The following is a 72,089-nucleotide window of genomic DNA, read 5'->3' on the forward strand; positions in this document are numbered from 1 at the left end:
GTGTACATATTATGTAAACATAAAATCTGATATTACGCATGTGACCTAAACAAGTGACGTATTGTTTCTGTACAATTTCTGATGGATTGAATAAGACTACACAAATCAATGAACCAAATAGTACAAAAAGTGCATGAGTTTCATATATTGAAGTACTACTTCCGATGCATGCTCATGCTTCACATTGAGGTCAAAGAACTATCTTAACAGGTAAAATATATTTTTCGATGAATCTTATATGCTGATTGCTGAGCTAAGAAATCAATCACGAGACTATCAAAGGACTAATAAACCTGTAAATAAAGCGGTTTTTGATTAACCATGGTTTCCGATGTTTCTTTACTTTCTGAAATTTTTCAAGTTTCAGAATGTTACCCACCTGATTCTCAATAATATAGTTCATAATCAGATATCAAATTTTATGTTTCATTAGTTAGTAATTTATGCGAACTTTGTTTAACTATGAATTAACACTTCCATTCAAAATGAATAAATTTTCCTTTAATATTTCTTCAGTCAAAAATTTTACTTCACTTAAACTTTAAATATAATTGCATTTTAATTTTGAATCAAAAGTTTTTAGAGTTCATTAACAGAATAACTGTTCATTGAATTTCCTATGCTTTTTAAAATTAATTTTCTCTAAACTCATTTATGCTATGCTTTGGGGATTGAATAAGTCATGCTACTATCTTAACACTATACAACTTAACTCTGATTAATTATTCTAGGTCTACAAAATAAAAATAAAAACATTTATTTCTCCACTTATGTCAAAATATCAGTAGCTTAAGAGAAATGCACTTAAATTTATTCAAGTCAAGTGCTAAAATTTAATGTTTGCTCTCTCTGAAAATATTAAAGTAAGACATCTAGCAATCACTTATGTACGCAAAAGACAATAAGTCAGAACACTATATTTAAAGAAGGATAAATTTCTTAGTGACAAAAACTAAAAACAACATTACGCTTTAGTAATAAATTTTATTAAATTCTAAATTCATAAAATATACATTAATTTTTGGGTTTAAGCCAAATATACAATTACATTTAATGCTGCAATTTCAAAATACAACAATATGCAACATCTTTTTGGTCTTACAATAAAGAACTGGATGCAAAATTTGCCAACTGCAATTTTCGTAAAGAAACTAGTATAAAACTTTTCCACAACTTCAATATTAAACCTTTCTCCCATTTTTATTAAATGATTTTGATTAAACTTTTCGTCAAGGTTTGTTTGAATCCTTATTTTTAACTTAATAGCAGTTAACAGATTTTGTTACATTATGGCATACCAACAGTTTTGTTCTAGTACAGATGTGTAAAATATAAAAACAATTACAACAAATTTGCTTTAAAAAGAAAACTAAACTATATGAGTTATAGTACTGAATTAAGAACTTTTTTTTAAAAATAAAAGCCTTTAAAATATACCAAAGTTGCAAAATACAGGTTTTAATTTGGAAAAAAGTTATCTAAACTGCATCCAGCACAATGTAATTTTGTACAAAAAATTTTTCCAGTTTTAAATAAACTTATATTTTATATAAATTTTATATTGTTTGCTGCCACAATTTTGTTATTCTAAATTACTGCTCAGTGTGCATTAATTAATAAGCTTAAATTTATATTCTACTATCGAAAAGGCTGCAATCACTGAGATTTAACGTTAAACTTTTGACACAGTACGACAACATTGTTCCACAGCAGAAACTTGCAGGCACAAATCGAAAAGTTCCGAAACGGCTGAATGAGTGTGAAACACGAAGAGAAGGCAGAACGGCCGTCTACCACCTCCACTTCATGCCCAACACTCCCCCAGACGTTACGAAACTTCCGATCCACACCTGCACACTTTCCTGTTGCAGATCGATGTCCCCGTAATGCACAAAAAGCATCCGTCGAATGCCAGTTCAAAGCAGCATTTTAATGAATTAAATTTCAAAATTTTTAAAACGTTCATTATTCATATTACACACTCGTAAATTGTTACAGGAAATTTTCGAATCTAATATTTTGTTTCACAAAATTTACTTTATTACATTGAATATGCGCTTAAAAATTTTGCTTCTTTTAATGCCGTCTGTTCATGAACTTTGGCATTTTAATATCTATGTTATGAATACGTGAAATTTCGGCTGCGTTTTCAATACATTGTACAAAATGAAAATACAATTTGAGAACAAATTAAAGCATGAAGTCCGTTTATTTTAAATTCGATAAAAATCCGCAAAATTGTGATTTATACAATTTTAATCGTTAGTCTTACTATTTAATGCAATATTAGATGTCAAAGAAACATTATAAAGGGACTTTAAAAATGACGGTAAGTCTAAACTAGTTTCAGTTAGACTTTAATTTAAATAATGGAATATTTAAGGTTTTTTATGTAATAAAAAACGGTGAGGAATGGATATATTGCCAATAGAAATTAATATACGCAGTTAATTTTTTATTTATAAAATTTTTAATTTACCTCTGTCTGGAACGGTAGTGCTGTTCTTATCGGTAAGCATTCCGCACATACCTTAAATTAAAATACTTTTAATTACCCACAACTTAGGGCTTGCAATTATTTCCCCGTCACATTTCCAGAGTATTATTCAAACTGTTATATTTGCCAGTATTCTATTAGGAACCTAATCGTATAGTAAAAGTTAGGATATATTTAAAATTGTGTAAATACTTAATGTCATATAGAGTGACTTTAAAAATTTTATTGCAAAAACTGAGTTTGCTTATGAACGGGAAATTAGAAATCTGAAAACCTTCATTTCATTTTTATTATTATATTTGAACGTATCCTCATTGTTTCAGAATTCTCAGAATTCCGAGAGCAAATGGGTTATTACCGAATTGTCACCTTTGCTACATAGGGGGAAAATGTATTTCTTAAATTTAAGTTGGTAACTTCCTTGCAAAGTATACTTATAACTTAAGTATTTTGGACATGGGCTTAAGATTTGAAAGTAGTTATATAAAAAATTGGGATAAAATGTACTGCAGATATCTAACGGATTTCTGTATTTCTTAATTTAAATTAGAAAACTCACTTCTGAAGTTCGTCTCGGTAAGGAAGCACGATATTTCAAAAAACATTCCATTAAATTTTTTTTTAAATAATTTAACACAGATTTTGACTGAAAACAAACAAATAAGCATAAAAATTTAAATAGGACAAAAATTAGGAATTACAACTTTATTGTATTTGATAATTTAAGATTTCCCTCAAATTTAAATTACGAGATACAAAGTAGAAATTTTGAGCAAAAATCGCTCTTTATACTTTTATTGTGCCGTACATTTAAGTACCATTTAATTAATCCATACATCTAGACAAAAGATACTTGATGTGATAACTGAAGTTTGTAAGGAGAGTTCATTTTGAAACCTGTTACGAATTTACAATAGACAAAAATCCAATCTTAACAAATTTATATCTGGGTAAAATTTAAAGCATATTTTAAATAAGGGTGAAATGTGTAAAGTAATGTAATCGAAATTTTTGTCACTAACTGTTACTACTTTATGATATTATAATCATCTTTTTACCGAATTAAAATGGAACTATTTTGATTGTCTTAAATATTTTAGATTTCAAAATAACTAAAATTAGCTTCAAAAAATTCTTTTGCAGACTAAGGTTCAAGTTGGACAAGGTTTGCGTTTGGTTAAAAGTTATAAATGTAATATTTTCAACGAACTCTATGTTGCAGATCTTAGATTGAAAATCCCCTATAACACAATACGTATTAAAAATTCCTCCTTATCGGACATCGGAATTTAAAATTTGGTTCAACTTGTTTAGATACATTTACTATATTTAATTTTAAAATTTTAAATCTCGATTATTGTGTAGATGAATTAAATGAACTAGCAGATTTCAAGTACGTAATTTTGCTTCGTTGGGCACTAGTTTGTTATGAGCTAGGTTAAAGCTATAAAACCGTGAAAAATAAATTGGAATAATTCTAAAGTAAAATCAGTAAGGGGTAAATTCTTTAATTTGTTAAAAAATCATTAAAATTAACATCTAGAAACGGAACTAGACTGAATATTCAAAAATTAAATAATTTAGTTACTTTTAACCAAAATTAACGAAATTTAATCATTATATAATCAAAGTAAAAATTAAATTTATGGAGAAAATTTTATTTTCTGGAATTAAACACAAGATGAAATTCCCGGGCTATTTCATACCATGTTTTATTCCATTTATAAAAAATTACCCCGATAAATATTTCTTATAATCTGAAAACAATATTCACCCCTTCAGTCATATTACATTAGATTTCATCAAGTTTTATATTAAAACATTTCGTTACTTTAACAAACTACATCATTAGAATAAGTATTTCTTTTGCATTGCTTGATTGGCATCTAAAACAGTACTTACTGTAACATAACATTTGCACTACTTACATGGTCTGCATAGATCATTTTATATTTGATACATAGTAACAATATTTCATAACATATGCTCTTCGCAAGTTAAGTTTACTAGTTTCATATCCTGGGATCTACAAAAATACAAAATTTCTAGGAATCAGTATCGATTTTTAAGAGCCAAGAATGCTTTCAAATATAAAATAGCATAAATGCGTTTTGCTTTGGTGTAACATTCTGGGCCAGCTGTAGTTTTTTAAGAAACAATAGAGACCAGACGCCCGATATTTCTGATAGTTGTAGATCCCTGATATGTAACTTTACTGACACTTCTAAATACTTCTCGATGTTTAGATTATTAGGAATAATGTTAGTGTTTAGTAAAAGTCAAAGCATTTAGTAGTGTAACAGTGCTGCTGATACCAGTTTAAAATACCTGCATCAAAACCACATACTTACTGTAACAATTGGTTTTCCAAAATACTTACATTCATTTTATTACTCGCCGTTTTGGTAGTTTCTTATCAAGTATAAAATTAAGTACTAAAATATTGTATCGATGTTTCACAAGCAATGCGAAAGAAATAAAATATTCCAAAGTAAATAAAAATAATTTCGATTTCATGAATACCATATTGAAAAAAAAATACTGAGTCTTATACCTTTTCTTCTTAATCTTAAGAATTATTAACTAGTTTCTCAAATTACAATTCCCGATAAAATAGCAATACTTATTCCACTTTTTAAAATTAAATCCTCTTAAACTATTTTCAGATTTCGATATTAGTAAATAAAAATACAAGTACACTACTTTTGAAATAAATATAAAATCTTTAAAATTAAGTTTTGCGTATTAAGATCAGATAATATAAAATATTTCATTTAAAAATTTAGGGAAATTTGGGGGAAATTATATTTTTTCCCCAAATATTCAATCTTAAAAATGAGCCTGAATTTTCCTTCACAAAATTTAATTTTAAAAATGAAACGCTTATTTGACTTTTTTTAAATTGATCACATTAAATTGGATTTTGATTAAAATCAAAAATATATTATCAATATTACTTTTAAAAAATTCCTGTCAATATATTTTATAATATTTTGTTTTGAAAATATAATTAACAGAAAAATTTATTTCTCTCAGAACTCTGAAAATTTTTTCCTCCAGAAATTAAGAAATCAAATTACGCGGTGTTGAGTATCATATGTAATGCTTAATTATGGACTGATTATAATGAAAATTATATTGGTTGTTTTATTTATATTTGTGTGCATGCATCCTCATCCTCAGAAAGCAAGCAATAAGTGAAGTACACTTTAAACGAAACATTAAGACCGAAAATTATTAATATATACCATTTAATAAATAAGTTTCATAAAAAGTAAGATAAAAATTCATTGAAAAGGAATACGGATGTAGAGCTTTAAAAATTTCTATGCTAAGAGTAACACGACACCCAGTTCGAATTATTAATTTATTCTATTTTAAATGAAAATACTATTCAGGTTAATGTAAAGTAAACTTAATTAACTGGATTTATGAATATTAACTTTTTTAGCAACGAAGAATATTTAATGAACAAGATCATAGAATGTTTGCTTCAAAAAATAGTTCGTCAAAAATACAATCCAGTTTACCACTCAAAAAAACTATGTCCTGATATTATAAAGTATATTTTTACACAGCGTAGAATGAATAGAATTTGGAGCTTTCATCAACTTCAGTTAACACAAACGGTATCTTGTCCCTTTTTTAAAAATAAATATTACAATGCCTAGATACGTTTTATTTTTGTCCAATATAATTCACATGCATGAGATTTTCAAAAATTCTTCGAAAAATGAATCGTAGCAAATTTTGTGTAATGATGCCTTAAAAGGTAAAATACTTTAATATTAATTAGCATGTGAAAGCCGTCACAAATAGATTTGTAGATATGAATCTAACATGTTTATCAGTATGGGATATTTTTCTTTTAAAAGACTAAACATTGCACCTTCTCTCATAGTATTAAAAACTAATCAAGTATTTCTTAAAAACTCCCTGAAATATTTAGTTTGATAGAAATTTCAACGGGATCCCAAGATCATATGTTAACACACGATATTTTTTGAAGCTGGACAATATTGATATCTATTTAGGCAAAAAGTTTTTAAATAATTATACTTTGAAAAAATTTTGCGTATACTACTAAAAGTATTTGTTAGTGCATGGCTGTTAATTAAATTTATTTATTAGCTTTTATTTTAAATTATTTCAGGAATAGAACAAAGTTTTAATTTCTAATATGATATTTAAACCTATACAACACCAGGTGACTATTCAGTAACAAACCATATGACATCCGAAACAGTAAAATTAAACAGTAAAATTAACGACAGTAAAATTAAAGATTTGGTATATTTACAATTACTGATTATCCCTAGAACGTGGAATTGGTATATAGTTTACTGCATTGCTTTGAAAAGTCATTTTTCATAAAATCTATCGCAGTTTTGAAACATACAGTAAATTTGTTATTTATCAGTTCAATTTGAAGATGTTGGAATTTTCTTTAAATAGAATTTTGAGGGACTAAGAACTTTAAAATAGAACTTTAAAATACTCGAAGATTTGTTGAAAACATTAAAAGTTCACAAGTATAACATTCTATCGTTGTTGCGTAGAGTTTCCTATTAGCGATAAACAAAATACGAGTAACGTGTAATACCAGAATTAAAAATATCAGCCTCTATATTTCTAATAGTATAAAAATTTCAATAGAAACTAGGGGATCAAAGCATTGGTTTTCTAATTACTCTTACTAAAGTTATTTATGTTAATAATTTTATCATGCAATAATCTGTCCTCAAATTAAAAATTAAAAATAAATTTAATTAAAAATATTTTGAAAAATTTGTCGTAACAAAAACTGCATTCAAGATAAACCTTAAAAAGAGCGGCTAACGTCAAAGCTTGTAAATTAAAGAATTTCGACCTAATTTACATTTTAAATGATTTACATTAATTTACATTACATTTTAAAGAATTTCGACCTAAGTTTTAACACAAAACAGCAAGGGAGACTTTGAATATAACATGATAAAAAATTGTGTTGCATAAATCACTCATTTCTAACAATGATTATCAATGATTTTTAAGTTTTAAAGTATTTCAAAACATTTAATTTCGAGAGAACAAGAAATAACCCATTACAGATATAGAAAAAGGGGACTGTCTTGGGAGGATTGTAAACTATTGTCATAGCTACTGCTATAATTGTTGGAGACATTCTAATAAAGTAGTGATGGAGGCACCCACTGATATCTAAAAGGAAGAAAGAACATTTATGAACACAAATGAGTGCGTTCAATTTATTTATGCCAAGCCACAAATTTGAGTTGTCAAATAAATTTCTGCTATTTTTTCTTTTTCTAATTTCTAACATTCAAAAAATCATTTAGTTTTTTTTTATTATGTTTTGTTGCACCTGTTGGAATAAGTGTAATTGTTCAGATTAAAAGGAAACTGCTAAATTAGAAAAATTTTCATTCTAGACAAATTTTTTGCTTTTAACCAAAGCTGAAAAAGATGCTCCAGATATTTATGCTATGTATGAAATGGGTATCATAGCATAAAGAATCGGTTGTGATTGATTTGCTAAACTTAAAAATGAAAATTCTACCCTCAAAAACGAATCTTACTCCGGGTCGTCCAGTTGAGTGAGAGCAAAGTAAAATAGTTGACAAATATTCGAGTCCAGCAAACAGAAGTCGCAGAAAAAGAAGAGTTTCCTAATTTTTTTAAAAAAACTTTTGACGGAAGCTCAGTTACCAACCAATATCAATATTGATTGCAAAATAAACTATAAAATTATGATCCAGGTTATGGATATTCTACGTTGGAAGTTGTAATTCCAAAAAGTATACTTCTGTAAATAATACTAAGAAACAGTAGTCTAAAAATGTTTAAAAAGTCCGGGATAAGAAAATTTCAAATTTTTTTAAAAAAAAGTACGAAGTCTATTTTAGAACGGGGTAGAGACTACATAATGAAAAGCAACGATTGATTAAAACTAAAAATATTGTTGACATCTCTTATAACTTATTTCTAGAAATAAAATCTTACTACCCCTTCAAGATGCTTACTTAGATATACCAATTTTACCCAGTTTCATAATTGAATCAAGTTTCTATTTCAAAAATGCATGAATAGTAAAGAAAAAAGCTCAATCAAAAATTTAAAAAATGCGGATTCGGCAAATTATTTCAGTTATTCTAAAAAGTATATAGAGGGTTCAGTCAACTTGGCATAAGTGAAAGAAGATTCCATCAATGAATGAAAATTTGATAAATAACTTAATACTGATAATAAATAACTCTTACTGATTGCAACTGCTCTCAAGCCAGTCCTGTGATTGCGTGACTCCCAGTCGTTAAGCCAGTCCTGTGATTGCGTGACTCCCAGTCGTTAAGCCAGTCCTGTGATTGCGTGACTCCCAGTCGTTAAGCCAGTCCAGTGATTGCGTGACTCCCAGTCGTTAAGCCAGTCCAGTGATTGCGTGACTCCCAGTCGTTAAGCCAGTCCAGTAATTGCGTGACTCCCAGTCGTTAAGCCAGTCCAGTGATTGCGTGACTCCCAGTCGTTAAGCCAGTCCAGTGATTGCGTGACTCCCAGTCGTTAAGCCAGTCCTGTGATTGCGTGACTCCCAGTCGTTAAGCCAGTCCAGTGATTGCGTGACTCCCAGTCGTTAAGCCAGTCCAGTAATTGCGTGACTCCCAGTCGTTAAGCCAGTCCAGTAATTGCGTGACTCCCAGTCGTTAAGCCAGTCCAGTAATTGCGTGACTCCCAGTCGTTAAGCCAGTCCAGTAATTGCGTGACTCCCAGTCGTTAAGCCAGTCCAGTAATTGCGTGACTCCCAGTCGTTAAGCCAGTCCAGTAATTGCGTGACTCCCAGTCGTTAAGCCAGTCCAGTAATTGCGTGACTCCCAGTCGTTAAGCCAGTCCAGTAATTGCGTGACTCCCAGTCGTTAAGCCAGTCCAGTAATTGCGTGACTCCCAGTCGTTAAGCCAGTCCAGTAATTGCGTGACTCCCAGTCGTTAAGCCAGTCCAGTAATTGCGTGACTCCCAGTCGTTAAGCCAGTCCAGTAATTGCGTGACTCCCAGTCGTTAAGCCAGTAGAGTAATTGCGTGACTCCCAGTCGTTAAGCCAGTCCAGTAATTGCGTGACTCCCAGTCGTTAAGCCAGTCCAGTAATTGCGTGACTCCCAGTCGTTAAGCCAGTCCAGTAATTGCGTGACTCCCAGTCGTTAAGCCAGTCCAGTAATTGCGTGACTCCCAGTCGTTAAGCCAGTCCAGTAATTGCGTGACTCCCAGTCGTTAAGCCAGTCCAGTAATTGCGTGACTCCCAGTCGTTAAGCCAGTCCAGTAATTGCGTGACTCCCAGTCGTTAAGCCAGTCCAGTAATTGCGTGACTCCCAGTCGTTAAGCCAGTCCAGTAATTGCGTGACTCCCAGTCGTTAAGCCAGTCCAGTAATTGCGTGACTCCCAGTCGTTAAGCCAGTCCAGTAATTGCGTGACTCCCAGTCGTTAAGCCAGTCCAGTAATTGCGTGACTCCCAGTCGTTAAGCCAGTCCAGTAATTGCGTGACTCCCAGTCGGTAAGCCAGTCCAGTAATTGCGTGACTCCCAGTCGGTAAGCCAGTCCAGTAATTGCGTGACTCCCAGTCGGTAAGCCAGTCCAGTAATTGCGTGACTCCCAGTCGGTAAGCCAGTCCAGTAATTGCGTGACTCCCAGTCGGTAAGCCAGTCCAGTAATTGCGTGACTCCCAGTCGGTAAGCCAGTCCAGTAATTGCGTGACTCCCAGTCGGTAAGCCAGTCCAGTAATTGCGTGACTCCCAGTCGGTAAGCCAGTCCAGTAATTGCGTGACTCCCAGTCGGTAAGCCAGTCCAGTAATTGCGTGACTCCCAGTCGGTAAGCCAGTCCAGTAATTGCGTGACTCCCAGTCGGTAAGCCAGTCCAGTAATTGCGTGACTCCCAGTCGGTAAGCCAGTCCAGTAATTGCGTGACTCCCAGTCGGTAAGCCAGTCCAGTAATTGCGTGACTCCCAGTCGGTAAGCCAGTCCAGTAATTGCGTGACTCCCAGTCGGTAAGCCAGTCCAGTAATTGCGTGACTCCCAGTCGGTAAGCCAGTCCAGTAATTGCGTGACTCCCAGTCGGTAAGCCAGTCCAGTAATTGCGTGACTCCCAGTCGGTAAGCCAGTCCAGTAATTGCGTGACTCCCAGTCGGTAAGCCAGTCCAGTAATTGCGTGACTCCCAGTCGGTAAGCCAGTCCAGTAATTGCGTGACTCCCAGTCGGTAAGCCAGTCCAGTAATTGCGTGACTCCCAGTCGGTAAGCCAGTCCAGTAATTGCGTGACTCCCAGTCGGTAAGCCAGTCCATTAATTGCGTGACTCCCAGTCGGTAAGCCAGTCCATTAATTGCGTGACTCCCAGTCGGTAAGCCAGTCCATTAATTGCGTGACTCCCAGTCGGTAAGCCAGTCCATTAATTGCGTGACTCCCAGTCGGTAAGCCAGTCCATTAATTGCGTGACTCCCAGTCGGTAAGCCAGTCCATTAATTGCGTGACTCCCAGTCGGTAAGCCAGTCCATTAATTGCGTGACTCCCAGTCGGTAAGCCAGTCCATTAATTGCGTGACTCCCAGTCGGTAAGCCAGTCCATTAATTGCGTGACTCCCAGTCGGTAAGCCAGTCCATTAATTGCGTGACTCCCAGTCGGTAAGCCAGTCCATTAATTGCGTGACTCCCAGTCGGTAAGCCAGTCCATTAATTGCGTGACTCCCAGTCGGTAAGCCAGTCCATTAATTGCGTGACTCCCAGTCGGTAAGCCAGTCCATTAATTGCGTGACTCCCAGTCGGTAAGCCAGTCCATTAATTGCGTGACTCCCAGTCGGTAAGCCAGTCCATTAATTGCGTGACTCCCAGTCGGTAAGCCAGTCCATTAATTGCGTGACTCCCAGTCGGTAAGCCAGTCCATTAATTGCGTGACTCCCAGTCGGTAAGCCAGTCCATTAATTGCGTGACTCCCAGTCGGTAAGCCAGTCCATTAATTGCGTGACTCCCAGTCGGTAAGCCAGTCCATTAATTGCGTGACTCCCAGTCGGTAAGCCAGTCCATTAATTGCGTGACTCCCAGTCGGTAAGCCAGTCCATTAATTGCGTGACTCCCAGTCGGTAAGCCAGTCCATTAATTGCGTGACTCCCAGTCGGTAAGCCAGTCCATTAATTGCGTGACTCCCAGTCGGTAAGCCAGTCCATTAATTGCGTGACTCCCAGTCGGTAAGCCAGTCCATTAATTGCGTGACTCCCAGTCGGTAAGCCAGTCCATTAATTGCGTGACTCCCAGTCGGTAAGCCAGTCCATTAATTGCGTGACTCCCAGTCGGTAAGCCAGTCCATTAATTGCGTGACTCCCAGTCGGTAAGCCAGTCCATTAATTGCGTGACTCCCAGTCGGTAAGCCAGTCCATTAATTGCGTGACTCCCAGTCGGTAAGCCAGTCCATTAATTGCGTGACTCCCAGTCGGTAAGCCAGTCCATTAATTGCGTGACTCCCAGTCGGTAAGCCAGTCCATTAATTGCGTGACTCCCAGTCGGTAAGCCAGTCCATTAATTGCGTGACTCCCAGTCGGTAAGCCAGTCCATTAATTGCGTGACTCCCAGTCGGTAAGCCAGTCCATTAATTGCGTGACTCCCAGTCGGTAAGCCAGTCCATTAATTGCGTGACTCCCAGTCGGTAAGCCAGTCCATTAATTGCGTGACTCCCAGTCGGTAAGCCAGTCCATTAATTGCGTGACTCCCAGTCGGTAAGCCAGTCCATTAATTGCGTGACTCCCAGTCGGTAAGCCAGTCCATTAATTGCGTGACTCCCAGTCGGTAAGCCAGTCCATTAATTGCGTGACTCCCAGTCGGTAAGCCAGTCCATTAATTGCGTGACTCCCAGTCGGTAAGCCAGTCCATTAATTGCGTGACTCCCAGTCGGTAAGCCAGTCCATTAATTGCGTGACTCCCAGTCGGTAAGCCAGTCCATTAATTGCGTGACTCCCAGTCGGTAAGCCAGTCCATTAATTGCGTGACTCCCAGTCGGTAAGCCAGTCCATTAATTGCGTGACTCCCAGTCGGTAAGCCAGTCCATTAATTGCGTGACTCCCAGTCGGTAAGCCAGTCCAGTAATTGCGTGACTCCCAGTCGGTAAGCCAGTCCAGTAATTGCGTGACTCCCAGTCGGTAAGCCAGTCCAGGAATTTGCGTGACTCCCAGTCGGTAAGCCAGTCCAGTAATTGCGTGACTCCCAGTCGGTAAGCCAGTCCAGGAATTTGCGTGACTCCCAGTCGGTAAGCCAGTCCAGTAATTTGCGTGACTCCCAGTCGGTAAGCCAGTCCAGTAATTTGCGTGACTCCCAGTCGGTAAGCCAGTCCAGTAATTTGCGTGACTCCCAGTCGGTAAGCCAGTCCAGTAATTTGCGTGACTCCCAGTCGGTAAGCCAGTCCAGTAATTTGCGTGACTCCCAGTCGGTAAGCCAGTCCAGTAATTTGCGTGACTCCCAGTCGGTAAGCCAGTCCAGTAATTTGCGTGACTCCCAGTCGGTAAGCCAGTCCAGTAATTTGCGTGACTCCCAGTCGGTAAGCCAGTCCAGTAATTTGCGTGACTCCCAGTCGGTAAGCCAGTCCAGTAATTTGCGTGACTCCCAGTCGGTAAGCCAGTCCAGTAATTGCGTGACTCCCAGTCGGTAAGCCAGTCCAGTAATTTGCGTGACTCCCAGTCGGTAAGCCAGTCCAGTAATTGCGTGACTCCCAGTCGGTAAGCCAGTCCAGGAATTTGCGTGACTCCCAGTCGGTAAGCCAGTCCAGGAATTTGCGTGACTCCCAGTCGGTAAGCCAGTCCAGGAATTTGCGTGACTCCCAGTCGGTAAGCCAGTCCAGGAATTTGCGTGACTCCCAGTCGGTAAGCCAGTCCAGGAATTTGCGTGACTCCCAGTCGGTAAGCCAGTCCAGGAATTTGCGTGACTCCCAGTCGGTAAGCCAGTCCAGGAATTTGCGTGACTCCCAGTCGGTAAGCCAGTCCAGGAATTTGCGTGACTCCCAGTCGGTAAGCCAGTCCAGGAATTTGCGTGACTCCCAGTCGGTAAGCCAGTCCAGGAATTTGCGTGACTCCCAGTCGGTAAGCCAGTCCAGGAATTTGCGTGACTCCCAGTCGGTAAGCCAGTCCAGGAATTTGCGTGACTCCCAGTCGGTAAGCCAGTCCAGGAATTTGCGTGACTCCCAGTCGGTAAGCCAGTCCAGGAATTTGCGTGACTCCCAGTCGGTAAGCCAGTCCAGGAATTTGCGTGACTCCCAGTCGGTAAGCCAGTCCAGGAATTTGCGTGACTCCCAGTCGGTAAGCCAGTCCAGGAATTTGCGTGACTCCCAGTCGGTAAGCCAGTCCAGGAATTTGCGCGACTCCCAGTCGGTAAGCCAGTCCAGGAATTTGCGTGACTCCCAGTCGGTAAGCCAGTCCAGGAATTTGCGTGACTCCCAGTCGGTAAGCCAGTCCAGGAATTTGCGTGACTCCCAGTCGGTAAGCCAGTCCAGTAATTGCGTGACTCCCAGTCGGTAAGCCAGTCCAGGAATTTGCGTGACTCCCAGTCGGTAAGCCAGTCCAGGAATTTGCGTGACTCCCAGTCGGTAAGCCAGTCCAGGAATTTGCGTGACTCCCAGTCGGTAAGCCAGTCCAGGAATTTGCGTGACTCCCAGTCGGTAAGCCAGTCCAGGAATTTGCGCGACTCCCAGTCGGTAAGCCAGTCCAGGAATTTGCGCGACTCCCAGTCGGTAAGCCAGTCCAGGAATTTGCGCGACTCCCAGTCGGTAAGCCAGTCCAGTAATTGCGTGACTCCCAGTCGGTAAGCCAGTCCAGTAATTGCGTGACTCCCAGTCGGTAAGCCAGTCCAGTAATTGCGTGACTCCCAGTCGGTAAGCCAGTCCAGTAATTGCGTGACTCCCAGTCGGTAAGCCAGTCCAGTAATTGCGTGACTCCCAGTCGGTAAGCCAGTCCAGTAATTGCGTGACTCCCAGTCGGTAAGCCAGTCCAGTAATTTGCGTGACTCCCAGTCGGTAAGCCAGTCCAGTAATTGCGTGACTCCCAGTCGGTAAGCCAGTCCAGGAATTTGCGTGACTCCCAGTCGGTAAGCCAGTCCAGGAATTTGCGTGACTCCCAGTCGGTAAGCCAGTCCAGGAATTTGCGTGACTCCCAGTCGGTAAGCCAGTCCAGGAATTTGCGTGACTCCCAGTCGGTAAGCCAGTCCAGGAATTTGCGTGACTCCCAGTCGGTAAGCCAGTCCAGGAATTTGCGTGACTCCCAGTCGGTAAGCCAGTCCAGGAATTTGCGTGACTCCCAGTCGGTAAGCCAGTCCAGGAATTTGCGTGACTCCCAGTCGGTAAGCCAGTCCAGGAATTTGCGTGACTCCCAGTCGGTAAGCCAGTCCAGGAATTTGCGTGACTCCCAGTCGGTAAGCCAGTCCAGGAATTTGCGTGACTCCCAGTCGGTAAGCCAGTCCAGGAATTTGCGTGACTCCCAGTCGGTAAGCCAGTCCAGGAATTTGCGTGACTCCCAGTCGGTAAGCCAGTCCAGGAATTTGCGTGACTCCCAGTCGGTAAGCCAGTCCAGGAATTTGCGTGACTCCCAGTCGGTAAGCCAGTCCAGGAATTTGCGCGACTCCCAGTCGGTAAGCCAGTCCAGGAATTTGCGTGACTCCCAGTCGGTAAGCCAGTCCAGGAATTTGCGTGACTCCCAGTCGGTAAGCCAGTCCAGGAATTTGCGTGACTCCCAGTCGGTAAGCCAGTCCAGTAATTGCGTGACTCCCAGTCGGTAAGCCAGTCCAGGAATTTGCGTGACTCCCAGTCGGTAAGCCAGTCCAGGAATTTGCGTGACTCCCAGTCGGTAAGCCAGTCCAGGAATTTGCGTGACTCCCAGTCGGTAAGCCAGTCCAGGAATTTGCGCGACTCCCAGTCGGTAAGCCAGTCCAGGAATTTGCGCGACTCCCAGTCGGTAAGCCAGTCCAGGAATTTGCGCGACTCCCAGTCGGTAAGCCAGTCCAGTAATTGCGTGACTCCCAGTCGGTAAGCCAGTCCAGTAATTGCGTGACTCCCAGTCGGTAAGCCAGTCCAGTAATTGCGTGACTCCCAGTCGGTAAGCCAGTCCAGTAATTGCGTGACTCCCAGTCGGTAAGCCAGTCCAGTAATTGCGTGACTCCCAGTCGGTAAGCCAGTCCAGTAATTGCGTGACTCCCAGTCGGTAAGCCAGTCCAGTAATTGCGTGACTCCCAGTCGGTAAGCCAGTCCAGTAATTGCGTGACTCCCAGTCGGTAAGCCAGTCCAGTAATTGCGTGACTCCCAGTCGGTAAGCCAGTCCAGTAATTGCGTGACTCCCAGTCGGTAAGCCAGTCCAGTAATTGCGTGACTCCCAGTCGGTAAGCCAGTCCAGTAATTGCGTGACTCCCAGTCGGTAAGCCAGTCCAGTAATTGCGTGACTCCCAGTCGGTAAGCCAGTCCAGTAATTGCGTGACTCCCAGTCAACAAGCCAGTTCACAATACAGTCTTAAATGCGTGGCTTTAATTTCAGTAGATGCAATAGCCAATTAACCTATAATGACACAGCAATATTTAGAATTTTAAATTTCACATAAATTAAAAAAAAATTCTTTTACGGAAAAGAAAAACAAATTATTCACAGACTTAAAATTTTACTAAAATCTTGAATTTAAAATAAGCAATCTCACATACGACCAGTTTTTATAGAATTTATTTTGCAGGTAACTTGAGAAATTAATGTAAGATAATCGAAACCTTTTTACACAAGTTTAGTTTAACCACTTGTAGATTCAACTGCTTTGTTGTTGTCTTGAAATTTTTACCGATTTCTAACTTTTTTACCTTGTTTTTTTCTTTTTTGTTTAAGCCCAATCGCATTAATAAATCTGTTCTCGACGGCGAATACGTATTTATTTTTACGAATGTAGGTTCAATAATTTGTTCATAAACAGTACTTATGCTATTAAATTAAAAGTAAATTTGTTTAAAAATTTCAAATGTTTGGACCTTTTATTTATGAACATTAAAAATGAATGCTGACCAAACTTCATTAAACATCGTTCGACATGTTTAAAACACTTCCGTGAGAAAAAAAGAATATGAATTTAAGTAAATTCACTCTGATGAATTTTTCAAAAGATTACAATATCTAAGAAACCGTTTTTATTTACTCAAACATAATTAATCTTTAATTTTACTAAAACTGTCTCTTATTGAACATAAAAGCACTTTTAGATATATTTATGCCGCTTAATATTTCCTATTTAATTTTAAAAATTAAAATGCTGCAATTTCTTCAAAAATAGTAAATTTTTAATAAAAGAAAATTTTAAAGCACTGCATATATTGTTCTACACTACCAAAATGTCTATAGAGCAACAAAGATACACTTACCTAATATAACTGAAGCTGCCGTAGCTTAAATTTCTAAAATCCAGAAGGTTATTCGTAAGAGAGTAATGAAGGTAATAATACTCAGTTATCCAAACTACTAAGAGATTGCTACGTGGCGGCTGGATAGATTAAATAGATTTTTATCTCATGGTCACAGTTATATTACTTGTGTTGGTCATTATTAACGAAAGATAATTTAGAAGCAATGCAGTGATTCAGAATTCGAATCGTAACATAATAAATTGTATAACAAACAATCTGGATATTTGTATTGAAGTTGCCATAAGAGTATTGCTCTCTTACCGAATGTTGCGAATGATAAAGATAACGAGTTCAGTTTTTTTATAATCTGTATTCCAAATTTTAGAAGTAGCATGAGGAGGTATATTCGTTACTATTTTAATCCTACCAACAAAACTAATTTTACAAGAAACAATAAATTTAAAGTCATTCTTATTAATTTAGATTTATGTAATTAATGAAAAAGTCGTACCACATTAATTTTTAACTGAAGAATAAAAGCCAGAAAATTCTGGGCGTGAAAAGGTCTGAAAACTGAAGCACCAAATTGAAATAAAGAGAATCACATGTTTATAATCCAAATTTATCGTATAACTGCAACGAATATTTATAAGTATCACATGACTGTTTAATTATAAGACATAGAAACACAATATGATACTGCTGTGTAATATTTAATGTTCCAAAACAAAGTTTTTAATGCAGATCCCTCAGTTCCTCGTATATTTATAAGTGCTGGAGTTCTATTGAAACTTCGGGACTCGATCCTGCGACCTTCTCCTCTGTGATGCAACCGGAAGTAAGGCCTTAGAAAAATTGACCACTGTGAGCCGAATCAATTGTAGTGTACTAATGCGTCTGTATTGTCTTCGTATCCTTAAAAAGAGAAAATGCCCAGATCATCACTAAGAGAAATTATTGTGTTGCTAAATTAAGAAGTTAACAATGAAATCTTACAAATTTTACTTAAATTAAAACATACAATTATGATGTAGGGGCAGTTATTCTTTAATTTTTCAAAGCAAAAGAAAAATATTCTTAGAATTGAAGAATTTTGCGAAGTGTTTTATTATCCATAGGATTTAGTGACTTTGCTGTTGTTGTTAATTTACGTCACACTGGAGCTGCACAATGGGCTATTGGTGACGGTCTGGGAAACATCCCGGAGGATGATCCGAAGACATGCCATCACAATTTTGATCCTCTGCGGAGGGGATGGCATCTCCGCTTCGGTAGCCCGACGACCTGTGCGCGAAGTCGAGCACTTTACGGTAGCACAGTTTAACGAGAACCAATACCGCACATCCTCGGTCCCTACGCAGATTGATCCAAGTGGTCAGCCCCCCGCACATTGACCGCAACCAGTGATGCTTGACTTCGGTGATCTGCTGGGAACCGTGTCTTAACGATCAGTCCACTGCGGGACTAGTGACTTTTCTGTTGGGTGACAAACTGAAATCGTTGGAAGATTTGCATCTTGACTTTTCTTAATCACCCCAGCACTATAAAACGGTAAGTAGGAAGGTATTTTATTTACGACGCAGTAGAACTGCACAATGGCCTATTGGCGACGGTCTGGGAAACATTCCTGAGGATGATCCGAAGACATGCCATCGCAATTTCGATCGCCTGCAGAGGGAATGGTTTCCCTGCTTTGGTAGCCTGACGACCTGCACGCGAATTCGAGTACTTTACGGTAGAACAATTTAGCGAGGACAGATACGACTGTCTGATCAAAGTGGTCAGCTAAATGACTGCAGTCAGTGATGCGACAGTTAACACGACCCGATTTTACGACTATCCATTTCAAACACGGTTAGCCTTGTAATTTTAAACCCAATCAATGCAGAAGACAACGAGTATCGGGTGAAATTTGCCTTCTTAAAGGACTTTTTGAGGAACATAACTCCAGTTTGAGTTACATGGTGGGAAAAAACACGAAAACCTCCCACAATTAGCTTGACGGCAAGGGGACTCTAACCCATGATCCACTGATCCGTCTACCACTGAAGATAATTTACGTCAGTCCTGTGGTAGGCGCGAGCCGTGTGCGGACTAATTTATACCCTTTATATCACTATACATGAATTATTTACACGTGTAAGGTATATTTCTGTAACACCGTTCTATTGGAAACTGTGTCTTTGTTATCTTACATTGCATACGCAATGTAGTTTCGTGTTGTACATTGCGGGACCACTAAAAGTGTACTTACAAGGACTAAATTAACTGCTTAAAACCAGTAAATGCGCTCCCCACCTAATGTAAGAAGGATTATCAGTATAATCCAAAAGTCGATTTTCGTCTGTATAAATAATAATGATAAGATGACAAATGTAGGGTCGCAAGTTTCCTAATCAATATTACTAACATTATAACCTTATTACTGAAAAACTTTGAGAAAAAAAAAGTCCTCAAATTCTAAAAATTATCAATTATCTTTTCTCCCGATTAGCGTCACTCTATATTTCAAAGGTATCAAATTGCACTGTATCATCAAGCGTTCGCTCAAAACCGAAAAACAAATCGAGAGAGAGCAGATATACGGAATCCAACCTAAAATCTAAATGAGTGATGGTAATTTTGTTGTTGTAGTTCATTTACGTCACACTAGAGCTGCACATTGAGCTATTGGCGACAATCTGGGAAATATCCCTGAGCATGATCTGAGGACATGCCATCGCAATTTTGATGTTTTGCAGAGGGGATGGAACCCCTGCTTCGAAAGCTTGACGACCTGCACGCGAAGTCGAGCACTCTACGGTAGAACAGTTTAACGAGGACCCATACCGCTCACCCTCGATTCTTCTCAGACTGATCCAAATTATCACCCACCCGCACACTGTCCGCAGCTAGTGATGCTTGACTTCGGTGATCTCTTGGGAACTGTGTCTTAACGATCTGTCCACTATGGGACATTCAATAAATCGGAAACGCTTTTAAGTATTGCAAATATAACTTAGTTTAATTTAGACATAATTTTGGAAATGTTCATTTAGAAAATCCCCTACCTTCCTCTATACGTTTCCCCCCCCCCTTTTTTTAGGCAAAAAGGGCAGTTTTGTGGGGTGGAATTGAATTTCTTCTAAATAGACAAGTGAGGCATTGTTCCCAGCGTACGCTGAATTAAACGAGATTAATCCTCAAGAGATCGCACTAGTTGAGAAGTTATAAGCATTTCATATACAAAAAGTACAAATTTGTACTAGTACCTATTACATATAAGACGTTGTTTCCGTCAATTTTTTAAAGAAATTATACACAAGTCATTAGAATACACAGTGAGCCAGCATCCAAGGTTTTGTGGCCAAAATTAGTATTTCGCTAAAATTTGTTTCAAAATTTGGAGGTTTTTATTTAAAGGTTTTTATGTGCAGGTAAGTTGAATTCATAGTTTAAATTTTGAAATACACTAAAAATACCCAAAAAAAAACAAAATGGTGGCTGAAATATGACGAGCAAAAATAAAAAAAATAATATAGTACGTTTAAATAATTAAATATAGCAATGAAAATATAATAATTTTCGTAATTTTATATTAAAAATGAAAAGCCAATTATATTTCCGAAGTAATATTACAAAATAATGCGAATTAATTACAAAATAACTCGAAAACATGAAACAAAACATAATTTTTGTTTTTCGGTATATTCAGTCCACCATTGCAATACGGGCAAAATGGGGCAGGGTTTTTCGAAAGAAGAAAACAACAAAAAAAAGAGAAGAAAAAAAAGAACATCAAAGAAGAAAACAAAAAAAAGTTTAGCTTATTACCTCGTGGAACTTTTTGGAACTAAGTTTCGAAAGTCATTCAAACATCGTCAAATGTTAAGATATAAACTATAAGTTTGTAAAGAGTATTAACTAATCCAACAAATTGAAAAATTTTATTATAATTTCAGACTAATTACTCTGATAAAAATGTAACAGTAAGGTGAAATTCCTGTGTATATTTCTGAAATAAAACTTTAAAAGTTAAACTTCTTTTTCTTTTCTTCTTCTTTTTTAATGAACTGAAGGCAATACAGACGCATTCGTACTTTACACTGTATTAGTACTAAGTTCACTGTAGCTCAAGTCGTGCAGGCGTCTAAGAGGACGCCATATCGCGGGAGAAAACTTTCGTTGCGAATTCTCCTTCATTACTAATTTAAAAGTAAGTTCACGCAAATCTAGAGTAAGTCATAAAGTTTTAATTGCTGGAAAAAAAAAAAGACTTCAAAATATTAAAATGCAAACAGAAGAGAACTTCTCCGTTGCGTAATCCTAAGTTGTTTTCTCATAATTTATTTTCATTGCATATTTTAAAATTTCCTTTTCAGTATTTGAAACTTTATGACTTACTCTAGGTTTGTCTGAAATCACTCTTTCTATACTTTAAATTAGTAATGAAGTAGAAAGAGAATTCGCTAGAAAAAAATTCTTCCCCAGTATGGCGTGCTCTTAATTCCTGCTGCACCAAGGTTAAGAAGGTCGCAGAATCGAGGCCCGAAGATTCAATAGAACTTTCAAATATTCAAGGAACCGAGTGATCTGCATAAAAACTTTATTTTGAAACATAAAAAATTATACAGAAGTGTTATACTGTATTTCTATGTCTTATAATTAAACAATGTTGTACTACTCATAAATATTCATTGTAATTATACGGTGAATTTCGGCGTCCTGCAGTGGACTGATCGTTAAGTCAGGGTTCCCAGCAGATCACCGATGTCAAGCATGACTGGCTGCGGTCAGTGTGCGTGTGGGTGACCACTTGGATCAGTCTGCGTAGGGACCGAGAGTGTGCGGTATTGGTCCTCGTTAAACTGTTCTACCGTGAAATGCTCGACTTCGCGTGCAGGTCGTCGGGCTACCGAAGCGGGTGTGCCATCCCCTCTGAAGAGGATCAAAATTGTGATGGCATGTCTTCGGATCATCCTCAGGGATGTTTCCCAGACCGTCGCCAATAGCCCATTGTGCAGCTTTAGTGCGACGTAAATGAACAACATCAACAATAAATAAAATTACAACAAAACTTATTTTTCCTCTTTTGGATTTGGACATAAGCCAATCAACTTTGTTTATTCAAAAAAATCAGTAATGTTTGCGATTGCGACTTCTTTTTTTAAAATCATTTAGCACTCCATTTTATTAAAGAGTATAATTGTGTTTTTTAATTTTCTTTCAATATTGTCAGTTGAATATATTATCGAATATCATAATTCTTTTGTTTTTATTTTTAAGAAATTAAACCTTACTTTGTTTTTTCGTTCAGAATTCGGTAATAATGCAATTTAACTTTATTATTTATGTGAAATAATAATGATAAAAAATAGTGTTGTTTTAAAAGTGTTTTTTTTTTTTGTTTAATTTATTTAGCACTTTGTTTTAAGCATACAAATAATTTTTAACGAACTTATTTTTTGATTTTTCTTTCTATATTGTTAGGTAAATATATTGATAAATTTCAATTTTATTTATTTTTTTGTTAATTATTTTTAAACTAAGAAATCTTTCGTTATTTGCACGATCATTTTTAGAAAATATAACATTAATATCTTTCTTAAGCAAAACATATACATCAAATTCATAAATTGATTTATATCAATCTGAGTATGAAGTTTTGATAGAAATCCGACTTTCTGCGCCTTACACGTAAATGAATTTCAAAAATACTATATCGCGATGCAAAATTGACGATGCATCACGATATAAAATTTCTTGTATCTCCCAGTCCTACCTCTGAGGGTACAGAACTGGAGATGGATCGCTCTCTGCTTTAGGTCTAAATTACGATCTGTGGATGTATGAACGGGTCCGCCCAATAAACAGGTGTGACAGAAGTCCATAGTCTTGGCCATAGATGGCGCTTCTGGAAAACAAGAACAATCGCACCCTTCTACCTAAACAAGCATACGAGAGAGAGAGAATTGAATGGTTCCACTTTTGTATAAACTCCTTATTGAGGGGGAATTTGTAATCTAAAACATTAGGCCCATTTTTATAATAACTTTTACATTTCGGTACTGTACATGTATAAATATAATATTATTTATACAATGATATAAAGAATAGCATATCCGACGGACATACCGAAGCTGCTGTTCAATAACAAATATTCAAAATTGTCGGTTTTAATCAGTTAAGAGCTACTATTTGTGACGTCGCTAAAAGACCTTGGAGATCTCAACGGCCTTATTTCTCGGAGGCTATGGTTCAGAGCCGGAGTTTTTTCTTTTAAGGTTAAATTTTATTTTATAACCGTGGTTGAACAGCCAACCCAATTTTATGGGTTTACTGACTACTAATATTCAACTCCGCAGCCTTTTTTTTTTTAATTTTATTTTATAACCGTCGTCGAACAGCCGACCCAATTTCATGGGTTTACGACTACTTACGTTCAACTCCGTAGCCTTGTAATTTTGAACCAATCCAGAAGACAAGGAAACTCCTGGATCAGTACCCCCAGAGGTATTGATTTGTTGTGGGAACATGGAGGACTTTGAGACTCGACTTTGTAATTTTTAGCCCAATCCAGAAGACCTGGATTGAGTATTGGGAGAAATTTGCCTTCGTGATGGACTTTTTGAAGGAGCTATCCCGCATCTGCGTTACAAGGAGAGGAAGACCACGAGAACCTCGCATTGATAACCTGATGGCAAAGGGAGTCTAACCCATGAATCGTCTACTACTGAGGTTATTTCTTGTTAGTATTGTGGTCAGTGCAAGCGGGATTCGTACCCGGTTCGCCTCATTGGAAGGCTCTATCCCCTTAGCCATCGCGGCTCTTTAAGCTTAAATTCGTGAAATCTCCAAAACATAAACGCGTTTTTTGATAATGTACTATAAAGTAGATGAGCCGTGGTGGCTCAGGGGATAAAGCCTTCTAACGAGGTGAACCTGGTTCGAATCCCAGCTGTGACAAGTCGATACAAAATCCGCACCGACTACAGTGCTGACGTAAAATGCCCTCAGTGGTAGGCGGATCATTGGCCACCTTGTTGTCAGGCTAACCGTGGTAACTTTTCTTCTCCATATTGCGCCAATGAGGGTTAGTTGCATCAAAAAATCCTCCACGAAGGTCTCCAAATACGTGATACAGGAGTTCCCTTGGGCTCAGGATTGGGATCAAAATTACTTGTAATAGTGTGCCCTACCAGAGGATAATTATAGGCTACACAATGTTGCCCTATAGGTTACTATGTATATATGAGTGTGCTAAATAGCGTTAAAATGAGGAAATTCGAAACCAATATTTTGTATTACAACATGGCCCTATATCTCCCCTTAATATTGAAATTGAACCACGTATTATATTACCGGGTACTAGTGTACCCTACATGATTTTAAAGGAGATAATTACATGCTTATAAGGGGGCCCACAATGTGGCCCTATAAGTTACTATTTTTTTTTTTTTTTTTTTTTTTTTATTTATTTTTTTTTTTTAATTCTTTACTGAAAATAAATCGACACGTATTTTTGCGTTTTTGTTTAAATTGCATATTTTTGACTAAACGAATTTTTTAAAATTTCGCTTTTTTGAGCGCACGACTTTGCAAGTTATTTTTTAACGTATTGTCATCCGACAACAAAAATATTTAAATACACTTTCTTGAAGTGATTTTTCTCAAATTTTAAGAAAATCAACATTAAAATATAAAATTTTTTGTTTTTGACATAAAAAAATTCATTTTTTGAAAAAAAAAACTATTTTCTTTTTTTTGCAATTTGGACATCTTTGATTTTTTTTATATTTCGACAATGTGAAGTATAATCAATAATGATATTAATTCCAAATTTTTGGAATGGTAAGACACTTTGTTCGAAAGATATAAACGAAACAGCACGCACGCCTCGCTCTAGTTTAGTAGGTAGCGGATGAGTTCGAGAACAGTCGAGCCATATTCTACATGCATACGAATCATTTCACCTCATTTTGAGCCACCACGGCTCTAAAATAATGGCGATCCCGTAGTGGGCTCGAATCACCAAACTTTCGGTTAAAAATGCTCTATATTCAATCAACATAATATACTTCTCGTGTATTTTTTGACTCTAAGTTTTATTGCACTTAAGTTGAATATTACAGAGCGCCCCACCTTCAGGTGACCCCCGGTAAGATTAACGTTCAAATGAATGAAAAAAAAGTGCGTAGGAAGTTACGCCGTAGGATAGCCTGGTTGGTAGGGCACTGGGCCCATGTTCAAGAGGTTGTGGATTCGATCCCCGCCGGCCGAAGACTCCCTGTGTAGTAAATGGTGACTGGTGCACGTTAAATATGTCGAGCACAAAGTCCTTCCTGTTCACAAATCAAACCATACCTTTGGGGGTACTGAACCAAGAATTTACAGTATATGAGCAAGAATTTCTCCATTTTACTGCTATTGTATGTGATTAAAAATAATAATTTTTAAAAAAATGTTTTACTTAAGTTACAAGATTTAAAAATAAATAAAAAAAAGCACATTTATTTTTATTAAATATAATTTTTAAATATTGAACATGACCGAAGCTCGAGTCCCGAACCCTCGGGACTAGAAATTACTTGTTTCCTAACACTCAACCCATAGATGCAGACGGGGAAGATGAATCAGTTCACCTGAAGGGCGTCAGGGTAAACTTGAACATTGTAGTCTTTACTCTATATTCGCGCCATCTAATGATCATTTATATAACATTTTGTTCTCAAATATTTTTAAAGAATTATCGAAGAGCTTGGTTTGGAACATAACAATATAATGTAAATAATTTTTAAAAATTGAATCTTCAACGATATCGTTGTTCAAAATGATATTTATTTATAAGGAACGACGGTGCGAAATAATATTTTTTTTTTTTAATTGAACATTTCGTATTTTTACATTTTCCACCATTTCCAAATAAAATTATCAAATATCATGAAGTATTTTTTGTAATTATTTTTTTATTTGTTTGCAGATTTCAAAGAAAATTCTTTTCGTTCAAAAATAAAAAGGTCAAAATTAAGTCAAGGCAAATCAGTTAATTCATAAATTAAGGAATACATAAAACGTTTTTAAATTAAATAATCATCTATATGAAAAATAAAATGAAACAAAAAAATAAATATGTTTACAATAGTTTCAAAAAAAATTTCTTTAGAGCTGACATTTTTGTAATTATACCTTATGATTTTATTTAAAAGAAATTAAAGGCTAATAAGAATATTAAGTTTTCTTGCAAGAAATTTACACAACTAGCATATTTGGAATTGCTTTACAATATAAGTTTGGATTACTTTATTATTTCAGTTTTAATGGTACTTTTATTCAATTGTTAATTCCTTTACTCTAACAATGTATTTTTGATGTATTTTTATTAAAACTAAAGGGTATTTAAGTTTTTTTATTTAAAAAATTAAAGAGAAAACTTTATTTTGACTTAATATCAAGAAAAATAAATTAATGCCCAATTATTATTAATCATAATTAAGTTCCTTTAAAAAGTTGTTAAAAATCGTTTCTCACAATATATCATACCTTACAATAAAAAAAACTTATATTTATTGCCATAGAGTATTAGTGGAACTAACACAATTTCAAACTCTACACATACTATAAATAATAATAATAATGTATGGATACCATTACTCATTCTTAGGAAGGATAATATTTTTCCTCACATCATAAAAACTTTTCATATAATATAAATTTTCTAAACTTTTAGTCACTTGTTACATTTAAGGCCTTTATTAAAACTTCCAGGACAAATTTTTAAGGTCATACAAATTATGCTGTTCTCTCTATCTATTTTTTTAATTGACTTAATATGATTTTGAAAAATAGCAAAAGGTTGCATGGCCCTGCATACAAGGTTAAAAATCAAAAATTAATAATATAAAATTTCTACTAAAAACAAACAAAAACTTAATAATTTTGCTAAATATCTTATGATTATTGTATACATACCTAGATTTAAAATCAGGAGGGATAATAATTTCTAACCTTCTATACCAACCTTTTCCATAAAACTCTACTTATAAAACTCATTCAGCTAGGATATAGTATATACTCAGATTACAATTAAACCAGGCAATAGCTCTTGCTTCACTGTCCACCATTTAGCCAAGAAGTAATCCAACTAAATATTTAAACTATATTGGATCTTTGGCAATATCACTGAAACCCTAATATAGTTCACCATTTAGTTCACGTTTGGATATGCTAAAAATCTGAATATATAGCTTAAATCTACTGGGATTTTATAAAATAATTTTCAAGCAGAAACTAAAAAATAAATAAAAGAGTGTAGTTTTAGATAAAAAAATATACTATGCAAAAATATAATAACATATAGGACTATGAAAAAATATAATACTATGTGAAAATATAATAAAATGTAGAACAAAATCAATTTTAAAAAAACTAGTAGTTTTGAAAAAAAAATACTAAAAATCTTGCAATTTATTCAATCATCAAAGAATTCATTTTAAAAATAAACTATTGTAAGGACGCAAGACGATGGCAGAAAAACACCATCATAAAGAGCTCAGTATTTTTAATCATACTTTCACATCAAACATTTAACAATAAAGGGTAATAACATAACATTAACTAACATAAAAAAAAAGAACTTGAAAGTTTTACTCAAATGAGTGGGAAAAAGGGAACCATGATGGTTCGCAGAGCTCGTCTTGCGTCATCTCCAATTAAGTCAGAATGAAGATTATTGTTACTGTTTTCGCAGATAGAGGGGTAGTGCCATCTGGTGCTACGAATTAACTATCCGTTACACTATGAATATTGTTAAATACATACCAAAGTAAAACATCATACAGGAAAGTAATTTTCACCACATTCTAGAAATTATGGCAAACAATAATAATAACAATTAATAATATCAAAGTTCCAGACGCTAATAAAAGCATGCATTGAGAAAGAAAATATTATAAAATTCTTAAAAATAAATAAATAACAAAACTGTATTTAAACCTATAACTTTCCCAGCTTCAGCCTGATGCTAAAATTACTCGCAACATAAAATTAATTATTATTATATTTATATATAATAAAATCAATGATGAAAAATTTCAAACATTAATAAAAGCATGCATTGAAAAAGAAAATATTATAAAAGTAATTCTTAAAAGAAAAGAAAAAACAGTAGGTATAAATCTCTGTACAAAATTTCCAGGCTCCAGCCAGATTTAAAAATGATATGCAACATATAATTAGTTATTATTATATTTATATATAATAAAATCTAGATGAAAAGTTTCAAACATTAATAAAAGCATGCACTGAAAAAGAAAATATTATAAAAGTAATTCTTAAAAGAAAAGAAAAAACAGTAGGTATAAATCTCTGTACAAAGTTTCCAGGCTCCAGCCAGGTGTAAAAATGATGTGCAACATATAATTAATTATTATATTTATATATAATAAAATCTTGATGAAAAATTTCAAACTTTAATCAAAGCATGCATTGAAAAAGAAAATATTATAAAAGTTATTCTTAAAAGAAAAGAAAAAGCAGTAGGTATAAATCTCTGTAAAAAGTTTCCAGGAAAATGTTTTGTTTATAAATCACATACACAAGCAATTCCAGACATGAACACGTATATCTTATAAATTATAATTTAACATACAGAGTTTATCCCAATATATAAAGGTTAAAATAAAAGTTAATATAACATTATAGAATAATAAAATATTATAAATATAGAATATCATATTAAATATCTACATGCAAAGGGGAAATAAATTTTTTTTTATATGTTTTCAAACATTGTAAAAAAATAAACTTGAAGAGTAATTAATTTCCCAGTTTATTTTTATTGTATTATATCACAGTTTATTTAAAAAGTAAACAAATAAAAAGCATATACTATATAAGTAAACTTTATTTTCAAATTTCAGCATTCTTATGACATTTTTTTCAATTTTATGTAACAATTTCTTTACAGTTCTATCCCAATGAACTGGAAACGAAAATTTTTTTTTATATAAGCCTTAAAATATTTTTGAAAAATAATGATTTTTTTTTTCCTTTTCAAAAATTAATGCTTCAAATTAAGAGGCACATATATGTAAAATTAATGAAGAAATCAAAAATCAAAGTAATACTTCAAAATTCTACAATAGATGCCCTACACTTTAATGTTAAATCAAAGCATTTCTGCAGCAACCTATTATGGGTCAAGGGGTGGTGGAGGCCCCTTAATTTTGTGACCAAAAGCATAATGGTGTCAATGTGGTGACACACAATTTTTCCTTTCAATCCCACACAAGTTTTTAACCATCAATCAGCAACTGTGTGTGGGCCTGCCACCGTCCTCCATAATTATACCTCAGTTTGTTTGATAACTCAGCCATTGCTGTAAATTTCAGATAATAAAAATTAAGACCAATGGATGAACCTTAAAAAAAATTATTATCTTTCATCAAAAACATTATCTTAATGAATTTGTACAAATTGTAAAAATATTCTGTGAAAGATTAGATAAAATATATATTTATTTTACATGTTAACTTTTAAAACTGTAAAGCTGATCACAAAAATGATGATAAATTGAAATGGAGAATTAAAAACAGTTAACTATGCTGTATTAAACAAGATAGTCCCCTAAACCACTTGACAGCATTTAAAACACACTTGGTTTGTGATGAAACTTAATGCATAATAATCTGAATTAGCCATACTGAGTCAAACACCAAGTTCAAAAAGAACTATTAAAATTAGAGGACTTTAAAAAATATCAAGAAATTAAAGTTTAGAAATTATATTAAAAATATAATTTTCTAATAAATAAGTTTCAACTATTAAGCTTTTTTTTTTAAAAAAAAATTTATCTACCCCCTAATAGTTGAAACTAAAATCTGCCAAAATCATGATAAATGTAGCTGCTTACTTTCATATTATAATAAATTTAAGTGTTAATAATTTTTATACCAGAATAATGGACTTTGATAATTGTTTCAAGCAGTTTAATCATTCATTTTTCAATTCATTGTAATAATCACTTCAATTTTTCTACATTTATCTACTGACATATCCTGCTTGCAGATACGACAAAAATACAGATAAATGTTGACCTATAGAGTCGTATTTCATGTAATGGTATATGCTAGGTTATAGGTTCAATACTATGTTTTAACATGACCATTTTAATCTTGTTATTATAATACAGATGCAAACCAGGCTCTGATAATCAAGATTCACAGATACATACTTCAGAATAATATTAAGCAAAGGACGGAAACAACTAATCTAGGTTCATTTCGATTGCGCAAGTAATTTCAGCAACTAACTTATCTATTTTTTTTCTTCTTTAAAAACATTACTTATAAATAATAATAATTAAAAAAAACTGTTTAATTTATTTGCACTAAGTAAGTCTGCATTGATGACTTTATCGCCTACCCTGGCAAAATAGAAATATACCTAAATTTATTTAAAAACTGTTAACAACTAATTGAAATCTAAAAACCAATAACATGAAAAATATATTCCAATACTCCATGAAGTTAAGAAAGAAGTAAAAAATTAAAAACAGGAGAAGTAAATAGCTAGGAGAGAAAATTACACAATACATGCTCAGCTTAAACATCTATGAGAGTTTGTCAAGCACGAGCCCTTTTGTAGGACATCTGGGGCAAAAGGATGAATACTACTAGTTTTTAAAGATAGAGCACCGTCAAAAACGACTCCTATTATTATGAGCTAATGCATGTGCTCCGAAGAAGCGTTTGAAATTGGAATAGCTATCGAGGAAACAAATTCTCCTTATTTTCGTCTCCCATTGTTATGCAGATCTGAACAGTCCAATTGATTTTGGCCCTCATAGTTACAGTGTTACTAACAATATTAAAACTTAAATAAATTGTTTAAAAACTACCATTAGCCACCATTCATTAAATTTTTGCCATCTCAAGGGTATTTTTATTATGTTTTAAAATTTTAATATTTTTTTTCTCTTTTTTTGATGAATTTTTACTTGCAATGACACTTTTCATTAAGAATACTTGAATTGATTATAAAACAAATTTCTATTAGCTATGAATTATTAAGTTGTTTTGATCAGCTTTCTGATATTTTTATTTCATTGTTCTTTGTGTACTCTTTCTTTGTTAGGGTTTCTATTGACTGCAAAATGTTAAAAAAAAAAGGGGAATGGATTGCATAATTGGATCGGGGAATGGAATGCATTGGATCTTATTGATAGATATTATTATTAATATTTGATTTTTCTCTTCAATAAATACTGTAATTACAAAACTTGTTGGTTGAAAATACCTCATATACTAAAACATTCATAGATTAAATTATTTACTTAATAAATGCCGACCAGGTGGCCGAGTGGTCAGCATGCCTGACTGCGAAACCAATGGTTGTGGGTTCGTATCCAACTTAGTGCATGGATGTTTCTCTGAGTGGGCTATTCTCTGTTGTGTGAATGTGGCCCAACCTATAAACAGGTATCTGTGACAGTGTAGCATGGGTAACGTTGCTCTCCTCCGTGAATTAGTTTTACAGCTGCCCATTGGGTAACTTTAAATGGGCAACACTTCCGGCATCTTTCAAGGTGAAGGATGAAAGCTCAGTGCCTGTCATTAAGATAAAAAAAAATTACTAAATAAATTTTAAAACTTACAATTGTTTATTAATTCATGCATTTACTTCTCTTTTTGCTTGCAAAGAAATTTTCTAAATTATAAAAAGATATTCACTAAGCATTAGGATGATTATGTTGTTTTTTGTCATTCTAAGGATATTTTAATTAGATTTTTTTTTCAGTTACTTTTTTTTTGGTTGGATTGCAATAGACTACAAAAAATTTATAAAAATTATGGTAATAATGTCATTGATATTACGATAAGTTTTAAATTTTTCTTTTCAAAAATTATGTGATAAATACTGTACTCACAAAACTTGTCAATTGAATAAACATTATATTCCATAACATTCTAAAGAGATTGAATTGTTTACTTAATGAAATGTTTAAAACCTAAAATTGCTCATAACTGCATGCATTTATTTTAATGAAAAATAAATAAAGGTCAATAAAGATACATAATTAAAAGAGTAAATAGCTTAAAATATTTACTCTATGAATTAATTCAAATTGCTGCAGCAAATTTGTTTAACTGAATTCTTACAAATGAAATTTAACCACTAAATATGTTCTTTTTTTACTCCATTAAATATATTTTAACCTTTGAAAAAGGGTAATATTATTCAACAAAAATCAAATTTATTTTCCAAGATGTATGTGTTAATTTTTTTAACAAATTATTTAAAAATATGATTATCCATGTTTTTTTTATTATTATTAAAATATCTTTTGGTATAAAGTTTATTTTATTTTTTTATACAATTTATTTACAACTACTTATTTTTTTACACAATTTCATGGCAAAAAATACTATTTAATGAATTAAGAAACATATTTAGAATTAAAATTATTAGGATTACACGTAAAGAGAAGGGTAATAACTGAAAATTTAAAAAAATAGGTATGCTCTTTTTTTAATTTATGGTAAATAGTATTTGTTTGAGTATAAGTAATAATATATAATATAAAATAAGAATTGCCAATAATATGTACATTTTGGCTACGAACAATTGAATCAAAGATATAAACAGCTTTATTTACTTATTTGTAAATATCAAAAATGAAATAAAAAAATATATTTTTATACATAAAATAGAGTTTTATACTGTAACTGTCAATATAATTTCTACAGGTAACATTCTATAGAAATATACTTTTAAAAAAATGTGCACATGCATATCAGAAAAGAAAGTGATGTATTTTTTTCAAATCTGTATTATTTAAATTAAAGTAATGTAAGAAGAAGAAAAAAAACATGGCGCTGAGACATAAGCACGGGAAAAATTGTTAAGAATTCAAACATTCCTTTCAGAAATCTAAGACTAATTACTTTTAAGCTTACAAAATTATTACAAATCAAATTTATAATAACACATGCCACCAAAACGTTTTGAGGGAGCATGCATGAGCTTAAAGCAATAGGATCTGATTTTTTAGGAACTCAGTCTCGTGAAACCAGTTTAAATAAAGAAGATTGCAGATTTAATAAAAAAAGTAAGCTGATAAAGAATTGTGGTGGCTAAAAAAAATTAAATACTTGAATGAGCAAATGTTAAATTGGTGGGTCTGTTTGTATTCCTGAGATCATGAGGGCCTCAATTCCGAGTTTAAATCCGCTGCCGAATTCATAGTTCGTGATGTCACAAACTATGATTATTATTAATCATAGTTTGATGAAACTATGATGATTATTATATTATCAATCGGTTCAGTTGTTTTGGAATCAAAGCAAATTTGGGTGCTTCAGAGAAATGAGAGTCAACTGTATTCACTAAAAAATTTAAACCGATTTTGTCTTTGAATAGTTTAGAAAGTCACTTGATTTTAATATATTGATGAAACTTAACAGTTGAAAAAGTTCGAAGTCAAATATTCCAACTAACTGTCTATTTGATCACAACACAAAATAGAGCAAAATACAGCATAGCTAATTTTAAATATGGACACAGGCGAAAATATTTATCAATGTGGTGATTGTAAAAGTTTTACTACTAAAAGTTTTGCTGAAATAAGAATGCGCTCCCCTTACTGCATTGGTTAATTTCATGCTTTGCTTCAAGATATTTTATATTTATTTTTATCCTAGACAATTATCAATCATGTTGAATTTAGTATACTAATTTTGAAGCTCTAAAATACATAGAAATTATTAAATTTTGTTAAAAATACATTGTCAGCAAAGTTATTTAATGCTCAATTAATACTTATCATATTATTCAAAATATAAAAGTAGTTATTAAAAACCTAACTTGAGCTAAAAACTAGTTAGATTTTAGAATGTAGAATAAGCAGTCGTTTTCTCCGGATTTTGTTAGAACATTAAAAGTTAAATATTTACAATTTGGTGCCCGTCTTACCTAAGTGTTTTTTTTTCATATTCTGACAGAAAACTGGTAAATTATTTATGAGTGAGATTTTTCTAAAAATAAGAAATCAAATTATTATATGTGAATTACAAATCGAAGAAATAATAGGAGAATGTAAGAATTTATGTATAGTAAAAGATCTTAGATAAAGTGCTCAATCAAAGGGATACCTTATTGTATATGAGAACTATTTTTGCAATGAAATTAATTTGATTACTAAAAACAAATTAAAATATTGCTATTTTTCAAATGTTCTTTTTATTTATTTTTAAATTTGAGGTAATTTTGAAAAAAAAAATAAAATAAACAACCAAACAAGCATTATGTTTTAAAGGAAAAAATCTTCTAAAACATGAACGAAATTGTATCTTTTTTTTTTTTAAATTCAGTAAAATGCATTCCTTAGTAAAAAAAAATTTCGGTCATTCAATACCATTTACTTAAAGAGACTAACATTTTCTAGTAACTAAATTCCCAATTTAATCATGAGTAAATTAAATGATGAAATATTATTTTTTGTATGGAGTCCTGCCATTTATTTTTGGGTAAATAAGTTTTATTATGTTCAGTAATGTTTTAATTCATAATTTTATTTTGATGATATATGTAAAAAAAATTTTCAAGAGTAATACTATTGGGTCTTAACTTTTGAAGGATCTGGCTTTATTATGATATGTCTCAGATTTTGAAAATTATAGACAGTTAGATTAGCTAATTTAAAATGGTAAATCTGGTGGCTCATCAAATTAATGACATAAAACTAGACATTTTTTCAAATTGTTTGTATTGAATTTTTTTTTGTTTTAAATTTTCAAATTTTTTTTTTTTTAAAAATAGAGAACAAATTTCATTAATTTTCTTGTTTCGATTAACTCAACAAATCATTTTAAACAATTAGTAGCTATTATGAACATAAATTTCTCCATTACAACATCATCTGTGAAGCAAAATGCATAAACATATAGACAAACAAATTAGGCTAATTTTTCTGGAGAATCCAAAAAAGTTCATAATTAAGATTTCAAAGTTTACCCTCATCCTGCACTCAGGGGTGGAAGATCATGTTTGTTATCTTTGACTGCTTATTTAAAATATTGCTTAAATCATGTTGAAATAAATTTTACTTATGTAGATATTATTTAAAACAATTCCTTTTGCAGACAAAACCAATTGTGCTTTTATATGCTTTGTGAGGTTCTTTTGTGTTATTCATAATTATTATTTCTTATCAATTAGTTTTATTATTTACTAAAACATGTATAGCTACTTGTAATATTCGAAACAATGTAGCTTCGAAAATAATATTTGTAATAAATTATTTTTAATGTTTGATGAATTCTATTGCTAATTATAAAATATATTTTAATTTCAGCTGTTCTTGCTTTCTTTTAAGCTGTAATGTCACATTCTCCAAGACATGACTGCAAAACGAGATCCTGGAAGTAAATGATACAGAAATTCTCTTTATTGATCCTAAGTTTAATTGGAAAGTGTATTATCCAGTCTTTGATTCGACTATGGTTAAAGAAAATATGAAACTGCTAAAGAAAAGTTCTCATGTTTTGCTACTGCAGGATGGGAGGTTGTTGTGACGTTTTATACATTTTTACTGTTGGCCAATTCGTCATATTTATACAAATTCAATTACTCATGTTTTATTTAAACATGCCTTTGTTTAAATTTCTTATTTATTTGCAATATTTAAACAGTTAAGCACTGAGGATTCATTTCAAAACTGGTGAGTTCAGTAAACTATTTCCTAGATTTTCTTTTAAAATATTTATATTTGGTTCAAACTAAGAAAATTAAAACTTATTATAATTTATTCCAATCAAAGTTTTAATTACTTTAGATAGAAATTATTTCTATTTTTATATATGTAAAGATTTATACTGGTGAAAAGCTTCATTTTGAAATATTTGCCAAGCAACTCGCCAAGCTTTGTTGCATTATTATAACATAAAATATAATCATTGTATTTTTTTATTTTTAAATTTATATCTTTACTTCAGTTGATTGTTAAAGCATGTGTTTGATTATTTGAAAAATTTATTTTATTTCTATTATTATTGAAATAATTATTTTATTCTTCCCTAAGAATTTTTTTAATTTTTGAAAAGCTTATTTTAAAACAAGTTAGAAAACATTAATATTTATCTTGTCTCTCACAAAGTTACCCCATTTTTTGGTAATTATTGAAAAGTATTAAAAAAAGGGTAGTAATATTATATATAAGAAGTAATTTTTAAAAATACAAATTCCCAAATCCCTTATCTGTTTCTACATTAATCCCTCTTTTTTTGGTATATGATGATTCGCATAATATTTTGTTTATTATTATTCAATGTTAACTATGGATACTTTACTTTTTATTTATACTTTACATTTATCTATTGACACTTTACTTTTCTACAATGATAGTAAGTATGTAAGTTTACCTTACTAATTTTTCAACATACTTTCATTTTTAATAGTCTTCGTTTATAAATACAATTTATTTTTTTAAAACAAATTTCAGCCCAAACATTAAAGCTATAAATTCAAATATCTGCCATGTTTCATTAGAATAATCTTAGAACTATAATCAAAATATCTGACAAACTTAAAATCAGTTTATAAGGGATGCCTGAAGGCTTAACTGATTTCAAATTAATGGTATTTAATCCCCCTTATTCTAATATGTGTATTCTAATGTTAATGTGTAAAATTTTATCATGATAGTGATTTCTTTCTTTTATTTTAGATATTTTGTCGAATCTTGCAAGGTTTTTTTGGTGAAGAAGGAAAGAGATGTAAAATTGTTATGAATGAAATAAAAAAATAAAAAATTTAAATGAATAATGTTCGAAACATTTCACTTGGTATTAAATGTTTAACTTCTTCAATTGATTCTTGCATTATTTAAAATGCAAAACACATTTAAAGCCTATAACTAAATAATATGGTACATAAAAAATATGCTCTTTATAAAATACAGTTTTTTTTTCCTAGTTATTAATGAATTTATATAGTGTATAATTACAATAAATTTGTCTGAAAATAAATAATGTAATTTTGAATTAAATTATCATATTCATATAATCAATGCTTTAAATTTTACAATAATAAATTGCAAGTATGACATTGAAAATCTTCTTATATTTAAAAAGAAATTGGTTTTTCATAAAAATGATATTCCTGATACGCAATGTGAAAATGATGAATGAAAGTTATGATCCCTTAATGCAATGTAAATTAATTTTATGACAATAAATTCTGAGACATTATTTACTGTGTATTTTTTAGACTAAAGTAAAAAAAAAAAAAAAAAGAATTGATTTGATAGATCTAACAGTTTTGATGTTATAAATATTTTAAGATTAAAAGGTAAGTCAAAAATTGCATATTTCATACATTAAACCCTCATTTCTTTTTAAAAATTATTTCAAAGGACTATTTTATTAGGTTAAGCATAAAATATTGAATTTGAAGTTAGATAGCAATGTCAGTTGCATAAAAAAGTCAAAAAATTGTACTTTCTACACATGAAACTTTTATAAATTTTCGAATTGTTACACTATTAAATCAGACATCTTGGTTTTATTCTCATTCAATTTACCGTATACAAAGGTAACAATACTTCACTTGCCTAGTTAGCAATGTTAGATATGTAAATGTGAACAAATAAACTGTACTTTTATACATAAAAAACTTCTATAACATTAGTCACTCAACGATTCAAAGCAACAAAAAAAATCATAAAAATTCTAGATGGTATTTTAAGTTTATTCTCCTTTTAGAGAAGCAACATGAAATTCATGGATATCATAATATTTTTATGTTATGAGCTAGAAATCATAATCCTTTTTATACTATGCTGCTCCACTAATGTGAAATTGAAGAGTTCAGAATTTTAATTTTCAGCTAAATAAAGGCTTAAAAATGTACAAAATTAAATGAAAATCAATCAATATTGTACAGCGTCTGCGATTTTCTTTCCCTCCCTTTACAAACATCTTTTAGAAACTATGAGACAATAGCGTCACATGAAAAAATAAAATGTTAGTCAAAAGTTAGGACAAATAGCCAAAAATGGTAGCCCAATTACGAGCAACCCTTTGGGCAACTCTGAACTGAGAATTTGCCTACAGAGTAGCGGATAGAGTGGAGGTTCTGCTTAGGGTTGATCTTATTTTTCTTTCCTGTGATATAGCCATTTGTTTGACATATTTTTATTGGCTAAATAGTTCTATGAACAATTATGTCAGTTTTAAAAATATTAGCGTAAGAACAATTTACAGATACTGTCTGCCAGAAGAAAAAGTATAGCATGTGATATAAAGACGCCTTTTTTTTCTTCATTTTTATAATTCATTTATTTTTATTTTGGCATTTCAAAAAAATGAATTTATTTACATTTTTGAAACAAAAAATTTTAATTTCTAAAAAATATATGCAAAAGAGTTAAGTCATTTTATACAATGTAAAGAACATACCTATTTCACAGATCAAGTCGAAACTGGTCCAAATAACTTTAACCATCTTCAGTCAAGCATAACTTATGAATACCTTTGTGAAATTTCTCAGCTCCATCAAAAGGGGACTAGAAAAAAAAATTATTAAGTGAGGAATTGAAAGACTCTTTTTCTCATAATTAAATTTCAACACGAATTAAATTGCACGAAAATTGAATAACAAGGTGAACTTTGAATGAAATATTGATAGCAAATTAAAATTTTATCTAGGAACACCCAAAAACTTAAACAATAATAAAAATAAATGGATAGGATAATTTTTAAAATTTCACTAACTGTTACTTCTTGACCACTTTGACTCTTGTTTTCTTTGAAATATCTTAAATCTTGTCAAAGGAGAATAAATGTAAACAAAAATTATATCATTAATTAAACTACACACTAATACTGAAATAAAAAAAATTAATTATTTAATTTATTACCTGTGTACAATTTTTTTAGATCATTCTTATAGTAATTGCAAAATAGTAAAAAAATTCCCCTTTATTAATCTTGGTTTGATAAGAAATAAAGAAATTGGGAAAATATTTTAAACTTTTTCCACAGAAATTCGTAAACAAAATTTACCTAAAATTAAACAATAACACCATGCAACTTTAATTAAAAAAAAATATATCATATCAAAAAAATATTTAAATCGCTTACTGTTGTATTCATAACACCTATTCCATGAGTACATACAGAATTGGCTATGTGGCAAATATTTATAATACTCAAATGCTTATTATTACTTGAGCGCTCAATAAATATCCGTAAAAAATAAGAAATATAATAAACATAGAATATAAAATCTAATCACATTATAGTTAATTCAATTAAATGGTAATGAGACTTTGAAATAAACAAACATAATCTTGATAACAAAATATATAACAAAAAATTTTATGCCACCAAAATATAAACAAATGACATAAAATAAATTTTTACCAGCAACTTCCAACAGCTTTATTTTGTTCTCAATTTCTAATTTTTTGTTTTTATTTATGATCTGTACTTTACAAAACTTATTTGTATACTGTGCTAAGAATGTTAAAAAAAATATCAAGCATGTTAACCATTCCCAGCCTCTTCCTGTTCCTTTTTAACTATCATAATTTTAGACGTCAGCCAGATTTTTATAATTCCCAGATAAGTAGCTGACCTTTAAATGCTACATTTTAAGATAATTATACATTAAATCCAGAAACTTGTTAAATATTAGAACTTTATAAGCAGATCCTGCAGTAATAAATTACCAAGTGTTTTAACAAAAGAAAAAACTAACACCATATAACCATTGAGAAAAGTATTAAGAATGAGTAAAATACAACAATAAGAAAAATGTTTGTAAAATTGAGTTATAATGATGGCTATAGCTTTTTAATAACTCTTAAGAAAATGTTAAATTAATCTATAGATTAAGATGAATAAACAAATGAATGTGTGCAGTGAAATAGTGAAGAAGCTTTATCTGATTATTGAGATTGTAGAAGTATATATATATATATATATATATATATATTGATACAAATAAATTAATATTCTTCATAATTCCAAGAGCATTTAAACCCTAAAATTAGAATTATTAAAAAATGGAGAAACATTAAGCTTAAAATAATGATTTAAGCAGAAAAAATGTAGAAACTTTAAAACAAACCAGTTCTAAATTTTGACTAGGAAGATGGTCTTCGACAGTTTCTAAGCGATACTTATGTGAAGCTAAGCTCCTCTTTTCCCACATAAGTTTTCCAATCGTGAAGGGCACGGCTGCTAAATTCTAAAATAGTTTGTAAAGACAATGTTCAACATAAGCTGGAAAACGATACAAAAGAAAAATTTATAAGCATATAGAACACACTTTTATAAAAAATATATTTTATAATTAAAATTTAAAAATGCATTTCTCGATTTAAGACTTAAACTAAAGCAAACAAGTTCACAGAGTTCACACATATTTGCAAATTATATACAATATTCCAGTGCTTTAATTCTAATAGTTTTTCCTTCCTAGCATAAAAAGAGGCATACAAAAAACTGAAAAAACAATTGCTAGAATTTTTAAAAAAAAAAAAAACTCCTGTCATTCAATCAAAACAGGATCATTTTTAAAATTTGGTGTCACTTGAAAACTGGAAAGAGAAACACCTTTTCATTACATGAGAGAGTATACTTTTTATAAATACAAAAGCAAATAAACTTCTTTCTTAGATAAATGTTTTTCATATTTTTTTAGCATTATTAGTTAATACATTTTTGGTTAAATACCCTAAAGATTGACATGTCTGTTGCCATAATACCTATTATTTTTGCATATTCTAGATCAGTGATTCTCAACCTTTTTTTTGTGGCGGTACACTTTTAACAATTTCAAAATTTGACGGCACACAATGAAAAAAATTAGTTTAAAAGTACCTATAATACACTGTGTTAAATAGTTTGTGATAATAATTTTGAATGCGAAATAAAATAATATGTACTACAAAAGCATGTTTATTAAGGGATTAATTATTTCTTCCGACTAATTTTTCATTAGTTAGTAACAGTTATTTATTTTTTTTGCTAGATTTTAATTGTTAGCTTGTTTTCTATAGTTATTAACTGTTCTGTTTTTTAAATTGTTATTTTTTTGCGATTTCTTATTAATTAGTTTTTTTGCTAATTATTAATTGTTAGCTTATTTTTCTGTTAGTTATCCTTTGTTAATCTGTTTTTATAACTATTAATTGCATAGCTTACTTTAATGATTAGCTTTTATTTCTGTTTGAAAGTTAATATTTAGCTTGCTTTCCTTTGTTAATTTATAATTTAAATGGTCATTAAATTTCCTACTTTTTTCAACATTTTTTAAAATTGTGAGCCATAGACAGTTTAAACACTTCCTTCTAATTTAAATTTATTTTAAGATTGTCAGAGACAAGACAATTGCCGACAAAGATGTTCACACGGTTAAAGCGTGGAAAAATTATAAAAAGGACTGTAATTTCGAGGAGAAAAGCTGCCCTGGTATATACACCGCACCCTCAAAAATCGACCGAAAGAAAAAACTTTTTCACCGGACACGCCGCAACGAATTTTTTTACAATTAACGAATTTTGAACTTAACGCAGGTATTGATTAAAGACTTGACACATGTGTATATAATTTTAATAGTTAAATAAAAATCAATAAAAGGATATTGAACATACAAAAAAATAAAGACAATCCTAGTATATAAAATAGATTTCAATAACTTTCTAGGTAAAATTAAGCATTTTCTAATTTTAAAGAGAAGTAACCATTAAAATATAAATAAAATAATTAATATATCAAAAACCATTAAAATAAGTATGAAATTGTTTAAAAATAAAACGAATCAACAATCCAAAATCCTGTTTTAGAAATAAACGATAAATCCAAACAAAATTTGTTCAAAGAAAAACTTAAGAATGATTTATTTAGATATCACTTATCACTATATATTCATATCACTGCACGTAAAAATCCCTCAAAATCAGAGCTCTCTGTATCAGAGCAAATTAAGTTTACTAGTTAATTGTTTATTTCGGATTAATCTCCGTCACTCACACTTTCAGACTAACTTTCGGTTTTGTTTTGTCCCGGGATTTCTGCTTTTTTGAAGCCATTTATCAGTTTTTTTTCTCTTTTAATTGCTGACAGCTTAAACGCAGCGTTATAATTCTTCCTCTTAATGGGAGGCATTTAAAATGGATAACTTAAATAAAGTTATGTTTAAAAAAAACGAAAATAGCATAAACGAAAGAAAAATATTAATTAAAGAAAAATATTAATAAAACAAAAACGCATCAGAATTGAAGATAAAACGTTTAAAAAAAATTCATAATAAGCTGAGGAAGATGATCAAAATCACACAGAAATATGAGCAATGAAAAAAAAACAATAAAAAGCGCTCTCCCAAGCATTTAAAACAAGTTTCTATTTTTAACAATTCCTCCCCCTATTTTCCCTTCTCAAATCCAGTTTCTTTTTTCAATTGACTCCGCCTAGGACGGTCTTTCTTTTATCCCTGTCTAAAATTCTCTCACTTCAATCTTTTCCCTCTTCACAGATCCTCAGATAAAGTTTGAAATTCTTTTTGAACTTTCTAATTGTAAGATTATTCAAGGTCATTCCAAGCTCATCAGCATCCTTTATTCATCAAACATTCACATGTTTTTAACAACCAGTTGAAGAAAAAAGGGGAGTGGAGAGGCATTCACAACAAGTGGAAGAGACATATTTCCTGGAAACAAGGGAGCATTTGTTTTACAGTTGATGTTATCACTGGCCCCACCCTGATTTTCTTCATTTATTCCTTTCTGATTTATGCTTCTCCACTCCACGCCCATTTCTTACACTCTACAGCTGTTCATATGGCAGAAGGGAAAGAGAGACTTCCTTCTCTTGTAGATAGTGGTCTCCAGGAAGTGAGTCAAAAAAAGGATTAGGGAGGGGAAAATTCCAGGTATGCTGACCATTCCTTGGAGTAACATTAAGCATGAAAAAATAAAAAGCACAGTAACAGGTGGAAAAAATGATGATGAAATTTCCAGTGGGGTTTCTAAAAAGCAAAATTTTTTGAAGGAAAACAAAAGTAATACTATATAGGCCGCCCCGTTAGATACGCCTTCCTACTAAATTTTCAAGTTTCAAATCAATAACGCCGCGGCCTATCTCCGCAAAATTACGGTATATATATATATACACTTCTCTTTTATTTAAAGTTTACTTGTAATAAGAAAAAACATTGTAATTTTTATTGTATCATTTCTAATATTTGGCTGCAGATTTTCAGAATTTGGCAACACACAAAAGTGCCGCAAACAGCGGTTGAGAACCACTGTTCTAGACAAAGATATTTCATGCATAATTTTAATAATATTGAATGCAAGCAAAGTTAAATTTTTTTTAAAAAAAACTTCACCAAAAGAGTCATGTCTGTAAAAGAATGAAAATTCAGAAAACAGTATTTTAATTCTTAAAAAAAATCAAAAAACAAAAACAATAAATTCTATTTAATTTAGGCTAAAATTACTAAGCTAAATTATTCAGTTGAATAAATAAATATTTTTTATACTAATAATTATGATAACAGACAAGGCATAGTAAAAAAAAACTCTTAAAAGCTTCATCAACCAAAGAGAGCATTCAAAGTAGATTATTTCCTTTTGAAAAGTCTCCATCCATGAATTCCAATTGTGTTACTTAAAAAACGTAAATAAGTGATGACAAATACGGCATGAATTTAAGGACAGCTATACTTAGTTAAAAAAAAGTTTACAATTTTATTAGTTGATTTTTATAATCTTTATAGAATCTTTTTAGAGTATTTAACACTTAAGTACACTTTCAGAGTATTTAACACTTAAGATACATGACAGAAGAGAAACATTTTAGGGTTTATTTAAAGAACCACTATGCGTTAAGTTCCCTCAAACTTAACACTTTAAATACTATTTTTCTAAAATACTGTCAAAACTTATCAATAAATATTATTGTGAATACTACTTTTCTTCTTTATTCTTATAATTTTATATTTTTCAACTTGGAAAGTATCCTACAAATGTTTAATAATTAATTTAATACACAAAAATTATGTAAACTTTAACATCTTCAAGAAAAAAATATTTTTCAGATGGCAAATATATCCGGAAGAAAAGAATCAGAAAAAAAGGGGGGAATTAATAATATACCAAAAAATAAAAGACATAATCTTTTTAAATGCTCACACGATTACATCTTCAAAAAAAAAAGAGTGCTTGCCAATATTTTATCAATATAGCCAAGCAAAATATATCAATACAATAGTGTGAGAAGAAATTAAAAAAATTACAAAAATTTACAACAAATAATATAGAACACATTAAGTAAAAATATAATGTAAAGACAGAAATTAAAATAAAAAAACAGAATAAAACATAAAATGAAATCTATAAAGCGAGTAACGAATGAACTTACATAAACCAGTAATTTTTCAAGAATGATTTAAAATATTTTCGTAACAAGATTGCCAGATTACAAAATATGAAAACAGAAGTGCAAATTGAGGTAAAAGCATAAATAGAGGGTTTTTGTTCGATAGTGCTTTCTTACTGCAGTACTGAAGTGCATTTGATTTGTTTGTTACCAAGGATGGGCATGAAAATGGATGTGCGCAAGGTAATATTATACTGGATAATTTAAAGAAGTTGACAAGTTGAGAAGTTTTAGAAAATTCAATTTTATTTAGAAAAAAATAAAATAAAATAGAAAAGAGAAAGAAACATGAATTGCCTGTTATGTAAATAATTTTAGCTACGGATTTGCCCGCAATGGATTTGCACATGGTAAAAATTATATAATTTAACAACGAAGTTTTTTAGTAAATTTATTTACAATAATATACAATTAACTAAATGATTTTATATAGAATTTAATTACTTAAGTATCCATTGTTTATTATCGAATTTTGAAAAATTTGTCTATTTGTTTTTTGGATAAATAAACATCACTACAAATTCTTTTAATTCTATTCATTTGATTAAAAATGGTATTTAAATAGATGTTTTTAGAAACATTAGAATTCCAAGTAATTAGTTTATTTATATTAAAACTAAAATAATTTCTTTTATCGTATAAATCAACAAAACAGATATTTTCTTCTTTTATAATACCCAATTCTAAAAAATTAATATCATCCTCATGATTATGAAGCAAGATTAATTTCTCACGGTAAATATTATTTAATAAAATAGTACAATCTTGAAAATTAAGGATAATTAAATCATCAATAAATCTAAAAACAAATTTAACATTAATAGTATAATTTCTTTCATAATAGTGCAAAAATAAGTTAGCTAAGAGAAATGAAAAATTTAATCCTAGTGGTATTTCATCAATTAGAAGAAAAAAATCTTTTCCATTGTAAAGATAATTATTAAAAAGATAAAAATAATCAAAAACGCAACTAAGGATATTTTTAGAATGATAGTAATAATTCAAAAGGAAATCTTTTAGTTTAGAAAGGGGAATGCTATTGAAAAGATCCTGGAAATGAAAGTCGCAATAGAATTAATTTTATTCTGTTAAATAAATTCTAAAATCGTATGATTATTAGTGATAATCCAAGAAAAACCTTCTTTAATAATATTGTTAATAATTTTATTTAAGTATTTAAAGAAAATTGTGCCAGGTTTAGTTAGGTAATTATGTTAGACCCACATGCGATTGTCTTAAATTTTATAGGAATTTTATGAAATTTAGGACTGATAATTAAGTAAGGAGATTGTATATTGCTAATTTTAATTTTTAACCTCTTATGTAAAGCCAAAATTTTTTGATGTCAATATTATTATTTAAATTACTAAGTTGAAAATTTTTACTATTTTTTAACTCGGTATTTAAAAGTTCAACATAGAATTTTTTACAGAAGATTACATAATTATTGCTAGCTTTGTCTATAGGGGTAATTACAAATTTTTTCTGTAGTTGCTTAATTGATTTAACAATTTTAGAAAAATTTGTTGAATTGTTATTTAAATTATCCTCATTATTGAAAACAAAGTTTTTAAAGTAATAATAAACACCCTATTTACATTCTGTTAACAAACCTAAAGATTAAGAGAATCTATTCGATATCTTTAAACAAAAACAATTGAGATCATTAAGAAAGTATCTTGGAATTTTATTAACTGATGTATGGTAAATGGTCTAAAGTTTGTGCCTTTTATCATTAAATTCCTAAGTTCGAAATTTTCTATAATATTTAAATTACCAGTAATAATATGTTTAAGATATATATCAACAAAATTAAAATATTTCTCTTTTTCACAGTGACTTTCATAATCGAATATATTTATCTTCCCTAAATAATTGCTTATATCATTATAATTAACTATAATTCTATCAAGAGATTTATTACAGTTAAAGCTTTAAACTATGTTAGTGGATACAAATTTTTAAGATTTTCAAAAATATTATGAAATTTGATCTTATTGAAAATAGGGCTTTGAAAGTCAAAAATGAAATATAAATTATCTAAATTTTTCTTTTTTTAGGGGGTGGGATTTTATTCATTTTAGCTTTTACAAGATCGAAACAAAGAATTTTGAATTAATAAAAGAAAAGCTAATAATAAGATATTGAAGCTTATATACATTATTACTCTTAACGGAGAAAACAAAATATTAGATTGGTTTAATATTATAATGATTATTAAAATCTTTTTCCAAATTAGAAACAAAATTTTTATTTAATTTGTCACTATTAAGAGAGTTTCTATTACTTATTGATCCCCGTTTACCTCAATTTGTAAGCTTATCTTCAATATGAAAAAGTGAATAAGTTGGAGTTATTTAAGTTAATCTGTGTATGTTGGAAAGTATTGTTTAGCCAATACAGCAAAATTGTTTTGTATAAAAGTAAATATTAATTTTCTTTTTGTAGTCTTAAATCTAAATCTTCTACTATATCTAAAACATTAATTTTGACACTGCTAAAATTATGTTCTCTAAAATTATTCAATTCCAGGTTATTGATAATTTTATTACTGTTTATATCAGAACGGTGTTGATTAATTCGAATGTTAAGAGAGTTACTGGTTTGTCCAACATATTTAATATTATAAAAACCATAGGTTAAAATATAAATAACAGTTTTAGTTTCACAAAACGATTTGGAGCCTTTGTTATTAAGAATTGTATGTTTGTGGTCAATATTAGGACAAGTTTTGCATCTTTTATCACCATACTCTTTATAAGACAGAAAAATTTCGGGTATTGAATGTAATTCAAAAAATCTTTTGCTTCCGCTTTCATACTAGCAGGATGTCGATCCAAAGGTCCCCTCTGAATTAGGCTCTTCGTATTGTGTACAACATGAAGAATAATTTAAATATCAAACATATTTTTTTAAAAATATTGAACATACTTTTTACCAGGCCCTAAATTGTTATAACTGTTTAAATCCATAAAAATAGGCTCATAGAGCAAAGTCCTAAGCACACGCAATGTAAGTATCTCTAATTATTTACTCAAAGTCAATTGGATTTTTCATTTGAATCCCATTTTCAATAACTTTTTTTTTTAACCAATCTGAAATATGGTAATAAGAAATGCCTGATAATTTACACCAACACTGGTTAGAAAAAATAATTAATGGATACAAAGTTTGTAAAAATAGTCATAAAATAACTATGAAACCATGAAAGCTATAAAAAACAATAATGTGCAGCGGAATTCACGCAAAAGACTTAAATGATCCAGTATTCATCGTTCTAGGAGAAAGTTATCAGTAGCGTTTTATTATCAGTTATTCAAGGAGACAATTTTAATGATTCTAATTGGTGTTCTGAAATGATGTAAATACAGTTAGAGTTGCCTCTCAAATCAGGAAAAAAAATTCTTTGTATTTTCTCTGAACATATTATATGCAAGATAGAAAGAGGAAACATAATTACTGTGCTCTTGTGCAAGCTATATTGGACTAACTATACCAGTTTTAATTGCTGGGAAAACTTAGAGAAATAAAAAGGAACATACTTAAACAAGTAACCTAAAAAAAATTTTTAAAGTCAATTCCTACTTAGATCAGAAGAAGAAAAATTTTATTTTAGTTACTTTTTATTATATAATTACAATTTTTTCTCCCACGAAAACTAAAATTAATTAATTAAATTTATTTAATAAATTAATATTTGAAAAAACTGCATTCACATCAAGTGTCTTTTCACTACAAGTTTTAAAAAATGTATTTGAATTTGAGTGGATGAATAAAAAGTTTTTTATAACGATTGAAAATTTGAACAAGATATATTGGGAGAGTATGAACTAATAAGTAGGAATTGGAAGAGAAAAAAAGGCGCATGGTATCGGACAACTATTAAAGTACAAATTTGGTGATGTGGACCACACTTGTTACCAGGTAATGTTATTTATTGAATTGATCGTACACAGTGAATATAAAATAATTAAGCATTTAAATGTACTCAATAAACTATTTTTTTTGTTCAAATAGAGCTATAAGTTAGAAATTATCACTGATTTTATTTTTAAAATAGGTAAAAAAATGTATTTGAACTGTATGAATTGACAAAAATGTATGAAATGTATGAATTGACAAAAAGGAACAGCTGAAGATACTTCAATAATGCTGCAGTAAATTAAACAGTTTAGTATAGTTGAAATATCCTTAAGAGTGGTCACCATTTTTTAAAAGACGAAAATAAGAAACAAAATTTCCTGTTATTTTAGGTGATTTTTAAATTCCCTGTATTTTCCCGGTTTACTCTGTGGAGTGAGAATCCTGGCAATGAAGTGAAGCAAGAGTCATGAAAGATGCATAAATAAGTCTGCAGTCCTTTGAGACGATTTTAATGATTATTAATAGGCATTCCCGAATGCTCAAAACATGAAATGCAGCGAGATTCATGCAACTTTTACAAGTGATTATACAACCTTCAATTGATTCATGATGGCAGCTTCTTCTTCAACAGCCCTCCTCATACTCTCATCCACTGTCAGGCCATTCAGCTCGTGAGAGATTTCATGTGCACTGTTTGCTAAAGCAGAACTAGAAGAGCTCAGAGCAGACACTGCACACTGAACAGAATTTGTCCTAAAAGGTTAATGAAATTTCTTAAACTATGTAATATCTTTCCTTTGTGTAAATAATCAAAGCTTATGAACTAATAATATAATATTTATAATTTAAAGAGTACATTTTTTTTAAAATCATAAATAATAAAAAAAAATGATGTAGGGGGAGAAACTACATAAATGATAAGACCAGTAGTCAGATTTTTCAACAAAAAATAAGCACCTTTTAAGCACTCAAAAAATTTTTTTAATCACTTTCCAAAAAAAGAAAAAAATCATAATTAGGATCTGTGCAGTAATAAAAATGATTTTTTTCTATTGTTTAAAGTTCTTAATTTATAAACTACCGTAATTTTGCGGCGATAGGCCGCGGCGTTATTGATTTAAAACTTGAAAATTTAGTAGGAAGGCGTATCTAATGGGGCGGCCTATATAGTATTACTTTTTTTTTTCTTCAAAAAATTTTGCTTCTTAGAAACCGCACTGGAAATTTCATCTTCATTTTTTCCAACTGTTACTGTACTTTTTATTTATTTTTTCATGCTTAATGTCACTCCAAGGAATGGTCAGCGCACCTGGAATTTTCCCCTCCCCAATCCTTTCTTGGAATCATTTTCTGGAGACCGCTATCCACAAGACCACAAGAGAACAAAGTCTCTCCTTCCCTTCTGCCATATGAACAGCTGTAGAGTGTAAGAAATGGGCGTGGAGTGGAGAAGCATAAATCAGAAAGGAATAAATGAAGAAAATCAGGGTGGGGCCAGTGATAACATCAACTGTAAAACAAACGCTCCCTTGTTTCCAGGAAATATGTCTCTTCCACTTGTTGTGAATGCCTCTCCACTCCCCTTTTTTCTTCAACTGGTTGTTAAAAACATGTGAATGTTTGGTAAATAAAGCATGCTGATGAGCTTGGAATGACCTTCAATAATCTTACAATTAGAATGTTCAAAAAGAATTTCAAACTTTCCACAGAGGGGAAAAAGCAAAGTGTGTGAGAATTTTAGACAAGGATAAAAGAAAGACCGGCCTAGGCGAAGTCAGTTGAAAAAAGAAACCTGATTTGAGAAGCGAAAATAGGGGAAGGAATTGCTAAAAATAGAAACTTGTTTTAAATGCTTGGGAGAGAGCTTTTTATTGTTTATTATTTTTTTTCATTGCTCATATTTCTGTCTGATTTCGATTATCTTTCTCAGCTTATTATTATTACGTTTTTTCAGTTCTGAAGCGGTTTTGTTCTATTAATATTTTTCTTTCCTTAATATTTTTGTTTCGTTTATACTATTTTCGTTTTGTTTTAACATAACTTGTATTTAAGTTATCCATTTTAAATGCCTCCCATTAAGAGGAAAAAATATACCACTGCGTTTAAGCTGTCAGCAATTAAAAGAGAAAAAGAAACTGTGATAAATGGCTTCAAAAAAAGCGGAAATCATCCCGGGACAAACGAAACTGAAAGTGACGGAGATTAACCCGAAATAAATAATTAAATAGTAAACCTAATTTGCTCTGATACAGAGAGTTCTGATTTTGAGGAATTTTTAAGTGCAGTGATATGAATATATAGTGATAAGTGATATCTAAATAAATCATTCTTAAGTTTTTCTTTGAACAAAATTTGTTTGGATTTATCGTTTATTTCTGAAACAGGATTTTGGATTGTTAATTTAAAAGTAAAATCCTTTTATTTTTAAAAAATTTCATACTTATTTTAATGGTTTATGATATATTATTTTATTTATATTTTAATGGTTACTTCACTTTAAAATTAGAAAATGCTTAATTTTACTTAGAAAATTATTAAAATCTATTTTACATACTAGGATTGTTTCTATTTTTTTTTAAATATTTAATATCCTTTTATTTATTTTTATTTAACTATTTAAATGCAAAGTTTACTTTACAGTAGAACAGTCTAACAAGGACTGATACCGCACACCCTCGGTCCCTACACAGGTTGATCAAAGTGGTCACCCACCCTCTTACTGACCGCAGACGGTGATGCTTAACTTCAGTGTTCTGCTGGGATTCGTGTCTTTACGATCACTGAGGGAGAATTTTATTTTTGACACACTAATATTATAAATGAAGTGAGATAATTTTTGTGACCGGGAACGTCACCAACTTCTATTATTACCGCCGTGAGGGATAGAAATCAGAGTTCCTTTTTTTTCTTCAGAGCAGCATTTTTGAAGCATGGACAGTGATGACGAACTAACATTTAAATTGAAGTTCATTTGGCAAATACTCTTAAGTTTTTGTGAGTCTGCTGATGTTATGGATAGATCAATAAATAGTAAAAATCTTGCAATTGTTCTTTTGTTCAGTTCTGACAATTTGGAAGGCTCTTCAAAAATAAAATGTACTAACCAGGAGAGTTTTCCAATCTACACATAAAATATGAGCATCTTCATGCGACTACAGAAGGAAGAAGAGATTATTTCTACAAAGCATGCAAAAAGAGAATGAAACAGGGATGCTAAAAGAAGGACATTCACAATAAAAATTACTAAATTATCACAACATGCATAGGACTGAATTGGCATAACCTTTTATAGGGAAAAATATCTCAGTTTTTAGGAGTAGCAATTATTTCAGTTTTTGTACCTATGATATTAACTTCATTCTTTCCATAGGCAAAATGGATCATATTGATTTGTCCCTTACATTTAAATGTATAATGTTTACAAATTTATTTATTTACATACTTAATATATTATTTACAAAGTTAGTTAGTAGGGGAAGCTAATAGGGAAAATATTTATAAACTTGTCGAAGTTTATAAATATTCCAACTCTAAACATGAGTCCAACTCTAAAATCCTGAAATTTTTTTGAGTAAAATCATTAATGACTCATTTCTAAAAATTTATGTCTTTATAAATTTAAATCATTCATATTTTCAAAACATGAAATTCTCAATAAATTATATACACATAATTTAAATGAATAATTATGTATAAGTTTACTTTTATCCTTAACCATATTTATTATTCTAACAGAAAAAATATTTACAAATGAAAGCGATGCCAAGTATAAATTATAGTTCTAATATTTCTAAATAAAATATACAAGAAATTTTATACATAAATGTGATTGACGATTTTTAGAAACTTCAGGACCCTGGACTTCTGGAAACTACTGAATCGCGTAAAAACATAACTTTTAAAACATTACAAATGTGTAAAAACATTACTTTTTCCAAAATTTGCAAACTTTACAAGGAATAATATTTAAAATAGTATATAAACATTTATATAAAAATGGTGCAATTTATGAAACCATTGCAATTTAAGGTGTAAAATATCCTCTCATACTACGATACTTGAACAAAAGTTGTTTGCTTCTTAAAGATATCAATGAAATTGAAAGAAAAAACCACTAACAATCTTCAGCGTATGAAGGGAGTAACATCAAGAATGATTGCAATTTAACTGCACTGTTATATCCCAAGGTTACGTCCAATCAAAGAAAGAATGATAGGATGAGCATGACACAAAAGAGCCAGAAATACAATGACTGAAAGTTTATAATGGTTCAAAGACAAGAGTAGCACATAGGTATATCTAAAAGGCGAAAGTAAGCATGCAATAGTAAAGTACTCAAAATAATGCTGACGAAGACAGCAGGACTTTCACCAGTACATACATTGAGAAGGTAATTTTAGTGCATAAAGAACAAAACACTGAAAGCACTGCAGCAGGGCTTTCATACAGATATGCATTGAAAATACAACTCAAGGGCTTTAGGGCTTTTAGGAATTCAGGGCCCGAGCTAAGGACTTAAAATTACTAGCTAGCAAATTAACCAAATATAAAAAGTCTAAGCCAAATTTTAAAAGTCTCCATCAAAGGAGCAAGTTTTACCTCACTATATTGCATGATCCAGCAATGAACGTAATCTGAATTTTAATTTTTTCCTCCTTCTTATTGTTTATGTTATCTGGACTTAGTTATAATTAGATATTTTACATAATTAAGGTAAATTACTATTATCAATTAAAATAAACATGATTTGTTGAAGAAAAATTCATATGGATATAATTTTAAAGATCAAGGCGAATATTAATTTTTCTTTCTGACAGAAAAAATTATTCGTGAATACTTTCGCCAAAACACGATTTTTTTTCCCGTCGAATCAACGATTTTATTGAATTTGGAGAGGTTGCAAATGCTTAGTGCGGGCTCCGATAATAATAAATCACATTTTCAATCTGTTCAGGTGGGCAGTTTTTAAAAGCATTTTTCATGTAAAACAGCACAATTTACATGTACTGTGAACTGTTATTCAACTAGAAAGTTTATGAAACACTTATCTGGAAAAAATATTAAGGGTAAGTTTGAAGTAAAAATATCCCCTTTTCAAAAAGTGTGCAATAAACCCCTCAATTGTGAACGTATGAGTGCGCAACACACAGTTGAAGATGACAGGGCTTAGAATATTAGGTATATTTAAAAGTAAATTTGTTGCATATGAGTACAATAATCAAATCAGTACAAACGAAATATTAGCAGGTACATTTTAAAGGCAAATCAACTAGTAGACAGAAATGAACCAGGGTTGATGCATTCAAGGTAATGCTGTAGAATGATTTTACACTTAAAGTTGAAAACAAATTGTGTGTTACAGATGGCAACTTAATAATAATAATGTAGTAAAATATTTTATTACGAAAATTTTATTACTTCAGCTACTTTCAAAAAGTCTGATACCTTGTCCATGGCTATAATAAATTTCTTGTATATGTCTAAGGCCTCTTTACAATGCTTTTTATTCATGGTGAAGTACTTTTCTAAGGAAAGAATACAAAGTATTACTTGTAACATAATTTATAACAAATCTTAATGCACTCATTTGAAAAATTACACACAATTTTTTTTTTAATAATGCAATCTATTTAATTTTAAATTATAAATAAATTACATATTATTTGCTCATTTTTTTAGGAAAAATGCTTAACTAATATAGCTCAAGGTTGCAGGATTCATTAAAATTGAAATATTCTTATCTGTATACATTAAAAAATTTGGGAGTTGCCATATCACATGAATTATTCAAATTGCTTTTCTTAACAAATTGTTTTATTTGGAAAACTTACATTTGATTTAAGATAAACTATTCAGACTTTCCTTATGGTCCAAGAAAATGAAAAACATTTAATAGTTTGTAATGTTTCGAGAGCTCAAAAATTTCTTAAATTTAGCATGAAAATTAAAAGTTCTCATTTCTAAATTAAAAATGGAAAAAATTGTAATCAATACATACTAAACAAATTGATAATTCCATCATTGTATGCTGCAAACAACTGAATCAGATCTCTGTAAAGCAGCATAAAACAGAAATTCATAACCCCATTGCTTAAATCATCTGGGTTACACTGTTAAAAAAAGTAATTTTTTAAAAAAATGATTTTTTTTGTGAATTTGGAATAAATAAGAATGTTAAAGCTGAATACATATAGAAATATAAATAAATTCCAATGTGAGCCTTAGGCTTTGTTACAGAAGCAACTAGATAAAACAATTTTTAAACCTGTAACAAAAGGGAGAAGACAGCCACAAATTATACATTAAAAAACTTCATTTACTATTCTATTTTTATTTTATTTACTTCATAACTTTTGTACAATTTATATTTTATTTTGATTTGGCTATTCTAACTGTAACTTTATCTTCATTTATTTTTCTTATTTGTGGACGTCTCTTTATTATGTCTCAGTTCGTGTACTTTTAAGTCATTATTAAGACTTACTTCAGGGGTCTGTCTAGGTTTTTCTAAGAGGTACCTATTTTGTGAAATTTTAGAATTAATTTGCGAAAAATTAAAAATTATATTAAAAAATCAACACAAAAATATGGTAAAAATATGAATTTATCGTTTCTTAAGGGGTGCAAAAATAAAATTTTAAGAAAAAGTATTTTGTGAAACTACCGTTTTTCCTAAAGTTGAATTTGTGAAAGTACCGCTAAACGGTAGTAAATTCGGCCTGGACAGACCCCTGCTTTGTGATTGTTTGCCATTTATTTTTCTTTGCATTTACATTTAAATTTTTCTAATTGCATTTTCTTACTTGATTTTCCATTATATGGGCCTCGGGACACCATTAGTTTTTGGTTCCACCACTAGCAACAGAAAGGCTCCTGCGTGTTAGCAGGCCCTAATGAAGTGCTGTACTGCTAACACACATATCTGAAATTTTTATAATTTTTGCTGTTTTCTGCTAGAATTGTTTTTCTGACTAAAATGAAACAAATTTAGATTTATAGCTGTTGTAAGCACTTTGCTATTTTGATTTATTATTTTAAATGTTACTTACTTTTTTTTTCTTGTGAATTCGTAAATTAGTTTCATTCTTTGATTAGAATAGTACGATCTGTAACAGAGTTCCCATGCTTTAGAAATTTATGTTATGCTTTTGTTAAGTGAAATTTGGCATGAATTCCTGAGTGAAATTCAAATAAAAAAGGATATCACTGCCTTCTCTAAAAGTCAATGTACTGTAAAAATCAATTCAAGGTCATTTCCCTCATAAAACACATTAACAAGTTTGAAATATTCTGGGAAATAGGGATAGTGGATCTCAAAGAAGAGTTCGTTAAACAGAAAATTCACTTGGCAATTTGGAAGTTATTTTACAAAGAAATTTCCAAAATATTCTTGGTTCCTCAAAAGAATAATAATAATAGCAAAACAGAGAAATTCACAAACTGGGAGTTTGTTAAATAGAAGTTCAACTGTATGTCTAATAAAAATATTTCATCTTAGTATCCCCCTTGTTTTGCCATAACCACAATCTTTGAAGTACCTACCCAAGCTTGATATATGGTCCCACACTTCAATTTTTTATCCTTTTAAAACGAAAATTTTACTTTCAATAAGTATTAGCTAAGGGTCAGACTAGTTTTTAAAAGTTTATACACAAAAGTAGCCACTTTTGAAGTAAAAAACAAGTAATATTAAAAATAAAGTCCTGCTAAGGTCAACAAAGTTACCTTAGTTATTTTAGTTACTTTTTATTAAATAATTAAAATTTTTTCACCCATATGAAACTAAAACTAATGAATTAAATTTAATGAATTTAATAAACTAATGAATTAAACTGTATTAATGTCAAGTTTCATCCACTACAAGTGTATTTGAACTTGAGTGGATGAATAATAAGTATTTTATTAACGATTGAAGAAGATAATAGGGAGAGTGTGAATTAATAATAGGAATTAAAAAAAGGTCAACTTACACTTATTAACAAGTAAATAACATTTTATACAAATATAAGATTATTATATGTAAATATAGGGTGTCAAAAAAGTATGAATACCATCAAATCAAAAATTTAAAAATACAGTAGAGAAATAGTTATAAAAGACGCATTCAATGAAAATCAACTTGATCTCCTAGGACTGGGGAATAGTAACTTCAATATTTTAAATGAAAAAACCCATTTTTGTTGTTGTTGCAGATTTAGATTTTCCAGAAAAAATGTACCCCATTCAGGTTCACAGTTGCCATTGCAACCGTTAAATGAAAATAGTATACACATTGCTTAGAAATGGAAAAATTCATGCCTCTTTGAAAAATAAAAATTACTGCACTTGACAATTATCAAACAAAGAAAGTTAACGAAATATATAAAAATTAAGTTACTACTTACATCAAAATCAAGCAAGGCATCTAACTGCTCATGAAGCACAGGAAGTGTTTTTAGGAGCTGAAAATAAGAAAAATATCAAAATAATATACTCCAAACATACAAATTTAAGAAATCAGGAATGATGCTATAAAAGGCTATGAAATTAAGAGCTTTAATTTTAAATCAGATAATAGACCGTATATAACAATATAAAGCTCAAACAAGATGCATAGCCAAATCTTTCAACAAAAAATAAGCACCTTTTAAGCACTTAAAAAATATTTTTAAGCACTATATACATTAACAAAATGCAAAATAATTTTCAAAGACTTTACATGATCATGACAAAATAACTAGTTTGTGACAAAGATCTATTTTTCTTGATTACATTAGCCACAATAAAAAAATAAGAGAAATATTCAGTTGGATTTCAGAGGGAGGAAAATGAAGTTAGAAATTGAGATCTGTTGTAAAATGCAACGGAGTTACTCATGATAGTGCAAGAATAATTCCCACTGAATGCAGCTCAGTATATGCACATGCGGACCCGTAAGCATTGCATCAAACATGCAAAATGATTGGTGCTTTCATATACTACGACACGCCGAAATGCATTGCGTTCGAATGATTTCTGAAAAGGTTGAATGCTTAATCCACTTCAATTCAGTATATTCATTGCACATAAAAAATCATAAGATATAAATTAGCAACATTAGAACAAAATATATCTTCTTTAATTCTTAGTATTAATAAGTTCTAAAATATGTAATTTTTATATACTATACTGCCTAGGAAAAAGGCTATAATTTCACTATCAATATAATCACAAATGCATCTTGACAGTAAATACAAATTCAAGAAATAAGATGTATTTCGTTACGCCTAAATTCTAGAGCTCAAAATATCCTTAAAGAATAATTGTTAGTTGGAAAATTTTGAAAAATATAACATTAAATTTTTTAAAATGTCTGGCCAAAGTACCAGTGCGTATGACAAAGTCTGAGAGGAATTTGTAGGAAAAAAAACTCAATATTGAAAGACTGTGATGAAAAAAATACAGGTCATTTCCTACATTTTAGATTTTCAAATTCATGACTTTCCATGACTAATTAAAAGAATTTTTCCTGATTTAACAAAGTTTCTATTTTCTCCAACAAAAACACAACAATAAATTTAAAAAAGCATTATAATAACATTAATTGAAATGATAGGTATAACCAAAACTGTTATACTCTGTATCTTCATATTTATAGATTTCATATTTAAAAAACAGTAATAAAAGAGTTGAATCAATAAAGTAGCTAAAAAAAAAATACAAAAGCAAAAAAAAAAATTCTTTTTTCTTATAGAATTAAATTAGATTCTAGAGATACTTTTCTCATTTATCTGAAAGGAATACTCCTGATTTTTCTGTTCTCATTTTGGAATTAAAAAAAATTCCACAATGACTACAACAAAATTCCACAAAAATAGTTGCAAATAGTCTCATTTTAAGAGCCTGTGGCAACCCTGCATCTGTTTCTACTTATACAGTCGACCTTTGATTTAATAGTCCTGTTGTCCGAATAAAAACAAACATCACAACACAAGACTAAAATAATCATCAGGTTTTGGAGACTTCCAGGACAAGGCATGTAAGAAACAAAAATGTTATCACAATAGGAAACCAAATAGATGACTAATTTTATTTCAAAACCCCTTTACTGTCTCGGCAATTGTAGTTTGGGCGAACAGGTTTAAGTATGGAAATATAACCTTGGCACAACTAGATTGTGACAATTAGTTGTACTTTAACAGGAGAATTGCAGCATCAAATGAAACACTGCATAAATCTAAACATGAATAATTATCTTGAAATTGAATTCTTTTATTACACTGTACACAAAAAGTAATCAAAATACTTTTATATCTAATTCAGTAGTTTGATTGTCTTAATACTAAACAAAAGCTTGCTAACATAGTTTAAATGCTTACAGAGGTAAAAATCAAGAAAATTTAGTTATTGCTCAGAGGAAACAGCAAAGATATTACAGGAATATTTCCACATCGTTGCCTGTCGCGACGACAACAATGGCCAAGGTGCCAAATAGATTTTAAACTTGCAATTAAAAATAAAAAAAAACACCTGTACATGTTTACTCAGGAGTGACTACAAGTCATACTTTTCGAGTTGGTCCCTTTCTGCTATGTTTTTTTTTTTTTTTTTTGTCTTCTAGCAGGCCATTGCCCAGAAATTGCCACAGATCAAGACACGGAAATATCCCCGATATTACTAGTCCATAGATATTTCCACTAGTTCATTTACATGTCTTTAATAAAAAAAAAATTTTAAATCAATTTTAAGGAAAAATTTCAACTAAAAGAATGTATTGTCAAAATTATGAAATGTCCTATATTGTGACGAAAACACAGACTAAAACATAAAAACGAAATCCAAAACAGAAAAACCTCATCAGTGGCACAACTAATAATTATGTTAGGTTAGTTCGAGTACAATTTTAGCGGTCTAGAACCAACGGACCATTTGGAACCCTGTAACTACTGTTTAATTGTTATAATACTGTATTAGACATGCAAATAGGGAAATAAAAACAAGAAATTATCAGCGTAATTCTCATAGAAATAATCACGATAAATACAGTTCACAATGAAAGAAAAATACTGTTGTGACCATTTATTAAAAGGCATGGGATATGTATTTAGGATGATTGACAATGATAGCACTAATATTGATAACTTATAACATAACAATAACTTTATTCAAAACACATCAACAACAGAACATACTGGAAATCGAAACTGAAACATACAATGCAAACACAGTTGCAGTTACATCACAACCGCGATACTAGCGCCAGTGGAATTACATGGAAGATCCCAACAAATACAAAAACTAAACATATTAATAACATATTGACAGCAGTGCGTACACAATTTAATAATTTTAACTCTCAATAGATATAACTTTTATATACAGTACTCAGTCACTTACAATCTAAGTGTTTTTTCTTTGGTCCTATAATTTCGTCAGTAGTAGCTTTACAAACAACTTTTTCTACATTTTGTCCATAAATAGCATGCTTTGAAGCCACAAGTCTATCATGCAAATTTTGCCCGGCCATGTTAGTGCCAGCTTGTGAGATATATGTATCTTTTATTTTCAAGTTAAACAAATCATTCGTAATTATTTTTTTAAAATTGTTAGACTAAATGATAAATTCGATTAAATAAACCCCAACAATCAGCAATAGTTATGTTTTCACGGTTCTCACATCAACATTCTTCTCTGCTATCACCTCTTCATCAATGATAACATACAGCATTTATTAACGCAACCAAAAAAAGAATTTATTATTTGAGTCAATGGGGATTAAATAGAAACTAGGATCCCGCTTTTTAATTTTTAAGCGCATTATTCGCTATTTCACGCAGGAAAATAAATATTTTTTATCTATAGAAGCCTTTGAAATACCGAAAAAACACATTAAGAAAATAATATAAATTAAGGGGCCACTGCGGCCCCCCTAATTTAACTATACAAATTTGCTTTGAAAGGGTGGTTCAGCTCATAGAGGCCAACTTTCTGCCCGAGTTTGAAAATTATAGTTTAATATTAAAGGGAGTAAGGCTGTCTTGAAATTTGAAACTTTTACCCACCATTTTATTTTATTTCATTTTTTATTCCATTCAGCTCTCTTTTGCAAAGAGAGACAATTGATTTTAAACATAGAACACCTTTGCTATGATAAAATATCATAAAAACATAGTAAAACAAGTTTAAAAAAATTATATAATATACAAAATCTAATTTTCCGGGATTTCAACAGTTTTTAAGCATTATTCGAAATTTCCCGAACAAAAAAATTTTTTTTTATATATAGGATCCTTTAATATATCGAAAAACACATTAAATAAATAATATAATGTAAAATAAGCAAAAGAAAAAAAGAAAAGCTATTAAAAATTGACCACAGACGGGATTCGAACCTGCCCCTATGTATGAACCTGCCAGGCGTATGTCACTAGCACATAGTCTTAGCCGTTAGAGCAAGCTTACATTGGGATCGTGCAACTAAATTGCTTCAAGTACCCTCTATCGGTTAGCTAAAGGGCCCACTACGACACCCTAATTTATGTATAAAAATTTTCCTTCGTAGGGAGGTTCGGCTAATAGAGGCCTACTTTCTGTCCGAGATTGAAAATTATAGTTTAATATTAAAGGGAGTTAGTCGGTCTTGAAATTTCAAACTTTTCCCCGCCATTTTATTTTATTTTATTTTTTATTCCATTATGCGTTCATTCGCAGAGAGAGACAATAGATTTTCAACATAGAACAACTTTGGTAAGCTAAACTATCGTGAAAATATTGTAATATAACGTAAAATTAACAAAAGAAAAAAAAAGAAAAATTTTAAAAAATTGACCACAGCCGGGGTTCGAACCTTCTTTCACAAAGACAGACAATTGCTTTTATACATAGAACACCTTTGGTATGCAAAACTATCGTGAAAATATAGTAAAAAAAGTTTTAAAAAATAATGTAATACAAATAAATCAATTTTCCGGGATTTTCCAGTTTTCAAGCGTTATTTGAAATTTCTCGAAAAAAAAATATATTTTTTATACATAGGACCCTTTAATTTATCGAAGAACACATTAAATAAACAATATAACGTAAAATAAGCAAAAGCAAAAAAAAAAAAACCTTTAAAAAATCACCACAGCCGGGTTTCGAACCCGCCAAATCGCTGCAGGCGTAAGTCACAAGCACATGGTCTTAGCCGTTGGACCACGCTTTTACGGGGAGTGTGCTACTACATAGCTTCAAGTACCCTCTCCCGCCAAGCTAAACAAAAGATTTAAGGGGGCATTGCGGAACCCCTAATTTATCAATAAAGAAGTTCCATTGGTAGTTTGTTTCAGCTCATAGTGGCTAAATTTCGGCCCGAATTTAAAAATTATAGCTTATTATTAAAGGGAGTTACGCGGTCTTGAAATTTGAAACTTTTATCCGACATTTTATTTTATTTTACTTTTTATTCCATTATGCGTTCTTTCGCAAAGACACACAATTGATTGTATACATAGGACACCTTTGGCATGCTAAACTATCGCGAAAATATTTTAAAACAAGGGTAAATAAATAATATGATATAAGTAAACTAATTTTCCGAAATTTTTCCAGTTTCAAGCGTTATTTGAAATTTCACGAATAAAAGAAAATTATTTTTTTACATATAGGATTCTTAAATTTATCGGAAAACACATTAAGTAAATAATAAAACGTAAAATAAACAAAAGAAAATTGTTTAAAAATTGACCGCAGCGGGGTTTGAACCCTTTCCCTCTCGCTCCAGGCGTAATTCTCAAGCACATGGTCTTAGCCGTTAGACCCCGCTTATACGTTAATCGTGCTACTATATAGCTTCAAGTATCCTCTCCCGGCTAGCTAAACAAGAGATTTAAGGAGCCATAGCGACCCCCCTAATTTTTCTATGAAAATATACTTTGGAAGGGTGTTTCGGCTTGTAGAGGCCCACCTTCGGTCCGAGTTTTAAATTTATAACTTAATATTAAAGGGGGTTAAGCGGTCTTGAAATTTGAAACTTTTTCCCGCCATTTTGTTTTATTTTTTATTCCGTTACGCGGTCTTCCGCAAAGAAAGACTATTGATTGTACACTTAGAGCACCTTTCGTATCCTAAACTATCGTGAAAATATTGTAAAACGAGTTTAAAAAAAAATATAATGTAAATAAACTAACTTTCCGGGATTTTTCCAGTTTTTAAGCGTTATTTGAAGATTCCGGAATAAAAGAAATTTTCTTTATTCAGGATCCTTTAATATATCGAAGAACACATTAAATAGATAATATAATGTAAAATAAACAAAAGGAAAAGAAAGAAAAAATTTTGAAAATTGACCACAGTCGGGGTTCGAACCCTTACCCCCTCGCTACATGCGCAACACACTAGTACATGGTCTTAGCCGTTGGACCACGCTTATACGGCGATAGTGCTACTGCATAGCTTCAAGTACCCTTTCCCGAAAAGCAAGACAAAAGATTGAAGGAGCTATAGCGACCCCCCTAATTTATGTATAAAAATATACTTTGTAGGGGTGTTTCGGCTTGTAGAGGCACACCTTCGGTCCGAGTTTTAAAATTATAACTTAATATTAAAGGAAGTTAAGCGGTCTTGAAATTTGAAACTTTTTCCCGCCATTTTGTTTAAATTTTTTTCCGTTATGCGTTCTTTCGCAAAGAAAGACAATTGATTGTACACTTAGAACACCTTTCGTATGCTAAACTATCGTGAAAACATTGTAAAACGAGTTTAAAAAAATAATATAATGTAAATAAACTAATTTTCCGGGATTTTTTCAGTTTTAAGCGTTATTTGAAATTTCACGAATAAAAGAAAATAATTTTTTATATATATAGGATCCTTTAATATATCGAAAAACACATTAAGTAAATAATATAACGTAAAATAAACAAAAGAAGAAAAAAAACAATTTAAAAATAGACCACAGCAGGGTTTGAACCCTTCCCCTCTCGCTCCAGGCGTAATTCTCAAGCACATGGTCTTAGCCGTTGGGCCACGCTTATACGGCGATTGTGCGTTTACATTGATTCAAGTAAACTCTCCCGAGAAGCAAAACAAAAGATTTAAGGAGCCATAATGACCCCCCTAATTTATCTATAAAAATATACTTTGGAGGGGTGTTTCGGCTTGTAGAGGTCCACCTTCGGTCCGAGTTTTAAAATTATAACTTAATATTAAAAGAAGTTAAGCGGTCTTGAAATTTAAAACTTTTTCGTGCCATTTTATTTTATTTTATTCTTTATTCCATTAAGAGTTCTTTCACAAAGAAAGACAATGGATTTTATACATAGAACACCTTTCGTATGCTAAACTATCGTGAAAATATTGTAAAACGTGTTTAAAAAAATTAATATAATGCAAATAAACTAATTTTCCGGGATTTTTCCAGTTTTTAAGCGTTATTTGAAATTTCACGACTAAAAGAAAATTATTTTTTATATATAGGATCCTTGAATTTATCGAAAAACACATTAAATAAACAATATAACGTAAAATAAACAAAAGAAATTTTTTTAAAAATTGACGGCAGCGGGGTTCGAACCCTTCCCCTCTCGCTCCTGGCGTAATTCTCAGGCACATGGTCTTAGCCGTTGAACCACGCTCATACGGTGATCGTGCTACTACACTCTAAAAACTGTACCTCTGATTTCAGAGGCACAGGCTAAATGTACCGTGTATTTTCTCGCGTAAGAGGCACATAACTAATGTGCCTTTAAAAATGAGAGGCACCACAACAAATTAAAGGTACCAAAGCAAACGCCAGTCAATGCGCGGTACAAAAAGACTTTCGTGCCTCTGAAATTCGCTTCATTTCTTTTTCTTCGGTACGATCATGTAACGGAGAACAAGCGCATGCGCACATCAGTGAAAAATTTTATGACGAAATACGTTTTCTGTCCCCTCGCATCCACGCTACCGATGGAAGAAGTTTTCTACAAATGTGCTCTATTGATGTTATAAAAATGCTTGAATTTGGTAAGTTTAATACTTGTATCTTATTTTTATATTAATTCCTAAGTAACGACGGCATCTTTTTTATTAATACATTTCAATTTTTATTAGTGAATTATTAATGCTACAAATCTTATAAAAATGTTTAAGCGAGAGAGCTAACCCTAGTTATGTTTACATTTCTGTTGTAGTTGTATTATTTATGTTTTATCATTATAATATTAAGAGGAATGTTTTTAAAGTGCCCTATATTTGTTCTGTAGTGTTTGATTATAATTTTGTATGAGGTTTTCAATGTGGCGATTGCTATGAATAAGAAATCATTTTTATTTGAAATACCAATTTGCTTTTTTGTTTATCTTAGTTTACATTCGAGAGCTATCACAGAAATTCTCTCACAGAATGATTGAATAATTTAAAAAACAACGAAGAATGTTTTCGAATTTTTATTATAATTATGAAAAGTATACTTTCAATCATTAGCTATTTTAGAAAACAATTGACATTGATATCTAATTATAATTATTTCAAACTGTTACTAAACTTACAATTGATATAAACCTGAAGAAAAAAATAAGATTATGCTTTATTTATATTTTAAATATGGTGTAAGCATGGGAGAAAAAGGCAATCTTCTAATGATTTATAAATTTTTAATTAGTTATTATTTTTTTTGAAAAAGTACTAATGTTTAAAAATGTTTTATTCTATCATCACAGCTTTCAGTGTATAATTTCAAATTTTAGTTTTGAATTTATGACTCAAAATAGATAACATGGGATATATAATTATTTATGACTGTGAAATTCGTTTTAAAAATTTTAGCATTTCAAATTGAAATTTAATTTATTTGATTTTTAAAAAGGATTAATAGCTTGCTCCAGGGTGCTCTTGTGGCACAGCTGGTTAAATTATCTTTCACACTGCTTATTAGAGAACTAGGGTAATGAGTTAGATCCTGGCAATGTATAAAACAACTGGCGTGTATACTTTGCATATAAATTATGCCACAAGTGAAAGTTCTCTCATTGGTTATCATGCAGAAGATTCAAACGAGCTAGCTCAAGCGGAGTCCACTTTATCTGACCAGTATCAAAATTACATGGCATTTTAACCATGGCCGTTAAAAAGTAAAGCCCTAGAAATAGGATTTTTGGTCATGGTTGAGTGATGGGCGGTGATGAGTACCTTGCTCTTTGTTTAAAATAATATAATGCCAAGTAGGGGAGAGGGGGGCACCTTTCAACAGTTTTTGCTTAAGAATTATTTTCAAAGTTTTATTGCTTTCAAAATCTAAATTCTAATTTTTATTTATTAAATTGATATTTGAGGTAACCTCTAAATTTTTTCCAAAGGTCTAAGCCAAAGACAAAATACCTAATTTTACATATTTAGTGAACCATGTATTTTGTTGAAATCTACCCCTCCTGGGGGGCAGATTTCAACGGGTGGCGGGGCACATTTCAACAATTGAAGAGAACGTAACAAGATCATGCATTTTGGAAAATTAACTTTATTCATAAATTAATAATAATGAATGAACATATTGGATTGATTTAGGTTTTTTCTGCATTATTTTGTCTTTAATAAAATCAAAGTTTACGGAGAATGTCATGAAAAATACAGCTTAACTGTTACGCAGCTTAAACTTGGTTGAGGCAGTTTCATTTTAATGTCATTTCTTTCTATACCACTAATATCCTCTCATTCTGGAAAATAAAGCATTGATTATCATGCTCCCTCGCTCTCCAGAAACTACCTCCCGAACCAGGTGAGCTCCTAGCTTGGCAACAACATTTGGAGCTGGAACAACTGTTAAAACTCCAGTTTCATCCAAGTTATATATTTGATCCACTGTAAAATGACCAGAATTAAGAGTTCTCTCATAATTGTTGAAAAATTCTTGAACATTTTCTTTATTAAGAGCTATAGCTCTTGCAAAGCTGGTGTTTTCCGGTTTTCTTAAAAGTAAGCTGTGGGTGACACTTCGTAAAACCTTTAACCCAGTCAATTCCAGAGGTTTTATTTTTGTCCCAGCTACTTTGAATTTTGGAATTGAAACACTTTGCGTTATCATAGGAAAGTTTTCTAACTTGTCTGTAAGTTAGACTATAATTGAGAATTGAACATGTAATTATGTATTCACAAAGCAGGATTTCTTGCTGGACATCAAAAACTTGTTGGCTTATGTATTTAGAACTGTAGCATTTTGTGTTAGCTGTACATTGTTTGGTTTCACCAACCAAACAATTATTTGACTTTCTTTTTTTTAATTTATAAAATAAAGCTGAAAAGTCTATTCCAAATAAGCCTGCTGCTGCTCTTAAACATGCACCATTTCTGACAGTTTCCATTGCTTTTTCAATGTTTTCTTCACTAACTTCTGGTTTAGTGTGCTTTTTTTTTATATGTTCGCAACATTTTTATAAATTGTAAGAAGGTAAAATAACAGGATTGAGAATTTTAATGTTACACCGTAAGCTTTTCAATTTTCTTAAAATTAAATTATTTTCATTCTAAGTTAAATTTTCTTGAATATGTTTATAAAATTTTAAAATAATTATTTTATTGATGCTTTTAATGAATTCTTTGTAAATAAATTCTATTTTCAACAACAATGCAACAAACTGAATCTTGGTTTTAAGCTTTTAAAAAAATTTCATATAATTGAAATTTTTTTTACAAACATGCTTTGAACACATTCACATGTTTTTCAAAAAATTTAGAATAATGCCTTACAGAAAAAGTTGAGTATTTTAAATGTAACAACCGTAATTAATGGGCCTTTTGCAGACTAATGACTTCTGCAAGATTACTTAACAAAAAAATAATAAGCCTGGGGCACCTTTCAACACTGTTGAAATGTGCCCCCTAAGCTCTGTTGAAATCTGCCCCTGGTGCAGACATTTTGGTTAAAGTATTATCAACCACTTTAGAAAACGACTTTTTACTAATAAATAATACAGTTAGAAACAGAATTAAATAAACTAGCAGATGAATAATTATCACTTACTTTATTAAAAGATTACTGGTAGATAAACAGTTTTAAAATCAAAACTGTCTTTTTACTTTTGGAATGTTAAAACATGTTCCACAGAGTAACACAACAGTGGTAAAAAGAAAGTGCTTAAAACTAAATGTCAATAGTTATGCTTAGTTAAAGCTTATTGTCTGGCATATTGGCGAATCATTAAACAATATTAGAAAGCAGAAATTCTAGTTGTTGAAAGGTGCCCCATGTTGAAATGTACCCCCCTCTCCCCTACTTAACAGCTTGAACTTTTTAAAAAATATTAAAGTATTGTTAACTAGAGCAGTTTAATTTACATAATTTTGATATCAATAACTATATATAAAAAATAAAAAAATTATTTGCATAACATTCATTGGATCACAAATGGATTAGATATGCAGAATCGCTGTTGTGTCACTGGCATTTTCCAAGATAAATTCTTAATGCTTTATCGATATATACTGAATAATTTATTAAAAAAATATTTGGTACTTCATATTCAATGCTCAACACTTTATACTCCATGTTTTCTTGCTACGAAAAGCTACCTAGTAAAACTTTCTAATTCAGCATCAGTGATAATAATTTTTAAGAAACTTTTTTTTATTTTTTATTGTTATTGCTACCTTACCTGTGTTACTTAGAATAACATTATCAAAAAACTTTTATTAATCTATAACTAATGCTTTTCCTGAACTGTAGTAAAAAAAATATGAAGCGAAGCAATTTTGATAATATTTAGAAAGAAAATATATTGATTGTAAGGATTGATATGTGTATAAACTTGATGCAGTGAAATTGTTTTTTTTTTTTTTTTTTTTTGCTATCTGAAAGGCAATTTAATGTTTGTGTAATCTAAATTTATATTATTAGTATAACTAAATGATTAATAGTTTTTTTTTTTGCTGTTACTTTGTCTTGACTGTGTTCCAGTAAATGCAAAAAAATGTTTTTAATTATTAAATATTTTTATAAATAATAATTATTTTTATAAATAATTACTTTTCGATTTACATTTGAATTTTCTTTGTTGACTCCAATTTTGTTTTGTGTTAAAAACAATCCTTGCACTTTCTTATGTATTTAAGCTTAGATAGATTTACACTTTTTTTTTTCTTTAACATGTTGAATGCCACACTAATTTTCATGGCTTGCCCGTCTGGCCAAAATGATTTTTTCAGTATATTCAGTATATTCATTTTAGTAATAATAATAATATAAAAAAAAATTAGAGCATTAAAAATTTGTTCGAATTATGTGTTTCGAATAATCGAGGTTTCGCCGTTCATCGGTGACCCCAGTGGCGCTACGAAAAAACTCAGCACCAGTCACCGGTGACCCCTATGGCATTCAACGTGTTAAATTAGTTCAATAATATTATATATAAAAATTATTTTAGCTAAACCTATTCTTAATGTAATAAAATCTTCATGAATGTATTTGTGTACATTGTGATAGAAACTTTTAACTACTTATTCAAATAAAATACTCTTACATTGATAAGTCCTGTTTTAAATGTTCTAGCCGAGCTGAATGCATGATAAAACACTTACATGGAGAGGAAAACCACTAAGCCTGCTACAGTTAGTCTGGCGTCCAGGGGACTCAAACCCATGATCCAACTACCTCTGAGGATATTTCACATCAGCACTGTGGTCAATGCTAAACTATAAATAATGTGGATGCTGTGGGAAGGATTTGATCAGGCCTCCTCTGCAAATGCTTTGCCCATGTACCTCCCCCGGCAAAGTGTTTAACTTGAGCATTTTTTCTTCCGGATACAACCTTTAAATGTCCGTTGCTATTTCTCCGAATTATTGTGATTCTGTATTAATAACTAGTGAAAACTAAAAGAAAGAAAAATGTGTGTCATTTGATTTTTTTCAAAATTTGGAAAATGTTTTAATAAAAGTTCTCTGCGAAACATGTGGATTTTTTTTATAAGAGTCTGCATTAAACGAATCTTACTATCTCCAAGTAAAATTGACTTACAGTTGTTCCGCTCTGTAAAGCAAATTTATCTATATGTTATCACCTTTTACTATGATATTTTATTTTCTCATTATAGTGCTAATTTTTTTTAATTTTGTTTTATTTTAAACTATAATTTTTGTAAATTTGGTTTAGGCTATTCTCACTGGTTAAATTACTCATTGTATTAAGTATGTTTACCATTATAATTTTGCATCCGGTGTTGTGTTTTCTTTTTTTACCTGCACTTTTTCTTTATTGACCTTTAATTATGATGTATTACTATATATATATACATAGCCTATACTAAGTATTTCAAATTATTTGCCAGATTTTAAAATTCTTAGCCAAAGGAAAATGTTAGAAATTTTTTATGATAGATTTTTTCTGTAGGAAACTTTTAAACATAATACAAATTTTTTATAAATTAATTATTTTATAAAAATGCAAATAGAAATTTAGAGTAATTTTGCTGTTGGGGAGGAGTAAACGTGCAATGAATGGAGGAGAGATTGCAAAATGCAGATGTTTTATCGTGTTTGAGGGGAGGAAACAGGGTTGGCAGGTTTTTGACATGTGACAGTTTTTGACAGTTTAAACCGTCACGTCAAAAACCTCACTGTCGAAAATGTCAAAAACCTATATTCATATGTGAAATTTAATTAATACATAAAATTTATATATTTTTTATAAAGGATAGTGTTTCTAAATGTTCTAGAAAAAATAATTTAAAATTTTGAAGAAACACTTATATTTTAAATAGTAACCAAAATCTTGTACTTTTGAAAACTTACATCTTTTGTAATATTATGTATTCATTTTCATGTGTTATTGAAAATTTGCAGTGATATTATTAAGAAATTTATTTATAACCAAATTTAGTGTATAGTATAGATTATACTAAAAATTAGACATTTTTAAAGATAAACATTAGCAGTTTTGTACATTAGACATCTTCTTTTAAAGAAAAATCTTTTTAATATTCTTTTAAATCTTCTTAATAATCTTTTTAACATAAGACAATACAAATTTAAGTGCTTTCTGTTAAATACACAGAGTAGTTAGTGTCGATTTACAGTATATTCAGCCTATTCATTTACTATGCTGAAAATTTAGTTTATCCAAATACTTGTGAATTTCATTTTGCTGAATACGATATAGTTTTGTTGAATATCTAAATATTCAGCTGTTGAATAATTACTTCTTGCTTTCAAGATATGCATTATTTGTGTTCTTAATACAAGTGGAGAGAAAAAAATTAAGAGATAAAAATTGTTTTAAAATGATAAGTGCAATAATTATAAATAAATATAATAAACAATATGAATTATATTTATCATTATTCATAAATATAACTACTTTTAAATTCAAATTAACATACTGGATAATAAAGATATTCGGTAAAACATTAAAAAAAAATTTTTATACACTTGTATCAAGTTTGTATTTATACAACATAACTTGTAAGTTCCTTATAAATATTAGTTATAAGTTTATATGTCAAAAATGCATAGTAATAAACTTTTAATTTTCTTAAGTATCAAAAAAAAAATTTTTTTTTTTTTAAATATAAATATTTCAACAATTTTTGTGCAATATTTTGTGCACATGCATTTGAATATAAATTTCTGAGATTTTAAATCTGTTATTTTACCTTAATTTTAATTAAAAAATATTTTAAAACCTGCTGATTACCTATAGTATAATTAAATTTCAATATAATGCATGGCAACTGTTGGTAGTTTTGAAGTTTATATATTTTCTTGGCAAACTTCAGTTTTTGACATTTTTGACGGTTTAAACCAGTATTATACCCTTGTCATGTCAAAAACCACTTTTTGACGTCAAAAACCCAACCCTGGGAGGAAATAAACATAGATTGAGGTTTATTTTTGGCAACGTATTAGATTAGTGTAGTAATATAAAGATAAACCTGAATCGACGCTATGTTCTGCGTTATTAAATTAGTGCATGTATTATTGTCATGAAAAAATATTTTTTCTGCTAAAATAATCTGCATCTTGTTTTTCGTTTGAAAACAGCTTTCGCCAATACTTTCCCCCAAAAGGGAACAAGGTCTTTTTTCTTCAATTGTAAACTAGCCATTGTACATTTTCTCTATGGATTAGTTTTATTTTGTACATTAGATTGTTGTAATCAAGTTTAAGTTAAAATAATTTTTATTTTAATAATATTTATAAAACAAATGCATGTTTAATGATTGGGGATAAAAATGCGGAATTTCACGATTTTTAAAATACTATAAAAAATAAAAATTCTGAAACAAGCTTTCAAAAAAAATTGCAAAATGCTTTTCATATATTCAGAGCTCAAATAAAATTGTCAATTAAATAATATTAAGTGCAGTTAGTTCCAGGGTTTGTTGATTTAAATCAGCTTGATTTAAATCACGATTTAAATCATGATTTAAATCAAATGATTTTTTTAAAAAAATCATTGATTTAAATCAACTAATTTTTTTTTATATATATTGATTATAAAAGTTAAAAAACAGTGTTTTAAATTATTGATACTTTTATTATTTTCTTTTCTTAGTTTCAAAATTTATTTTAAATAAATTGTTGCATTAATTAATTTTAGTTAACGAAATTACTTTCTTTCTTAGTGTGTGTTAAATTCCAACATATTGAAAATTACAATTTTAAAAGTCTTTTGATTCTTGAGATTGAAAGCACAGATTAAAGTAAACATTTAATGCTGTCTTAATATAGACTTGCATAGCTGTAGAAAGTAATTATTAAACATGAATTTTTTCAAAAAATAATGTAAATATTGTTAATTAAAATTCTACCGTTTGAAAGAAAAAGCATGGAATTAAAATCTACATTATATTTATTGGTGGAAAATGTATATTTTTGAAGCTTTTTCAAAAGCATATTAAAAAGAAAATACCCAATTTGCCAAAAATAGAAAGAAAAGAAAAAGGCCAATAAATTCAGATATTTTTTTCCTGATATAGTGTCATTCTTCCCTTTCAAACTCTATTTGAAACAGTAGGGTTATTAA

The 72,089-nt window shown here is 30.8% G+C and overlaps 1 protein-coding gene and 1 long non-coding RNA gene across 3 annotated transcripts; one reads left to right on the forward strand and one right to left on the reverse strand.

The window, feature by feature from the left end:
• Positions 1 to 24,294: 24,294 nt before the first annotated feature.
• LOC147816985 (phosphatidylinositol-binding clathrin assembly protein LAP-like) lies at positions 24,295 to 59,362 on the reverse strand. Of its 2 annotated transcripts, XM_087153312.1 has the most exons (6): positions 59,308 to 59,362; positions 56,542 to 56,598; positions 54,156 to 54,267; positions 53,576 to 53,682; positions 39,978 to 40,132; positions 38,380 to 38,409 (listed from the first exon to the last, which is right to left on the reverse strand). In XM_087153312.1, exons 1-5 carry the CDS (start codon positions 59,326 to 59,328, stop codon positions 40,091 to 40,093), a joined length of 339 nt encoding a protein of 112 aa, XP_087009438.1. In that variant the 5' UTR covers positions 59,329 to 59,362; the 3' UTR covers positions 38,380 to 38,409; positions 39,978 to 40,090. The 2 variants fall into 2 exon arrangements, with proteins under 2 accessions (XP_087009441.1, XP_087009438.1); XM_087153315.1 differs by lacking the exons at positions 53,576 to 53,682; positions 54,156 to 54,267; positions 56,542 to 56,598; positions 59,308 to 59,362 and adding exons at positions 24,295 to 31,453; positions 48,751 to 49,571 and having other exon boundaries at positions 38,303 to 38,409; positions 39,978 to 40,097.
• A 4,599-nt stretch (positions 59,363 to 63,961) lies between these two features.
• LOC147816986 (uncharacterized) lies at positions 63,962 to 69,015 on the forward strand. Its single transcript, XR_015429742.1, has 2 exons — positions 63,962 to 64,102; positions 68,616 to 69,015. It is a non-coding gene; the product is annotated as an uncharacterized LOC147816986 (long non-coding RNA).
• Positions 69,016 to 72,089: the final 3,074 nt, after the last annotated feature.

This window comes from Parasteatoda tepidariorum, chromosome 1 (genome assembly GCF_982258835.1).
Source record: "Parasteatoda tepidariorum strain Cologne lab strain chromosome 1, Ptep-v5.0, whole genome shotgun sequence".
Classification (NCBI taxonomy): Eukaryota; Metazoa; Arthropoda; class Arachnida; order Araneae; family Theridiidae; genus Parasteatoda; species Parasteatoda tepidariorum.

What these genes read in the sequence shown, in the direction of transcription:
- LOC147816985 (XM_087153312.1), bottom strand. Translation starts at nt 59,328, where the DNA reads ATGTTTCAGTTTCGATTTCCA. An exon ending in TGTTTCAGTTTCGATTTCCA is followed by an intron (nt 56,599 to 59,307) that starts GTATGTTCTGTT and finishes TCTTATTTTCAG; the next exon opens with CTCCTAAAAACACTTCCTGT. An exon ending in TGGAATTATCAATTTGTTTA is followed by an intron (nt 53,683 to 54,155) that starts GTATGTATTGAT and finishes TTCTTTCCTTAG; the next exon opens with AAAAGTACTTCACCATGAAT.